Raw genomic sequence first — 61,377 nt, forward strand, 5'->3', positions numbered from 1 at the left:
TAAATGTTGATGCCATAGTGTTCAGGATGCTAGGTATATAAGCAACTCAAGATACTGCCGGTGGCCTCAGTCTACAGTGATGTTTCAGGTAAGTACAGTATATGCATTTTATTCAATATGGCCTTCCCTGTTACAAGTAAAGAAATTAATACCCCTAACTAGGGAATTACGTCACATAAGTGAGAACCTTTCATGTCTTGGAGTACTTCTTTACCCGGGTGAAAACCTGTCCAACATATCACTACCTGAACTATTTTTCATGGATGGTAAAGAGCCAATAGTTTATTACAAGAATTTCCACCTTTGCTATAAACTTAGCAAGTGTAGGCAACATAACTGTATTCAGATTTACTTTTTAATTTTAAACTATCAATTCCAATGTCGCTATCGTTTTTAGCACCAGTGATAGTCGACTCCAACTCTCTAAACAAATGTCAAGCTTTCAATTTGTTAGACATATGATGTAAAGTCAAATCAGTCCCTGACATTCAGTCTATAGCATTAACTGTTTCTAGCACTTAAATTGACCAAACCATTCACAGCTGAAGCTACACAAAAGCGTTATCTTAAACTGTCATAAAAATCAGTCTTTACTCACCTTTTGTATTCTCACCAGCTACTTCGTCTCTTCCTCCCCCAAAGCCTAGAAAATTTGAAACACATTTCATCTTCCTCACTAAAACACTCTGTCCTCTTTTTTTCTCATAATGTCATCTCAAAGGATTAAAAGCTGCTGTCTAATAGGCATCCACAGCCTGGCTTGCAGCACTCAACCTTAAACCCCTAAGTAACTGCAATTTCTTGTTACCGACTGCGATCGCTATAATCAAACTGTTTTGCAAGTCCACTTCACAGATTTGATAGCATTAGCAAACGATAATGCAGCGGATGATATTCAATCGATATAAACTTTTGTCAAAAACACAGAAATATAGGAATGCTATATTATACTGAGCACTTGTTAAACCGTCTCAGTCAGAAACAAAAACAGTGTTCAACAGTAACAAAAAATCACATGTATTGCAAGTTAGAAATCTTGCACTAGACAGAGGCATATTGCACAATAATAATTACAACATAATCGGTCCTAACTTTTGAAAAACTTTTCTTTAAAAGCTAACCTTAGCGCAAAAAGAGAATACTATGGAAACAAAGCAACTATCTAATTGTTTTGGGCCAATGACAAGCATGCTAGAAATTTGAATTTCATAGACGCTCTGCAGCCAAAATCCATATCAGCACGCAGGCGAGATTCTTAAGTTACAAAATGACTTCGTAGAAATATTGTTTAGACGCATGATATTTGTTTTTATATATGAAAACAGTTTTAGTTTTAAACAAACAAGAAACTGCTTGTTTCATATGTTTAAAAAGCAAAACAAAAATAAAAAACAGAAAAACAAAAAAGAAAGACATTTTAATTTTTCTGTATGCGTTCATTTGGAGACTATTGTGTCTGTTTTCAGTTTATTGAGACTGTTCATTTTAGGTATTGCATTTTTTTTCAACTGACACTGTTGGCTCTCTCCTCCCAATGTTGCACATTTTAAACCTATCATATATCACATACAAGGTGGGACAACTTGAGCTTTTAGCAACATTCAGAAAAGATTTATTCTGTAGAAAAAATGAGAAAACATTACAACACCCACTCTTGATACAATATGCCCAACCCCATATCATCAGTACTGTGGAAGTCTGCATCACTTCCTAAATTGAGTAGACAACCCTTTATGTGCTGTTTTGGTCCCTTCTATTTGTTCTTGACATAGCTACTGTCACATGAGAAAATTAAATTAATATAATAATGTTTAGTATAATATACTTGAATAATATTAGCTTTATAAATTGTATAAAGAATTTATTTAAACTATAAATTTTAGTTTTAAAATTAATAAAATGAAACTTATAAATATAATAGTGTTTTTGTGTAGTTCTATATAACGCTGTGTAGGGTAACATTCTTGACTGAATTTCTCATGTAACAAATAAACTTTTCGAACTGACAAAGTGGCTCTTCCTGCCAGGTGAAGAAAATGTTCTCCATGTTAATCAGCTGTCCACCTCAATCCTGCGAAGTTGTATATGATTTGTTAGATACCCTATTTGTAACTCTGACACAAGCTGTCTTCTTCTGAATATTTGTATAAACGCTCAGTTCAGTAGTTGTCTTGCCTCGCTTGGGCACCAATGTTCGTTCTTCTGTAGTATGAGTGTTAGCCCTTTTCCTATTACCAGTATGCAGCCTCTCATGGGCGACAAATACCAATTTTGTGTGCAAACTCAAACATCGTAGTCGCCGTATCAATGATAGATTGGCTTATCTCAGGCTTTGATGTATTGTATATTTAACAAGAATAAGCCTCACTTGGGCATAAAATGAACAAAGAAAAATCATCCAAATAGTTTGTAGTATATAATGTATATCTAATCAAAATGACAGCAATTAAAGTTGTCCTGAAAAACCAATTAGTATAGTAATAGTACTCTACCAAATTGCCTTATCGTGATAGTTCACCCGCTTAGCCTCTTTGGCCCTCTCTCTGATTTAATCACTTTCAGAGGCTCTCTTTATACAAGCCCTTTGAGAATAATAAGTTTATCTGGTTTTTTGTCAGCATTTTGCAAGTTATGTGCAAATGCTGACAAAGCCTAGTGAAACACATCAGCTGTGATTGAGCATATGAGCTCACTTTTCTGGGAAGACCACAATGTTTGAAAAACTTCGCCATTTTTTACAGTGTAGAATTACTAAAAGTGTTTCTATCTCTTTTTTAGGTTTAAAATTCTATAAAAATATGGAGTACGTATTTTGTTTAATGCTCTCAGCTTTTTTAATGTCATACTTCTAAAAAACTTTTAAAAAGTACTAAAGCTTAATTTTTAGGGGCTCTGCTAGAAGCCAGCTACTTGGTATATTCCACGATTAAATGGGATGCCAGGAAAACATAGTAACTGTTGAAATGACTGTTTTTCATGAGTTGGATGGTTTCTGAGGACAGCTTTGACATAGCCAGTGTTCAAAGTAAAAATTAGTATAAAATATAAAATTCAAAACTAACATAAAATCAAAAAGCATCAAAAATAAAGATTAAAGTGTAAGCTCAATCCACACAATTTTCTATTATATGCCATACTTAATATTTTTTATTGTAGCTCGTGGATGTACTCATGGAAGCTCTTCTACTTTGTTTAGACCTTTTATAGGATAGCTGTTCTGTTCTCATGTCTAGCCTTCCAATGTTTATGCAATATTTTGATGCGTTTTGTTGAATCTGAGTAAATATATAAATAAATGTATATATTATGGTGAGATATAGTGGTTTGTGGTTTTCCTATCCAGTTAGCATCTGACATCTTTAGGGTGCCTTTTGATGGTATGTGTGTTGTGTCTAAGATGAAAAGGTTATTAAATTACCTTTCTGCATGTATTGTTGTCATTTTGAGTCATAGTGGTTTCTGGTTTCTTTAGGAAAATAGGTCTTTCAGATTTTTTCCAGAACTAATATATCTGGTACTATTTTCTATTCTTCATTGTATTTCTCTTATCAAGAGAATTCATAGAAATGCCCGTTTGTCATTTCTGTTACACCTACTGTACATATTTTAGCACGGTGTATTAGGCTATGTTTCATGTTTGTATGCCAACCTTTTTGCTTCTACCTCACCCAGTTTTGGTATTCAAGGTATTAAAATGGCAAATAGAATCATTATGCTACCGGAATAAAATCTTCTTAAATTATCCATTATTTTTCTGCCAATAACTGTCCTTATTTTTCTGCCAATAACTATTTAAATGCAATAGCAACAGCTTAAACAAAACCCACCCCCTCTGCATCTCTACTTCTACAGAAAGTCCCTTTCTACATGTACTCGGAGTCAGCTTCCAGAACAAATTTAGTTCATAGGTAGAGTGATTTTATAAGTTATTTTCTTAAGCAGCTAAAACTTTTAAAAAAGCAAAACTTATTTCATCAACAACAAAAGTTTACATTGCCGCTTTGTTGCTTGATAATAGGCCTACGCATTACAGAAAAGGTATATGTAGAACCAAGTCTCTAACAAATATAAATAAGTTTTTCATTACTGCACTTTTTACTTTTTGGTCAAAGTTTGTGACCTGCTGCAGTATTCCGGATTAATTACCAACTGTACAAGTAAGCTGTGAAGTTGCCCACACTAGTCTGTTCTTCGTCACCATGCTTGTTTGTACTATTGTAATCTGATTGATTGCTGGTTTTGCCTTGATTCATATTTGCATGCTGATAAAACCAGTTTGATTAGAGCTTGTCAAACAAAAGATTGCCAATCACTGGAGTACCACTCGACATCTTGGGCACGTAGCACGTTAGTACAACTTGTCTCAGTGTTTGAGTTTGTGTTTCCTACGTCTTTACACGTTCTCTCACCTTTCCTTTCCGTCAGATCTCTACAAAGACGGACTTTGAAGAAAAGATATCTTGGTTGTCATCAGGTAATACATTATGTATTCTTATTATGTGGTACAAGAATAAACAAACAAGGAGTTATACAGGTTTCATCGGCTTACAATGTTGATTCGTTTTAAAAACGCAGCATAATTCGAATGCCATGCCAGCCTGAATATTGCCCGGTTAAACAACATCGATGCTGCCTGTAGCTGAATGGGAAGAATACATTGATAAGTGGGCTACTGGCTTAAAACAAAAAAAATGAAACCTCATGCAGAGTTAGATTTTTAGCGAACCTCAGAAGTATGGCTACATGGGCATGGCTATTCATACACTATATACATGTACAGTTTTACTTCAACATACAAGAAATTTGAGATATGAGCCTACTTTTAATTAAGCAAGTATTAGCACTAACGTACGAGCCATGTTTAAAATACGAGCACGGGAGTCGATGCCCAAGTATCTCGGAGGTGTTTTATGAGAACAGCATCACTCTGCATTTTTCAACTGCTCAAGTTTTACTTTTGTATTGTGTTTATGTGCGCGTCTTTCAGTGCAGAATTATGTGAAATGAAACTACTGTGCGTAGATCGAAAGTTTGTCAGTTCAATTAAGGATAATGCAAAGAAAAGCCAATGATAACAATTGATATTAAACGTGAAATTATTGAAAAACATGTGAAACGTGTATGGGTGATTGATCTAGCTCAGCAATGTGACAGAATTACATTCACAATTATCGAACAGAAAAATTATATTGAGGGCATTTAGTTTGCTCTCAACTACGCTCTCAGGGTAGTAGTAGCTCTTTGTTTAACACATTTTTTCTAGTACTTCAAAGTAGCCTACAGTTATAAAAAAATTGGCTTAAATTTATGGTGGTAGATTAGCTTTCAAAACAGCGCCATAGAAATAATTACTGTCTCAGGCGAATAGGGGTTTCATGTTTAACGCGGTCCTGATACTTCGAAGTACATGCATATAAAAACAGTTTAAATTTACGATGGTAGATGAAACTTTAAAACAATGCCATAAAAATCACTACTGTGTCAGGCTAATAGTAGTTCCTTGTTTAACACAGTTCTAATACTTCAAAGGAAAGACATATGAAAACCGATTTGCAAGTTTGGATCAAAGGTTATGCAAACAAATTTTTAGCAAGCAAACTTTTACGCGTTGCATTAGTGCTAAATGCAACGCATGAAAGTTTTACTCTGCCAAATAAATTGTTTGGACACTAATATAGACTAGTTCAGCAGTGCAGAAGAAAAGTTGAGGCCAGAAAATATTGTGAATGGTATTGGACAAATAGAAGGTGTTAGTTCTGTTTTGAACATTGTTGTGGGGTATTTAACAGACAATATATGAGCGCTATCGTTGAGTAAACTTTTATTTAGATTGAAAGTGGATCAGCCACATCCTAAAACCGGAGACAAAAAAATAGGTATTTACAAACGTTAACTAAAACCAGAGTACATAGTGTAGACAACTTCAACACCAGTTTCATCAAAAGCAACAATCAGAACGCAGCTATCTGAGCAAGCGATGGAAATGTTTTTGTTTCTGCATATAATATAAGTATGGTTTGTTTATGTCACTTGCTCATGAATATATACTTGTATCATTTCACAGATTATTGCTGTATAACTTATAAATATGCAGGTTTATAGCATGTTATTTAATAGCATCTTTGCAGCTATCTTAGCGCAGCTTACAATGGATTGATGCTCACAACTTCACCTCTACTGCACATGAAAATTTACTCTGTGCTGCAAACTGTAACAAGCATATCTGTGAGTGCAATGAGCATTCATTCAACGATGTTAAATATAACATAAAAAAATATGTCTTCAACTTTAGAATGAAATGAAAATTTAAAATTCAAAAAAACTGCAAAGAAGGACACAGGCTATAATATCATCACAGGTCAATTGCAAGCAATATATATCAACTGGTAGAGATATTTCTCAGTTTATCGATGCATATTTATTGAGAGATCTTTGACAAGTTAGAGGTACATTAAGTTAGCAGTTTTATTGCATTCAAAGTATTTAATATCGGTCCATCAAAAAAGAGGGTAACATAGAGGCTACATCCGCTTTGCCTGTAGCAGAGGTAAATTTATCTTCCAAAAATTCTAATGAGCTATTTGAAAAATAGACCGCCAGCCTATATTTGAACATCGCCTCCGATTTCCGCCACCATTTAGGAGAGGATGAAAACTAGAGCGCCAAGGCATTCAATTAGAAGTTTTTTTTGTAACTCTAGTTCCTAAGGTTAACATAATGTTTTTTTATTATTTATTTATAATGATGATTTTGATGATTGTTTTCCAGGAGGTCTTTGCATTAGATAATTACTATAGGCTTTTATACAAACCTATACGATATTTTTGCCTTATGATGCCATCACTGAAACAAGCCAAAATCATATAATTGTATGCCAAATAGTTTTTCATGGTAATCGTAGCAAAACAGCAACAGTAATATATACACTATATAACATTTATGGTGTATATATAATATATACTATAATATATATGCTATATAGTATATAAAGTGTATATATAGTATATATACTATAAAAGGTATGATATGATGTATATAGTTTATATATAATATATAATATAATATATACTCAAAACACTATATATAATATATTTGAGTATACTTTCCCATACAAAGTGTATATATGTATGTATAAATGTATGTATGCATGTATGTATGCATGTGTATATGTACGTATGTATGTGTGTACATATGTATGTATGTACATATGTACGTATGTATGTACATATGTTCGTATGTACGTATGCATGAATGTACATATGTACATACTCTGTACGTCTTGTCGGTAAAAACAGTGTCAGTGTGGATAGCTGTTGAAAGTTGATGAAATAAAGAAAGTGATGAAAAGAAGAGTGTTTGTTGTCCCAATATTGTGTATGGTTCTGCAAATGAATCTTTAAAAAAACTGCATAGATATTGATATCAGCAGAATCTACATATTTTTATTGTTTTAATTTAAATAATTTTGTATCAATAGCTCCTCTTCATGGTTTTTTGTGTTGACAAAAATAACGTTGTGTGGCCTTTTTAGGTTTTGTTACGACAGAATTCACAATCATCTTGTTACTCCTATTATTTAATGGCTACCCAGAAGTTCTTAACTGTATCAGAGAGAAAAAGGGGGGGTCTTCTCCAAACTCTTGTTTCACCCCCTACCCCTCCCCCCTCACACCTCTAGGACTGCCAATGGACCTGCGAACTTATACACAGTAGCCATGACATAGTCACCATTCAATGCTGAGTAGGTGTGGCTTAGTGATCTAGACCTCTTGACCTGCAAGCGAAGATTCGGTGTTCAATTTCCATAAGTGGTAGCAGGAATAGCATTCAGCCTCAACTTGCTCCCTGCAACTAGCAATGTATCAAGTTGTCAAAGTTCCCTCACCACTGAACTCAAACACGCTCAGCTAAGACAGAGCCAATGTTTGTTCTTAAAAAACATACCGCTTCTGCTTGAAATTATTTGAGCAGACATCACATTTGATCTTTAAAAAAATGCTTAATCGGACATGCATGCATGCATGCGTGCACATGCCCGTTCACAAGCACAAGCTTGCACATGCACACGCGCATGCACATGCACACGCTTATTAATTATGACAACCCAATGCCTGAAAGTGTGTAACAAGCCAAGCATTTTCTAATACACACTGATATTGCACTCATTTTCTTTGCTAGAATAGGTAAACTACAAATATTGTGTTATAACACTAAAAACCGAACAGGTATATTGATTGTGTATGCTCTAAAATAAGCAACCCACACCCTACCAATTGAAAGACACCTGTAGATTAACTTAGGAGCAATTTAGCCCCCTTTTTTCAACTACATAAGACTGCTTAAGATCCTCCAAACCTTTTGACTCTCCGTATTACCCTCACTCTGTACATAATATTTGCAGGATGCCTCGAGATATTAATCATGGCAGCCTACTCAAGCTACTATTACTAATGTCACTGATCACTCTCAGCGATGCTTTCAACTCCACAACATCAGCTAATGACACTGACAGTTGCAAGTTCTCCTGGAAACTTCTAGGGGTTACGATTGGCATCTGTTTAGGAGTGATTGTAGGCGCCATCTTACTGTTTTTCCTTTTGTTATGTGAGTATTCTAAAATATCAATAGAAGGTCTCTTTCTTGATAGATATTATTGTTTAAATAAAGTAAAGCCAAATAAATGTAAACGAACAATGTTGTGTGATAGACAAGTTTTCTGTATACAACCATGTGACAGATTGCATTAGCAAATAGTCAATAGAGATATCGACTAATAGATCTATCATCCATTAAAACCTCTACCCATGTTTTTATAAATCACAAAACTTGTGATCAATAGAGCTATCAAACAATAGAATAATCAATCAAGTAAACTCTTACTAATGCTAGAAACTGATGCTGGAAACCGATGCTGGAAACCAATGCTAGAAACCGATGCTTTTCATTGTGGCTATGGCCTGGTTTCACACACAGACGGAATGCGCAGAGAAAGCAAAATAGTTAGTTGTGTTTGTACCTCTCATTACCGGTAGAGACCTAAACGTATTTCTACAAGTGATGGTTTTACGATTGGGTCACACATATTTCTGATAACTATCTTTTTAACATGGAGAATGAGGGTCTGCGTTCTCTTTTAACTACGAAACTGACATTACCTTTAGCAGCAGGTTTCACAGAACTAAAAAAAATAAAAAAGGCTTTCGATTGGTGAATGCATTGATTCTGGAGCAGAACTTTTGCCTGAAACCCCTATCAAAGAAACTCTAGCTTCTCTATCATTCACTTATCTTTCAACCCGTCTATCTCATGCAGCATCCATAATCGAGTTTGTTTCTTACAGTAAGCTGTTGGATGCTCCATTTTTGATTTAAGTTGACTACTTGTCATATTTTGCAGCCTTAAATCATATCCGATTCATTTATAGATTTTTTTAATAAATATGGCAAATGTCTGACACTTTCTTACTATACTAGCACACCATGCTCTACCATACCACCAGACCTTGGGCAACAAGGACAGCCGAACAAGTGAAATTCTTCCAAATGCATTTTGCGCAGCAAATTTAGACCCTATTGGTTCAACGGTGTTAGTCTGAGACAATGGTAAATTCTGAAACTGAGCTTACTTTGGGCAGAAAAATCTTGCTTTGACATTGCATAAACTATGTTTTTTGTAGCTAGCAGATTGAAAGGGTAGCGGAAACTGGAGAATATTAAAGAGTTGATATCCCTCGTGTTGTTAGTGTTTCACACTAACTATTTACTACCAGATTTTCATATTGCAGTCATTTTTCTCTGAATTGCAGGCATCTTAAAGATAATCCCTAGTTTGTCAGACTTCATCAACTTTTTGTAGTTTCTTGATTATACACCACATTGAAAATCTATATTAACCTCGATATCAGCTGTTATTGATTTTTAATTTTTAAATTTCTGCCAGGTCCCATGTATATGTTCAAACTAACCAAAACTTGAATCTTGAGTTCTCCTTATCATTTAGGTTGCTGTGGGTTTGCCTGTCAAGGTATTAGAAAGGGCTCGTATGCTGCAGGATATCAAAGTCTTGGAGGCGTGGAATCAGGTTCATGTTTTTCTTGCTGTCAGTCAACAGGTAATCATACCTCAAAGGCAGCATGTAACATGAAATTTGAATATACAGTGTAGTATAATTTATGAGTTTAAATTATACATTGGCATCTACTTTGTATCCATACACTGTATAATTCATACTTTGTGTACTGGGTATATGTTAGATATTATGAATTTTCTACTAATTCCTTTCTTAAGACAGTATATATTAGATATAACACAACTTTATACAACATGTATTAGATACTACACAATGTTATACAACATGTTTTAAATAATATACAGTTTCACACAGCTTGTATTAGAAATTGTGCAACTTAATACATGGATTAGATATTATACAACCTAATAAAACTTGTATCTGAGATTATGCAACTCCATGCAACTTATACAATATGTACTAGATATTATACAACGTTATACAACATGTATTAGACATTATACAGCTTTTTACAATGTGTATTAGATATTTTACAACTATATATAACATGTATTTTAAATCTTTATACAACTTGTCTTAGAAAATATACAACTTTACACAACATGTATTAGACATTATACAGCTTTTTACAATGTGTATTAGATATTTTACAACTATATATAACATGTATTTTAAATCTTTATACAACTTGTCTTAGAAAATATACAACTTTACACAACATGTATTAGACATTATACAGCTTTTTACAATGTGTATTAGATATTATACAACTTTATATAACATGTATTTTATAACTTTATACAACTTGTATTGGAAAATATACAACTTTATACAACAGGTATTAAGTAATTTAAAACATATTACGACAGTATATTGCATTGTATTTAAAGCCAGTTTATGAAGAAAGTACCAAAGAATCGGTACCGCACAGTATAATCTGTATTTATAGTATAACCTGTAAAATTACCAATAAAATCTGCAAAATTTATTTACATGCGTCTTCATACATATTCATACTTATACGTACATATACATACACATACATACATATATATATATTATATACATATATATATATTTATATGCATATATATATAAATATATATATTTATATAATATATATATTTGCTGATATGCATATTTATCCATTAATATTTTGTTATCGTTATATTTCGTTATTTCGTTGTGTATATGTGCGTCTGTTAGTCTGCGTAAAACACACCTTTTGGCTGATTTTAATCCATCATGTTCCATGCCTCCTGGCAGGGTACAAAATTATTTAGTTTCAAAGATAGGCTGGTTTCTGAGTACCAGCCTATTAAATACCAATATTTGATTAAAATACTTTTGGCAACTTGGAGCTTTAACAATGTGCTATTAGAGTGTTCCTAGCTGCAAATTTGGCAACAATTTTTGTTTTTATTTGGGGTTGTATGTCAGGCATTTAGTATTTCAATTTAGCTTTTTAATTTTACTAGATTTTGCTAATGCAGTCGCAAAGATAAATTGGTAATTGTTTACCCATGCGTTTTTAATAATATGCAAATTTGGCTCACAAAATGGTATGACCTATACATAACCTTGAAGATGAACTTGCACAAAATATTAGTAGATTTTATTAGGATGTATCGTTATTTTTCTGTCGTTTGTGATTGTTTTTGATGTTTGAGGTGATCTGATTGCCAGGGTGTTTCCAGATTAAAATAGACGAAACATTAATACATCTAATACATCAACTAGATTAAGGTTGAAGTGTTCAGATAAGAATAACTTGCGCAATGATGTCACTAGTTACAAGAGTTGCTATTGTTGACATACGTTATTCCATTAAAGTTACAGAGTTGCCCGTCTCCATTCTGTCGTTCTCTTTGCGAATATAGACTTCATAATTTAATTTTTGCTGGGTCTGAGCATTTTAGCCGCGATCGAGCTATGTCAATCTCAATCCTGCAACATCCTGACAGTTCAATTACTCAAACATACCAAAATACTGATAGTTTTTTATAAAATCTTTCAAGCTTTCGTGCGAGTTCATATTTAATCATGCCTCTGGTGTCCATAGCTGTTCGGGTTTTAGTCAATAAAAATGGTTATAATTAATTTGCTTTGTAACATCTTATGTTTTTTCTCCAGTTCTTATACACAAATTGCAAAATAATTTTAGATAAATGGCACCAAAGCTGCTTTGAGCTTAGGTATTTGACAGATAATTAAAACTCAATTACACAAGTTTACAATAGTCATACACATTTCAGCTCTTAGATTCTAAAAGAAATGATTAATTTTTTTTTACTGCTGGTAAATGCTTCAAATTTCAGCTCATACATCTTTGCCTGGTGTTTTAGGCCAGGGCGGACAATGCAAAGTAATTTGCATCATAATCCCCATTGTATGGATAATTTTGGTTGCTATCTTTATCACTGTGATGCTGACTGGTGCTGGCTTACAGGAGTTATGCGAGAAAGAAAGATAAAGGCACATTAAAGTCATCATTTAATTTTTATCATCAATATGTCATCAATAACTTATTGATATTTCATCATATGCCAACGATATGTCATTGATACGTCATCGAGATGTCATCAATTTGTAATTGACGTGCCATCGAGATGTCATCAATATTTCATCGATATGTCATCAATTTGTAATTGACGTGCCATCGAGATGTCATCAATATTTCATCGATATGTCTTTGATATATCCTCGATATGTCATCAATGTGTCATCGAAATGTCATGAGCATGACTTTGTGAAAAAACTTTTATTAATTGGTTACTGATTTCAAAATCTTTTAATTTTTCACTTTGAATATAAAACTTCTTGACTAACCAAGTAATTGTAATTTTGATAATAGTGTCAATATCTGCTCTTCTTAGGTAAATTTTGCAAATATAACAATTGATCAGTGTAAAACCCAACTGCTTGTTCATGCTAAGTTAGAAGTTAGAAGTTATTGCCATTGTCAAGTATTTTTGGAGCTAGAATGTGAAATTTACCAAAGTGCAAAATTTAAAGATTTCACAAAATATTTAAAGAAAAAACTGCAGTAAATATACTAGATATAAGACTTGAGTAGAAGGAACATCATGAGCAGCGTTAAGAATGTTCATCACATTATCATTTTTATATTATTAACTGATAAAAAATTGGCAGCAGATGAGAAAAACAGAAGTTCTACTTTTAATTAACTTTGTGAAGTGTTTCTTAGTTGAACCTTAATTCTTTGCATCTGAAAAAACTGCAATGAATGCAAGTAATTAATGTACGTATACATGTAATTATACATATAATACAATACATATAATATAATTGTACGTATACATTTTTAGCATCTTTAATCATTAACAAAATGATGTGTGTCATTACCTGCCAAAAGAAAAAATAACAAAAAAACAACGAAATCCGAAATTATTGAGTGAGGTGAACAAACGTGTTTTAAACCGTGGTAATCTAATAGTATTGCACAGGAGGCAGGATAGTGACTATAAATAAGTTAGTAATAAGATAGTAAATAAAATATAACCATTTACAAGTTGTTATAACAAACTCAATAAGTACAGGTACAAATGTGTTTAAAAGTTGGTAATCTAATAGTACCATCGAGGAGTCAGGATAGTGACTATGACTAGAATAGTAATATGATAGTAAATAAAATATAACCATTTACAAGTTACTATAACAAACTCAATAAATATATGTATGTTTATTCATTGCAGTACTCATAAACCTCTCCAGAAACCTGTTTTGTAATCAGAAAACTTGTGTGTTGTTGGATGTTGTGATTCTTATGAAAGGCTTTTCTTATTTTCAATTCAAACTTTTTTTATCACTCTATTTGTTTTGAATTTGACTTTTATCAATGAGTAAGACAATTTCGAAAAAACACATCATGAAAACCATGGATGAAAGCTCTGTGTACACAATAGCTTGGCCAATCAAGGTGCAAAGCCCAGTTGGTAGGCAGTGAGCATTGTTTGGCTCACATAAAAGAATTACCACTGTAATTTAAAGGAAAAAGAAGAGAGACGCCTAACGACACATGGACTACTCCAACCTTGACAGCAAGTCCTGCTTCAAGGTGGTCCTAAATGGATTAGTGATTTTAAATCACCAGATGTCAGCAGGTAGCTGATTCCATGCTTCAGAGGCTTGGTATGAAGGCTAACAATGCCTAGAGGATAAAGTAAATGCTGGAAGTGGTAGCTGGAAAAGGATTTATGAGTGAGGGTGAGTAGTTTTATAGAGCCAACGACTGGTATAGTACAGGTTGGAGCAGTGTAACAAAAAGTCGGGTAGCTAAGTTTGTTTTTTATAGAATTCCACAAATACTTCTTAAAATTGGTGTAGCTAGTTTAGTAACCAAAACTGTTGCATAATTTACACTTTGCCACTGAATTTGTTATTAGCATAGCCTTAAAGCAGGATGTTAAGACATCATTCAGTTTTTTCAACAGCAAAAATGAATCCAAACCCAACATATTTTTCCTAAATCTGTGAAGAGTACAAAAGGTGAATTCAACTGTAGGTAACCAATAATACAAGGAATCTAAACACAGACTCATTACAACTACAGCAGCAAGCATAACGTACAACTGTTTGTATGTAGATTATGCTTAAGTTAACATCATGCAGGTTGTCTTTTAAAAAGATCTGCAATGACCATAATAGTACTTTTATTAAAACAGTGCACATAGCCTAATTTCTAAGGAACAGCGGAGCTGGTATACCACTTATATTAAAACAGTGTGCATAGCCTAGTTCCTAAAGAACAGCAGAGCTGGTATACCACTTTTATTAAAACAGTGTGCATAGCCTAGTTCCTAAAGAACAAGAGAGCTGTATAGCACTTTTATTAAAACAGTGTGCATAGCCTAGTTCCTAAAGTACAGCAGAGCTGGTATACCACTTTTATTAAAACAGTGCACATAGCCTAGTTTCTAAAGAACAGCGGAGCTGGTATACCACTTATATTAAAACAGTGTGCATAGCCTAGTTCCTTAAGAACAGCAGAGCTGGTATACCACTTTTATTAAAACAGTGTGCATAGCCTAGTTCCAAAAGAACAGCAGAGCTGGTATACCACTTTTATTAAAACAGTGTGCATAGCCTAGTTCCTAAAGAACAGCAGAGCTGGTGTACCACTTTTATTAAAACAGTGTGCATAGCCTAGTTCCTAAAGAACAGCAGAGTTGGTATACCACTTTTATTAAAACAGTGTGCATAGCCTAGTTCCTAAAGAACAGCAGAGCTGGTATACTATTTTATTAAAACAGTGCACATAGCCTAGTTCCTTAAGAATAGCAGAGTTTGTATGCTATCATTCTATTGCTCTCTATTCATTTATAAAATTTCTATCTTTAAGGGGTTGGATGGAGGTGGATCACCATTCTAATGATATCTGCAGCAAAATCTGCAAACCCTATAATCTTACATATATTCTTAGCATTGTGCTTGTTAGCAAAGCAAGTTCTTAACAATAGCAGTTCAGTGAAAGATGATATGACCTTCAACTCTTCTGTAAATACAGCTCTTGAATAACAAATAAGCAAGAATTAAACACAATCAACATGCTTAGTAATTAAAATATCATATTTCTAAGCGTGTTCAGACTTGCCATTTTCCTGTTGTCATGGCAACTGCTTGCTGCATAAATAGTATTTGAGCATTTCATTAGATATTCTTGTTATTCAATACGACACTTGAAGAAGAAAAGAAAACATTTATAGTTTTTGACCGAAACATAGAATGTTTGTGCTGCCAATTAGATTCTGCTATTTGGACATTAATTCATAATTGATAATATTTTGGCAAAAAGCAATTTAAATATATAGCCTTATCAATTGAGTTTAAAACTTTTGGATGACATTTAATACCATTTTATATAAACATTTCTGTCTTTTTTATTCTATTAATTGTTTTATGTTCTAGTTTGATTTGAACGTCATTGACCAAGAATAGCAAAGTCTATAACTACAGTGTATCTACTTATCTATTTAGTTATTTCCTACCAATCTATCTATCTATCTATGTATCAATATGCATCATCAATATAAATAGAGATAATCAAAATCATCACACCATTTTTTTATTCCCATAACTTATCAAACCTTTTACACGTACCATTGACAGACCTTGATACAGCACCATTTATGCTAACAGCTGCACCGGCTGAGCAAATAAATTTTGTAAAAGACTAAAATCTGCTTTTAGCAGCAAACAAAGGTGGTAACACTTTAACGATTTTGGTCTTTACTTGTGTGAATGTAATAAATTAACTGGTACGGATGTCAAAAGACAGACTCTTTTTCAACTTACAGTCTGTTTACAGAGTATCAGCATTTAAATATTAGGTATCTGCAAGAACTGCAAATACTTCTATTGAGAGTTTGTGTTAATATATAGGGCACATTAAAGTTTAATCATGCTTGCGTATCTCTGACCGCTTTTATATTCTCCGACAGTTTTCTGACTTTCATATTGCTGTCAAAGCATTTGTTCGTCTGCTTACGTCAGAGAGAGGAGCAAACTATGAGGACCATGAGGAGTGTTTTTGTGGTAATATTGTTGTGTTTCCTTTTTCAACTTGACAAAAACTGTTCTTTACCTCGAGCAGACGATTCCTGCTCTTCAGAGGATAGACAATGCAAGGCCTTGAACACAGAAGGTAAAAAAATTATTTTTAAGTTTTTTTAGATGACACATATATAGTCATAAAAAACTGTACATACTCAGATGTTGCACTGGTATGAAGTATTAAACTGGGCAACGTCTATGAGCCCCCACATTTTTTGACAAGGAGTCACAGGTACTTGATGGTTAGGCTCATTCACTGCTCTTATTTTATTGGCTAACATATTTCTCATTCACCTCGTGATTACAATTTTAACATTTTTACTCAAGTATCAATAAATCGCAATTTTATTTTTATCTTTATTTTGACGTACTATAAAATAGTTATAACATTGAGGTAAGTTTTATATCACCTGCATGGATAATCCCACCCCTACACCAATACAGTAAGTGTGCTGTTTTATATCATCAGGAGGTGTATTCTACATCCTTATATTGATATTGTAAATAGGTTTGTACTGTTTTATACCTACAGGCATATTCTACACTACTATATTGATAGTATAAATAAGTGTACACAGTCTTATATCTATTGAAGGAATATTCTACACCCATACACTGATATTTTCAATAATTGTACACAGTTTTATATCAGCTGTAGGTATATTTTACATCCATATATTATATTAATATTTTCAATAATTTTACACAGTTTTATATCAGCTGTAGGTATATTTTACACCCATATATTGATATTTTCAATAATTGTACACAGTTTTATATCACCTGTAGGTATATTTTACACCCATATATTGATATTTTCAATAATTTTACACAGTTTTATATCACCTGTAGGTATATTTTACACCCATATATTGATATTGTAAATAAGTGTACACTGTTTTATATCAGCTGTAGGTATATTCGACATCCCTATACTGATATTGTAAATAAGTGTACACAGTTTTGTATCACGTGTAGGTATTTATCGCCTGGTGTAACAGTGGGGTAAATATAAACTAGCAACATGCCGCCTTAGGTGTGTCAGCAATAGAATGCTTGGTTTAGCAGTAAACCAACATGATATGCTATTGGTTGATTTGTATATAGAAATTACTTCAAACCATTGTAGATGTGTTGCTAGTGACTACAGGTAGAGCATCTTCATACATATTATTTATATAAGACTGTTTGCTATCCGCGGTCTGAGTTGGTTTGGTGTAATCTTTGTAAAAACGTATTCCATGTCGTAAACCGACCAGAAGCCAACACCTATTTTGACCTTTCGGAGGAAACACAACTCCAACAAATTGTCATGTAGTGAACACATTTTAACTTGCTGTGCATAAAATGGCTGCCGTCTTCAAATATCAAAGATAGGCTATTAATGATGTTTCCAAACAAACAGGTTGGAGTCTTTTGTAATAACTGGATATAGAGATTTCTAGATTTTCTAGAGGACTAAGCAAAAAGTGGCTCAGTAATGTTTTGCTAAGTAAAATGTCAGAATTTCTAGAGAAGCAAGTTATGGTATATTGTTTGTTACTTGTTTATTCACACCTCATATATTATATCTTTTACAAAAAATCTAATTTCTAACATTTGATATGTATAATCGGCTCGCCTTTGATATCAGGGATCTATGAAATTTTAATGAGCTCTCCACCTTTATTGACCAACGTATCAATGTTTGTTAGTCATTCATTATCAATTACTAATACTTGGCCAGTCCTGAGAGACATGAGACATCGTCATGTGTAACAAGTAGTAAAGAAGTAAAAATTTCATCAACAACAATCAGCATTTTCTAATACTGCTGGATCACAAAATTGCACCACCACGTGCATCACAAAACCATGAGCATCTTAGGCCACATTTTCTATTGATTTTCTACATAACGAGCAAGCCAACAGTCGTTCAATATTTTCTCATCTTTAATTTTCCAAACGATCAAAACTTTTGCTTACTTAAAACAAAAACATACTTCTGAAATATTGATTTTTTAAATTGGATACATATTATGATAGCTGTCTTGTGTGAAAACTACTTACATCAGGATTTGGTGTAACAATGCTTGAAAGCTTGATAGAAAGACATTTTGTTACCACGGTAGCGAAATTGGAAGTAGACAGTAGCAAAACACAAAAGGAAACTGGAAGATAAAACAAAAGTTTGTGTTTAACAATTTGATATGAAAAGTAGTAATATATAAGATAACAATCTGAGCAAGAGATGGGTTGACTCTGAATAAGCATACGCTATGGTGACTTATACAGGGGATCACAAAGGCTTTGAGGCGGATATGGTAGATTAGATCATTTGGAGTATTAGTGAAACAAGCAGGAAAAAATGAATAAATATACTGCGAAATGAAGGCAAAAACCTGAGAAGTTGACCTATTAGTTACCTATAAGTAGTAGTTTATAAATTCAGCTGTAGCCTATTGGTCTAAAAAAGCTTGACCCACAAACAACAGGTCGGGGTTCAATTTCCACAAAATGTTTCTGGTTAGGATATGAATAATATTCAAACTTAAATTGTTTTCTTAAACTGAGCATGTTCCCAGTCATAGAAGTTATCTTGAGATTAGACTGAGACATATTCAGCCAAGACAGAGTCATTGTTTGTGCTGCAAGGCTCTTTAAAAATAAGCACTGCTTAGTTTGTTATCTGCTTGCAGTAAGCTAAAAATGCATCATACTCATCTTTGAGTGATCACACGCATGCACATTTGAAAGGTACAGCTTCTGTCCTTTGTTATATATAAAATTATTCCGATAGCAAAACTGTAAAAGACTTCATCTGGATATAAGCTCTAAAAGGTTTAAGGTCAATCACATGCTGCTCATTGAAATTCTGAAAATGTTTTAGACTCGACCAGATGAAACTGAAAACATATGTAGAACCAATTCCTCTAATGGGTTTGGCGAATATTCTAAAGTACTGTTCATCCAAGTTCAATGTTTATGAATAGGTAACAGTGTCCAATCTATCGAAAGTTTGTAAAAATTTAATGCCAATAATCTTTACTATAGTAAGATCAGTGTACATTCGTCTGTCCGAAGTTACTTTAAAAAAGTAAAATATTTGTCTCACTCAGGAATTGAACTCACACTGTCTGTTTCACAAACGACGTTCATAACAATCTCTCATTGTGTACGGGACTGAAGCAGTCCCGTACTTTGAAAAAAAAACTATCTTTGTTGTCATCAGGTAATACATTATGTATTTTGATTATGTGATACAAGAATAACCAAACAAGGAGTTATACAGATGTCATCGGCTTACAATGTTGGTCAATATTTTTTTAAACGAAGCACAACCAGAATACCATACCAGCTTGGTTATTGCCCGGTCAAACCACATTGGTGCTGTCTGTAGCTGAACTAGGAGAATACATTGATAAGTGGGCTTCACAACCATACTACCACGCTCAGCTGCTGCTGCTGCAGCAGCTGAGCGTGGTAGTAATAACAATATTAGCACAAATGACAATAACAATAATAATATTAATGATAGCAATAATATCAATGAAAGCAGATGTTAAAAACATGAGCTCTGAAATAAAGCACATGCAAGAAATCAACCAGTTTGACAAAAAAAAACTATGCCATGGAAGTTCATTTTAGCCTTGTAAGTCTGTAAGACTCTTACATTTAGGATGTTTTAGGATTTTTATTTACAAAAAAACCAGCGTTTAGCTCATCTAAAGCGTGCATGTGTACATTTAGTACTATTCTGGAATCAGATAACAAGTTTACACTAAACTTCACAAAAATTTCACAATTTGTCATCACATTCAATGGGTGACATTCTGAGCATACAACTCCAACTTATAATTAATAGTCTCGTAGCTCAGGTTCTTGAGATTTTGCTATTTGGTTATGTTGGTTTCGAAAAATTTAAATTCAGTGGTAAATGGTAGTTAATTTAAATTCACAATTTTGAGATATTTGTTTGTTTTAAAATAAACTTCTTAACATGCTTCTACCTCCCACTCTAACAAATCTGAGATAATGAAAGTAATGATAATTTGCTAGTGAGCCATGCTGTGTATACTGCTTCAGCTGTTTCTTTGGTGCTTTCTCACTTGAAGTCTGTTTACCTTTTTTGAACAGAGCTGAGGAGAAGTAAGCGAGATACTTCTGGCAGCAAGCGCTCTTCGGTTAAAGTTCAGGTAAAGTTCGTCCCTGACAGCAACTCAGCTAATGCTTCAGCAATAGCAACATCAGCAACCACGTCGACTACACATTCCAAAACAACAACAACTGCAACTACAGCAACTCTACCTGTTTTAACAGTAACTACGCCATTATCTATTACAGCACCTATTCCGATAACAGCTGCGCCTGCCCCAACAACTACACTTGCTCCAGCAACGACTAAACTTGCTCCAACAACAACTACACTTGCTCCAAAAACAACTACACTTGCTCCAACAACAACTACATTTGTTCCATCAACAACTACACTTGCTCCAACAACAACTACGCTTGTTCCATCAACAACTACCCTTGCTCCAACAACAACTACCCTTACTCCAACAATAACTACACTTGCTCCAACAACAACTACACTTGCTCCAACAACAACTACGCTTGTTCCATCAACAACTACCCTTGCTCCAACAACAACTACCCTTACTCCAACAACAACTACACTTGCTCCAAAAACAACTACACTTGCTCCAACAACAACTACATTTGTTCCATCAACAACTACACTTGCTCCAACAACAACTACGCTTGTTCCATCAACAACTACCCTTGCTCCAACAACAACTACCCTTGCTCCAACAACAACTACACTTGCTCCAACAACAACTACATTTGTTCCATCAACAACTACCCTTGCTTCAACAACAACTACCCTTACTCCAACAACAACTACACTTGCCTCAACAACCACTACACTTGCTCCAACAACAACTACACGGTTGCCTACTACAACAGCTGCCCCAACAACAGTAAGCGCATATTCAACAGCAGTAACTACCCTGCCTGCCAATAATGGTAATAATGGTAATGGTGGTGGTAATAATAATAATAAAGGATAGCCACCACACAACACAGTCATGGCTACAACAGCTTTCAATACACTGCAGCAACTAACATTTCTTGAGCAACAGCCAAAACATAACTATCGACAGACTTGTACTATCATCAGTGGTATTTCAACGCAGCAGATAAGTTTTTGACTACGTATAAACTGTATATACAGTATATGAATCTTACAACTCCACCATGGCTGACTTAGACATTCCAAAATGCACAGTTGTTTGACTTTCAGGAAAACAGAACTTACTGCAGCTCAGGTTTTCGCTAAAGCACGATTTCTTTTTGTAGTTTTTTGTAGTTCTTTTCTATGTGTTTGAGCTGAAGCCTGTTGAGAGTAGGCCTGATGCTCAAGCTAGCTAGCCAACTCTTATCTAACTCAACTGGTGATAATAGTTTACATGTACATCCTTCTCAAACAATAGCTGTTTTGTGGAGTGAAACAATATTGAACTAGAAATCCTGTAAATTGTGACAGCTAGAAAACTAGAATAAAACCTCAGATTTTGGTTAAATGAGATCTTCTAATCCCAAAGTTGATGTTTAATTCAGTGAATATGTTTGATACTAGTTAGTTTAACACGGTGATAGTCTAAAACCACCTGTCTTACTTTATTTAACTGTTTTGCCTGTTTTAAAGGATTCTCAGCTGTGAGTACATTTTCAATTGTAAGCTCTCATGACAGATATAACATTAAATTCATGTCCCATTTGTTGATGTTTACAGGTAAAATCTTTGTTATACTATCATGTGTAGATGTATAAGAATGATGTAATATTTTACCCACTAATATGATAAATAAACAAGTTTAGGCTATATATCTATCAATGTTTTGAGTTCAATAATTCAGTTGCTAGCACTTCAATATAAGATATGTTAACATACCAGCTATGGTAATATACAAACTATGTTAACATACAAGCTGCGTCATCTTACATGCCATGTAAACACACATTCTGTGGTGAAATACAAGTTACTTTCAGATGCAAGCTCTGTCAACATGTAAGCTCTATTAGCATACATACTATGTTAACCTACGAAATATGGTAACATGCAAGCTGTGTTAACCTGCTAGTTATGTTAACTTGCATGCTATATTTACAAACAAGCTTTTTCGACATACAAATTATGTGAAGACGCAAGCTGTTTAACATGCAAGCTATGCTAACCTACAGGCTATGTTAACAAACAAATTATGCTAAAGTACTAGATATATCAACATACGAGATACATGTATATCTAAGCATACAAGCTATCCTAACATGCAAACTATGTTAACTATCATGTTAATTTATGTTAACGCAATGCCAAGTTAATGCACAAACTATGCCAACATGCTATGTCAACATGCAATAGATATTTTAACACACAAGCTGTTCTATCACACAAACTTTGTTAACATATTAAGAATGTGGTGTAATATGCTGTATATATAAATATATATATAAATATATATATAAATATATACATAAATATATATATATATATATAAATATATATATGAATATATAAATATATATATATAAATATATATATAAATACATATATGAATATATAAATATATATATAAATATATATATGAATATATAAATATATATATGAATATATAAATATATATATGAATATATAAATATATATATGAATATATAAATATATATATGAATATATAAATATATATATGAATATATAAATATATATATATATATATATTTATATATTCATGAAAAAATTTGTTAATCAAACCTGTCATCATTAGTTAGCATATTCAAACCATTATTACTATAGTAGCATATGTAAAAGAAACAGCTCTTGTCTTGTAGCCAAGGCTATGTCAAACTATATATATATATATATATATATATATATATATATATATATATATATATATATATATATATATATATATATATATATATATATAGTTTGACATAGCCTTGGCTACAAGACAAGAGCTGTTTCTTTTACATATGCTACTATAGTAATAATGGTTTGAATATGCTAACTAATGATGACAGGTTTGATTAACAAATTTTTCCATCTCCGGTGTCTGCAACTTGACAATTATACCATGTGGATAGAAAACGGATAAAGTTTTCATGACTCTCAAAAATGACATGCAACATGATATGGTCAGCTGCACTTGTGTACATATAATGACATATTGAGAGTACCAAATAAAAATTCCTCAATCAAAAATGGATAATGTTTACTATAATAAGAGCTGTGCCAGTTCATCTGTCTGAAACCATGTTAAGAGCATTGGGAAAAAGGTTACCTCGCACTGGAATCAAACTCGCTTAATTTTGCAGCCTTGCACACTACCAACACTGGACCACCCTGCTGATCTAAAAATTAGTCTGCGGATACCAATTAAATTTGAGGAATTTTCATGACGCATTGTATTGCCAGCGTGCAATCTATTTAAAAGCAGAGACCATAGCTTCGCTTGCATCTGCTTAGGCTATCTTCAGCTTTAAAAAAGCGGCAATTAAACTGCCCTCTATCTATTTTCACCTTTGGTCATGAGTATTTCACAGCAGCCAGTGAGCAAAAAAGATTACACTCCTGTACACAACAGCCTCTTAAAACCAGTAACACATCTTAGTCAACTAATCTTAACTCGAAAATAACAGTCATCCTCTGCTTCTAAACATGCTCACATCCATTAAGGTTGACAGATAAAACTGTCTCCATACATGTTTATATTTCACATCCTGTCTAAAAAGTAAAGTTTTTTCTACTGCGATTGATGAAATTGCTGCCTTAATATCAAACATCCTTTATAGCACTACTACCGTAAGAATTGGGCAAGTTATTAGTTTACACTAATAGTTATACAGAAACTAATTATATTTGATTCTATTAACATTTTAATAATCAGCGATGGTTTTCTTGTGCCAATCAGTTGATCTGAGCTATTTTTTCCTGTGCGGTGTTATTCTCTGAGGACAACATTTGCTTTTAAGAATAGCAACAACAAACATGTACATGTATATGTTTCATGATAAGCTACAGATGCTTTTGTTATTAACAAACATAGTTATAATTTTAATATTGATACTATACATATAGACTGTACATATATATATATATATATACATATATATATATATATATATATATATATATATATATATATATATATATATATATATATATATATATATAGTTATATATATATAGTTATAGTTATATATATAGTTATATATATATATATATTTTATAACACCGGCACATAAAATGTGGCTTGCCCAAATACCAACAACAATCAACTCAGGTGAGTTGCAGAAAAGTGCGCTATTTGGAACAGCTAAGATCTTGAGGCGAGTGCTCAAACTCCCAAGTCTCTGGTAGGAGACCCGAGTTAGAGCAGAATTTACCACCCATACGGGGTATCCGGGGTGAGGAAACAATTTTTTATATATATATATTTATATATAAGAGAATATATACCATAAGAGAATGTATCACTAGCTGTAAGATATCTGGCTTATGGAAAAACCTGTGATGCACACAACGTACATCCTGTAGCATAGCAAGAATTTAGACAAGCAAATGAATTGCGTGGAGAGCTTGATTAATTTCATAAATATATAGATAATACTAAAATACAGTAGGTTGATTGTAGACGCCTCACATGACATCAAATCAGGTAAAAATCTCAGGAATGTTGCTGATAAAACCATTGACAGAACAGCATCGGAACCTTTCAGTACCCCATATGTTGCCATAAACACAGAAATTGGGAGTATATTATAAACCTTAAAGCTATAAATTGAGCAGAGTGTGTGTTGATTGCCTGCAGGTGTCACCCATTGTCTCTTCATTATAACTTTAAGTGAGAGGAATAATTCCAAAATATTACTGCCCCACAGCTGTTTAAAGTTAATAGTTTGATGCATATTTTGTTACACAGCTTTGCAAATACTTCCATAATGTGCTATAAGGTGATGCAAGTTTAAGAAAGTATGGGGGCCTAGAAAAATTATTTTAAACTACTTGTTATACATGCATGAGTTATTAACTTCACCATGCAGTAGGAACTTAGGCTTAACAGAATTAGCAACCTTTAAGCTACCTGTTTAATGATAATAGATTAACAGATTATGTCTGTCTATCTCACCCCATTGCCTGCTGCAACAGATGGACAATATTTATAGCTATATTTACTTCAGACTTCCTCCTTATTGAGTTATGTACACTAAAAACTACTTATGGTTTTCACATGATGATTTTAAACAGGCGATTCGCTCACTAATTGATGTATGCCAAGGTGACCCAATTTGTATAACAACTAATGCTATGATTAGTTGGATATTTTATAACTTATTAAAATGAACATGAGAAGACAACTCTAGAAAAGACTTTGATTAAGCATTGCGCATTAAAGGTTTGACGGACTAATATTTATCATTCACGATATTTGCTGAGGCTTCGTTTATGACAACAAAAAAGTAACACTTCCTTCTTCAGCTAACTTTCCTAGGATTTTCTAGTCTACATCCTTTTCTGCAAGTTTATCAAGGTCTTGTAAAGGTTCTTAATTTTACTCCACCGCGCCGCAGTCTCTCAGGCTACGAATAATAGAAACTAGTTAAATACCGGACATTAATAATACAGCTTTTATTGTAGCCTTTGTTCTACTGCAATTTATAAGATAACTAGCAATAGCTAATGATTTCACAGATCAATTTATTCTAATAGCACAAACCACAGGTTATTTATTAACATTGGAAACATAGGAGACATAAAATTATTAATCATGTCACGGCTTTCCACGACTATATAACTACAACCATACTATACACTACAAGACTAGTAACTGCTGCTACAACTTTTACTAGTACTACTATAACAGTACTAAGAGTACTACAATAGGCAGCACTCTACAAGTCACTATAATAGACAGCACTCTACAAGTCACCATAATAGTCAGCACTCTACAAGTTACTATAATAAGCATCACTCTACAAGGCACTATAATAGTCAGCACTCTACAAGTCACTATAATAGGCAGCACTCTACAGGTAACTATAATAGACAGCGCTCTACAAGTCACTATAACAGACAGCACTATACAAGTCGCCATAATAGGGAGCACTCTGCAAGCCACTATAACAGGCAGCATTCTACAACTCTCTATAATAGACATAACTCTACAAGTTACTGTAATAGACAGCATTCTACATGTCACTATAATAGGTAGCACTCTACAAGTCACTATAATAGACAGCCTTCTACATTTCACTATATTATGCAGCGCTCTACAAGTAACTATAATAGACAGCACTCTACAAGCCACTATAATAGACAGCATTTGACAAGTCACTATAATAGACAGTACTCTACAAGCCACTGCATTAGGTAATAAGTAATATGAATTCTAAAATTTATTACATTGGGCAACACTCTACAAATTAATAGTGCAAACTAGTTGATATGTGGTAATATAAAAATGGAACGTTTTTATTTGTATTATCATAAACTATAAACTTGTATATTACTATAAACTAATGTGCATATTGATATAAGTTAAAGTGAAACAATGAATATTTTACTTATTTTGTATGGTCTTGGTATTTTAGGGTTATGTTGAAGGTCACTAACGCTGCTATCAGTGTAACCATACCAGCCTCACACTTGCTATTATCAAAAGCATAGATGCAGTTTTTTGATTACATAGACACCACGTAATCCTTACACTACACAAAAATATGATGAGGTTTTAATATTGCTTGTTGTGCTCCTATATTGTTAGGTATTGTGTTGAATAGTATGCGAGTATTCGAGGTACTTGTTGTTACTAGTTACTTACCTAATTACCTATCTACAATTATTAACTAACTGAATGCATGGCACTGTAAAGGTAATGAAAAACATTTACTGTACTAACTTTTAAATGAAGATGTTTGTTTAATTCTGTGTAGGCTCAGTTAATGCACAATTCAATTATTTGAAAGTCCAAGACATATGTCAAACAGTTGGTAGAAGCATTTCTTACTTCAAATGCTACACATTCTTCAAAGACTTAAAACAGTTTGTAAACAGTGGTAGGTAATGTAGCAGCCATTGGCTAGATTTATTTACCCAAAAAATTTCAGTTGTGTTTGTCCTTTCATCTGGGCACTAAGAAAGAGGAATACACCTCACAAGAATTCAACCCATATACTGTGTAGATGCAAAGATGTGACAACAAGCGCACTACCATTATGCTACATGGCTAACTTGTCACAGTTTGTAATAATTGCCCTTATAATCGTTTTGTTTCACGATCTCTCATGCAATCATGATCTTCAAGTGATTTAGATTTATTCAATCATGCTAATTATTCTATAACAATGTATTGGATAGAATACCAGTCTGCATGACTGTTGTTTTCAAGTTCACATGCCAGGGCAAAGCAGATTTTGCTATCCTATAACATTATCGCTATAGCTGGACATACGAACAACTGACTAACAAACAAAAACAAACTTGGATCTATAAATAAATCACAAAGTTTGTTTGTCTATTATTGGTTTGTTTGTCTATCTTCACTACTTCTAGTTCTAGCAGTTAACATCTAGGAACAGAAACTTGCTCTGCATTAGACTTGAACCCGTGACATCCAAATCTCAAGTCTACAAACAAGCACGGTTAAGCTCAAACATTTCATCTAACGATATTGAAATGGAGTCGTTTAACACTATCATCATAGATTCATCTATCGCTAACATCATAGATTTATCTATCTCTATCACACTCATTCTCAAGCATTTCTTCTGTATTGCTATCATGATTGAAATCACCAAATCTGTACTTGTTAATAAATGTACTTGTACTTTGCATTTTTTTAAGTTTTTCAAAAGCCATATTAAAATCTATTAGATATTTTTTAAATTTCTACTTTTCAAATGTGCCATTTCAATTTTAAATGTGTCAATTTATTCCTACTTTCGGTTATACATTTGCCAAAGTCACTAAATTTGTAAAAGTTACATACTTTTCAAGTTTACAAGTACGCACAAGTATCCTTGTACGCTTCACTGCTATATTTTATACCAGTATCGCAAGGCACCAGTATTGTCTATTGAAACTTAAAGAACAATGAGCTTTTGCTGCAACAGTAACCTTTTTTCTTACGCATGGTTACCGTATTTGTACTCATTGCTATTATTAACTTAGCATATTAATGATTTTTAATTTGTTTTCTAAGTTTGTATTATTTGTATCAAATCATTTCTCATCGCAAGTTCACTGTAACATTACGTGCTAATTATTTCACATTTACACACATTTACTGTTGTTTTATTTTTTGCTCATTTCATTTGAACTGCATTCAACACTTGTTTTCATCATATGAAATCTAAAAGTTCAAATGATAAATTTTGTAAGAAAATATTATTTTTTGCGCAGAGGCTTTTACTAACACAGCATTGTTTGTACTCACATTGGATATTAAGCCTAACATTTTCTTTACATATATGAACTAGCCAGAATTCGTCTAATTTATATACATTGTATGTATAGATTAAAACGATTATTACTTAATTATTGGTGAAAATAACTTCCTTATGATTGGCCAGTAATACAAAAGTCAGCTTACAACGAAAGCCAATGAACTGGGAGACAAGACTCGCTATAAACAACTGTGATACAGTGTTGTGACAAAAATAGGCGTTCAAAGAAAAGGAAGAACAGATAAAACGCGCTACCGAGTTGACATGCTCATCTCTTCAGCTGTCAGCAAACCTTCAGTGTGTGGTGGTCTGCATGGACAGGAACTACCATGAAGCAAATGTGGGAGTTGTTGAGTTGTGCACAGGTGTTGGCGGTATGAGGACTGCCAAAACCTCACTTTTGTGAGGTTAGTTGTAGCTTTCGTGCTGCCGGCACACGTTGTGTTGGTGAAGGCTGGTGGCATAAAGGAGGTTGGAGTGACATCGTTGCAGCTTGGTGCTGCATAAGAGGTTTTTGTTGTTTGCTCACATTATTTAGCGAAACTACGTTTATGATAATGGCCCGACACTACTAGGTGTCAAGGTCAATGGTGATATGATTGTGTGGAGGTTGTCATAGTACGACAGTGAGTGATTAAAAACAATGCCATAGTTTAATGGTGATGCCATAGCAATGGAGTTGCTTAGTAGGTAAGCCATTCAAGACACTGCAATTGGCCTCATTCGGGAGTGTCGTTTCAGATAGGGATATGCACTTTATCCGACATGGCCTTACCTGTTACAAGCAAAGCGAAGAACATCATTAGTGAGAAAAACACTTCGCATAGATGAGGACCTTTCATGACTTGGAGTACTTTTCAATCAGGTGAAAACCTGTTAAATATATCACAATTAGAACTATTTCTCCTGGACAATATGGAACCAAAATTTCATGACAAGAATTTTAACCTTTACTACAAACTTAGCTAACTTAGTAACATATCTGTCTTCAGATTCACTTTCTAATTTCTCATTACCAATTCCAACATCGCTATCTTTCTTAGCACCACTTAAAATAGACTCGACCCTTTAAGCAAATTTCAAACTGTCAGTTTGTTGGTCAATTAATGTAGTCATATCAGTCTCTGATATTAACTTATTTCTAGCATTAGAATAGACCAAACCATTCACAGCCGAAGCTCCACAAAAGCGTCGTCTCAAATTGTCATAAAAAATCAGTCTTTATTCACCTTTTCTATTCTGACCAAGTACTCCTTGTCTTTCTCTCCAAAGCCCATGAAATTGAAACAAATTTCATCATCCTCACTAGAACACTCTCCTCTCTCCAAATGACCTCTCAAAAGATTTAAAGCAGTCTGATATGCATCATCTGCCCTGCTTGCAACACTAGACTCTAACTCCTTAAGTAACAGCATATTCTTACTAACAGCTATACCATAGATATAGTAAACCTACTATATTTATTAGCTATACTCACTATAATTAGAATGGCTTGCGAGTCCACTTTACAGATTTGGTAGCGGTAGCAAATGATAATGCAGCAGATACGATTTAATCAATATAAATCATTGTCAAAAACACAGAAAAATAGAAATGCTATGTTACACTGAGAGCTTGTTGTACAATCTCAGTCAGGGACAATATTCAACAGTATCAAAAAATTGTATGTCTTGCAAGCCAGAAGTCGTGCACCTGACAGAGGTATGTCTCACAAAAATAATTGCAACATAATCGGTCCTAGCTTTTGAAAGACTTTTCTTTAAAAAGCTAGCCTTAGCAAAAAACAGATTACTGCGGAAACAAGGCAATGGCTTTGGGCTAACAACCACCATGCTAGAAAAATAAATCTCATAGACTCGTTACCTCAAAAATCTATATCAGAACCCAGGAAAAATGTTTAAGTTACAATGTCCTTTTGTCAAAATATTGCTTCAACTTAGGAATTAGGCTTCTAGATAAAAAAGACATAAAAGCCTTGTTCTATGGTTTGAAACGAATGAGGGATTTTTTGTTTTATTTGTTTGAGAAATCAAACAAAAATAAAAAGGAAAAGCAGAAAAGAAGAGCATTTTAATTTTTTGCTATGTTTTCATTTTGAATTCACTGCGTCTGGTTTGAGTTTATGGAAAGTTCATTTTTGAACATTACGCATCTTCTCAACTGACACTGTTGGTTCTCTTCTCCCATTGTTGCACAAGTTTAACCAACAATTTATCACATACAGGGTAGGGCAACCTGAACTTTTATCAACATTCAGAAAAAATTTATTCTGTGAAAAAATGAGAAAACAATTTAACATACTCTTGATACAATACTCTCCAACCCAAATCACGAGTACTTTGGAGTTATGAATCACTTCCTAAATTGAGTAGACAACTCTTTATATGCTGTTTTGATCCCTTTAATTTGTCCTTGACATTGCTATATTTTACTGTTCAAAAGAATTCTTATAAATACCTATTTGTCATTTCTGTTACACATACTACACATATTTCAAGACAGCGTTTTAGTCAAAGTGTTAGTTTGTACGCAAACCTTTTAGTTTCTACCTCATTCAGTTATTGCATTTTTGTTTTAAAATGGCAAATAGAATCTCCGCATTATCAAAATAAAATTTTTACAATTTATTCCTTATCTTTATGCAAATACCTATTTAAAATGTTTGATGTTAAGATGTTGCCTTGTTAATAAAAAGTATTTAAGCAAAAAATGATTACTATTTAACATATAACAACATTTGCCATTCAAACTACATATCATGAGAGATATGTTTTGTGTAGTTGTAATAAAGTAAGAGAAAAAATGAAAACAGCTGTGAAAGTTTTTAAACTTTGTCAAGCAATTGTAATTTTCAAACTTCACATCGTGAGGAAAATGTTTTGTGGAAAAAAATAAAACAACTATAAAAGGGTTTAAATGTAAATGCGAAGTCTGTTTTGCTACGATTACAATAAAAGATGATTAAGTAATGATACAATCATGTGTGTGTGTGCGTGTGCGTGTGCGTGTGCGTGTGCGTGTGTTTGTGCGTGTGTGTGTTTGTGTGTGTGTGTGTGAAAAAGGATATTGTTCCACCAGAAGCTGGCCATCAAAACTTTGAATACGACGATGCTAGTACTTCTCTACACTGTTACAAATGTACAAATCGGATATCGGACTGTCTTTGTCTGACCAAACGGTAATAGAATGTAGAGGCCATTCCTACTCGAGATAATACAACTGTCCGCATGAAAAGTTTGACCTTCATCGCGATTTAGCAATTGAACCTTACAAAAAGCCGGAACCAGAAAATCCCGAAAACGCACAAAGCATCGTGTTCTATCGAGTTTGTAGAATTCATAGAGTTTAAAATCAAAACATATTTCATCAGTATTCCCTGCATAGCTCAGTGGTAGGGTGCAGGGATGTAAAACATGCAGTTACAATCTCCATGAGTTCAAATCCATCAGTATGCAGAGTTTCATTCTCAAGATTTTAATAACTATAGCTGAACATACCGAAGGACTGATCGCAGAAAACAGATGACAGATGACAAACTTTGAGAAATATGTCTATATTATTTATATTATATACATATCTAAATAAAAGTATAGGTTGAGAAATATATCTATATTTGAGAAATATATCTATACTTCTCTATAGATTTCTTTACAGAAGCAACCTATACTAACAGTTGCTTTATTTTTTCTCGTAATATATTTAAATTGCGTAACACACTTTTCTCATGACATGAAGTTTGAAAGTTGGAATGGTAACTGTTGTTATATGTTAAATAAAAAAAGATTTCGTGCAAAGACTTTTTGATTACCCAGGCAACGGCGGGCTCACAGCTTGCATGAATATATAGATATATAGCCTATTCTAGTTATGGAAAATAGTTGTACTTATCTAGCAGCTACTGCATGGCAGTTTCAAGACTTCTTCTGTCAATCTTCAGGCCGCTACTAAAATTTAAGATGGTATCTTAAATTTTAGTGCAAAACAGCTAAATTAAAAATAAACCAAACAGCTCTAAAACTTTTCTAATAACTGTAAATCTAAAATTTCATAACATTCCTCTTTCTCATTGTTCGAGATCCGAAACAATTTTTCCCATCAGAATAAATGTATGTAAATTTTAATCCATTCCAAGGCAAGAAATCTACTTTGGTAAATTATTTTACACCATAAACTATACTGTATACTGCATACTATAAATAAAAGCGGGTAGATATAGATTGTGTTTAATTTTGATAAGAGGTTTTCTATTTAGGATGATAGAAAAACAGAAGTAAAAATTTTGGATGTTTTGCTCTTAAAACATCAATAACATTAAAAGTTAAGATACAATAATGAGATAATGGAAAAACTTGCAAATCAGCAAATTCTTGACTTATTAGAATCTAACAACTTTCTCAATCAAAATCAATTTGGCTTTAGGCCGAGAAAAGGCACAGCGGATGAAATATTATCTTTTACTGATCAAATTTTAGTCTTTTAATAAAAGTGAATGTGTAATTAGTATTTTCATAGATTTTAGTAAGACGTTCGACATCATTGATCATAATATATTACTTAAAGAATAGAAAAAGCATAATATTATTATGCTTTATTATTTATTTTGAGGTGTTGACTGATGTTTTTTAAAAAGAATCAAGGAGATTGACCAACCAGAAGCTGAGATATAGCCAGCCTAACACAGGTCTACCAAAAGACATAAGTGTTTTGGTAATCCTCATATTAGCATCAGTATATGACGTATGAAATCGACTTGTGTGCCATTGGTCAATTAAGCCAACTAATGCGCTCTTCTATAACAATCACGGCGTTTTAATTGGTTTAATCCCTGGAAGTATAGAACAATCAAATTGGGCCTCACAATCACTGCTCTGAGAATTCCGAACCAGTCCCTCTGACGTGTAGATTAGTTTTAGCATGAAATAATTACACGCATCTATAATTTCACAATATTTCGCTATCTCGCTAGTTCAGTTCAGTTTTGTTGTTCTCCCACTTAGCTTTCCTATTCAGACTCATCTTTAGCGCTGTTCAGATTTTTTTTATCTATAGCTAATAAATGGAATCAATTAAATCAATCATCGATCTCGGGTATCATTTGGAACTTTCTACAAATTATATTAGTTACATCATTTCTTCTATACACAGTTATATTGTTATTTTGTATAATATGCATTATGATTATTATATTAATCATAAAAAATAGTTTTTTTAATTTAATCATAAAAAATAATCATAGATAAGATAATAGATAAATAGTAGAATCAAATCAAAAGTTATCGTTTTATTTTCTTACAGCAAGAGCAGCACGGTCAATTTATTCTTTTTAAAATTATGGCTGTAGTGAACTTACAGTCTGTTAATAGTGACAATAATCATGCAAATCAACTGAATGCTGCAGTAGGTACACAGTAGAAAGATGATAAATGAGCAAAAATTCACATTCCCACTTCTTATTCTAAACAAATTACAAATCACGAATATCGTATAATATAGACTATACACGCGCCGTTCGTTGAACAGAGGATCTTCGGAGCACATCCGTGAAAATCGAGTTAAAATTTGAGGCGCAATATTGAAAATCTGCTCTTCTGTTTTGAAAAATCATGGCAAGGGGTTGTGGGCAAATGCCTTTACCACACAATGTTTGCTTGGTTTTCCTGAGAAACCAGAGCTAGTCTGTAAATTCGTTACTATCGCGAGAAGCGTTTCACATCTCATAGCCGAAAACAATCAGTATGCGTAATGGCAGTAAGGGTGCGCAACTCCGGCACATCTCCAATAAGTCGATTTCATACGTCACAATTCTCGGGATTTTCGAAGGGTTTTTCCTCTGATTCGTTATTAGGTAGACCTGTGTTAGGCTGGCTATATCTCAGCTTCTAGTAGGTCAATCTCCTCTTTTCTTTTTTAGAACTTCAGTCAACACCTCAGGATAAATAATAAAGCATAATAATATTATGCTTTCTCTATTCTTTAACAGGTTGAGCAATTGTAATTTTAATCCATTGAATATTAATTGGATCCATATTTATCTGTCGAATAGAACTCAAGTCACACAAATAAATGATTCATACTCTAATTCTAGCGATATAACATGCGGTGTGCCTCAAGGTTCTGTGTTAGGGCCAACTCTGTTCTTACTATATATAAATGATCTTTGTCAATCTCTGAGGTATCTAACTTTAATTTTGTATGCTGATGACACATATTTGTTTTTTTCTTCTTCTGACCTAAATGATTCTCACACAAAAATTAATTCTGATCTTCGAAGACTGAACCACTGGTGTCAGGTAAATAAACTAACTATTAACTGTGAAAAAACAGTTTACATTGTTTTCAAAAACCACCAAAACAATTTTTAAATTTGAACTCATTAACTTTAAATGATAAAAATATTGCTGAGGCTGATAAAATCAAATTTTTAGGTATTACAATTGATAAGAATGTGAGTTTGTCCTCAAATATGCAATTTACTGATTGACTTAAGATCTATTTCAGGACTGTTTTTTCGATTAAGCACTGCTGTTCCAAGAAGCATCCTGATAGTGAATTACTACTCTTTTATTCACTCTAAATTATGCTACTCTAAAGAATCATGGATAAACGCTTTTTGGGTTCACCTTGACAAAATAGTTAAGTTTCAAAAGAAAATATTGCGTATTATTTATAAAAAGTATTTTAGTAACCCAACTTTTGATTTATTTCATGACTCTGAGATTTCGGCTGCTGATAGAATGTATCATTACAAATCATTTATTAGAGCACACAAACTGTATCGTTCAAAAACATGTCAAAAACCTTCACACTATAACACCCGATTTCAATCATCCTCACTTCCTACTCTTTTTTGTTCTTCATCTGCTGATCAACGAACATTTAACTTTGTGATGTCTGCACTGTGGAATAAATGGCCAGCATCGTTGAAATTAATAAAACCTATTAGTGGGTTTAAGATGGAGATAAGGTTCTACCTTAGCTCGGCTTGGTAAACATTAATATCTACGCTTTATGCTGTCGACTTGGGCCTGCGACCGATTTAGCTTTGCTATTTTGCACTGGCCCCATCGTTTTACTTTTGTTTGAATGTTGATATACAATTGTTTGAAACTTTGCCTTGTTTTCTTTTTCATATGTATGCAATTGTATGTACTATGTATTTGATGAAAAAAATCACACACGCACACACGCACACACGCACACACGCACGCACACACGCACACATCCACACGCACACACGCACACACGCAAAAACGCAAAAACGCATACACGCACGCATTCACGCACACTCGCACACACAGCAAAAAAATGCTACAGATCAGTTACATCATTAATCCTAGAAAAAAGAAAATATAAACAGCAATGTCGCGTTTACTTTACACCTTTGAAGAATAGTCCTCCTCTAAAACAATTTAGATTAACTCGACTGGAAGGGTTATCTAGAGGAACCATCTGAGACGTCGTCCTAGATGGTTCCTCTCTTTTTCTAAAGAACTTATGAAGCGTAAATTGCTTCTCCATTTGTTAATGAAGGTTCCCATACTGTTTCTGGAGCTGGTCCAATTCCAATGCGCATGCTCCGGTTTGGTTGAGAACCAAATTTATGTTTGAGAACCAAAATGAACAAATCTCAAAAATCAGTGGTCAAAAACCGAAGCGTTCAAGAACCGAAGATCCATTGTATATAATCAGTACACAAATCGCCAAAAATTAGGGTTGAGATTAATTATTGTCGATATCGTGGAGCGTAACAAATTAGCCCTTATGAAATAAAACACCGAAGAAGCATCACGTTGCATATACCTAGGTTCCAAAACATTTCTGAACAGAAGCATCGTAACTCGTAGACACAAGGCTAAAATAATTAGCACGCGCATGGTGTATTCGGTATATAAAAATGTCTTTGATCACTATGCTGTTCTAGCTCAAAGGTAGAGCGCCCGGATAAGAAGCTTAATTGAATTCAAATCCATCAGTACACTGACGTTTATTATCAAGATTTTAAAATCTATAGCCGGAATGACACACATACACACGTACTTTGAGAAATATATATATATATATATATATATTCAAGCTGAATGACCTGCGTTGCCTGGGTAATCAAAAAGTCTTTGCACAAAGAGTTAATATGTGCAAAGACTTCTTATAGAAGTTACAAAAATTGTAGAAGTTTTTAAATTTCCTTTTATCATCATTATTTAAGAGCTGCTAATTTTAAACATAATTTGAATGTAGCGTTTAAAGTTTAAACATTGTTAATTTCCTTAGCAAGGTTATTATCACTTAATTGGTTTCTAATCTTCCTTTATTATTAACATGAATTTATCATCAAATCATTTTTTCAGACATTGTTATAAAATTTCACTTACAAATTACTTCCATATTCAGTATAAATTTTATTTTAAATTAATCTGTTAAATACATGTATTCTGAAAAGTTTTACATAACGTAATGCTTCCAAACAATGAACCTGCAATCAATCACTTCTCGGGTGGTACTAAATGACTCATGTCTACGAATATTCAAATTTACAATTAAACAGCTTCATATAAAAGTTAAAATACTAAATGTTGTATGTGTTAAATAAAATTAATTTGTTGTGCAAAAATGCTTTTATTCCTCAAGCAACACTGGAGTGAATAATACTAAAAACCTAATACGGGTGTATTTATTGTGTATTCTCCAAACCAAACAGCCAGCCTAAAAGCCAGCCAAACCTATCGAAAAACCTTTTTTGCCTAACATATGAGCAATTCAAAAGCCTCTTTTAAGTACATAGGAATGTTTGAGGTGCTCCAAACCTCTTGGCTATCCATATTACCCTCACTCAACTCATAATATTTACAGGATGCCTCGAGATATTAAATATGGCTGCCTACTCAAGCTACTATTACTAATTTCACTGGTCACTGTCAGCAATGCTTTCAACTCCACAACATCAGCTAATGACACTGACAGTTGCAAGTTGACCTGGAGACTTTTAGGGGTTACGGTTGGCATCTGTTTAGGAGTGACTGTAGGCCTTCCTGTGCTCTTCTTCATCATATTATGTGAGTATTCTAAAGTATCAATGACAAGTCCCTTTCTTGATAGATATATATCATTGTTTGAATGCAATAAATCAAAATAAATATATGCAAACAATATTTTGTGGTTGACAAGTGTTTTATGTTCAATAATGTAACATATTTAGTTACATAGTTTGAAATAGTCCATATAGAGATACTGACTAATAGATGTTTTGACCATTAAAGCTGCCACCTACATTTTATGAGTCTCAAAATTTTTTAACCAACAGATCTATCAAACAGTAGAGTTGTCAATCTTTCAAAAATTTTCCACCTAGCTTGCTATAGTAAAAATGGTAAAAGTACAAAACACAAACAATGAGAATAAATGATTTACACTTGTTTTCTATGCCCCTTAAAAAACAAACTAAAAGTCTCAGAGCTCACCCAAAGCCTATGCAAAAGAACAGAGCTCACCCAAAGCCTATGCATGAACTCTACTCCAAGACTACAGCGCCTTTTTGCTAAGTAGAAATGGCAGCTTACAAAACATGGATAAAACAGTTCTTCCAAGGGGACTCCAAAACTAAAATCTGTGAACCGTTTTATGGATTCGGCTTTCTTAAAGAATTCACATATAAAATTTCAAGAAAAAGGTGTTGAACCAAGCTGTTTGCAAGCTGGCATAGGTAGCCAGGTATTTGCAAAAGATCTTAAGTTCATTCTGGCAAATTAAACATCCTTCAAATTCAGAATACAGAGGAATACATGTATGGTGATAGAAGGCTACAGGCGGCTCAGCAAGAAGGTGAAACATGCATAGAAATCATTTGGTAGTGTAAGTTTGCATAGCCTTCAGGCAAGAAAATGGATATCTTTCAATACACTCATAGTGGGAAGTCCAGTGTCACCTCACTGTAGTTGATGGTCTACCCGTTTTATGACAATATAACTGGGGTGCTACTAAATTCTAAACCCAATACTCCAGACCAACCAGGGCATCATCAAGTGCTGCCTGACAACTGGGCAATTTACTTGTTAACCGAAGAACTAAACTGAACACGGGGAAATGACACACAATTGCAAGACATACAAGATGAGTTTAAGCCCACTGCACTATTCAGTTATTTTTTCACTATCACCCTAGAAACTGTGAGTTAGACTGAGAGTGGATCTCTTTGAATTCAAAAAGCCTTACTTTCTTTTGCTAGCCATTTGTCACAGTAAATAGACAAAACTCGCTTCCATCAACAAACTCCATCAAAACAAAAAAGGTCATACTCTCTACCCACAGCATATGTAAAACATCTTGGGTATTGGTTCGCAAATTTTTCAGCAGATTTTGCAGTTTCGGATGCTTACCAAACTTATCCGCGCAACCATTTCTAGAGGTTACCTATTAGATTACCTACATTACCCACGTGACATTTTAAAAAAGCACAAACAGCGGCAGCCAATGTCTAGAAAGTATTATGAGATGTTGAACCAGGTGCAGAGTGTTTTTGATTCGATGGAAAGTCAGTAAGAAATAAATAATACAAGTACTTGATCAGCTTGAATCTCTACAATAATGTGAGCTGTGTCTGTTTGTCCTTTTGTTTGTCCGGGGTTAAGATCTGAATAAAACATCTTTCAGCGGGTCTCAAACTCTTGACATTCAGATTTGCAGATCAACATCCTAACAATTGCACAAATTAATTGCTTTGTGGCAATTCAGAATAATTATGTTGATAGTCTTTCTCTGCGCTTTATCATCACACCTGAAGAATTCTCATGGCACACTCAGCTACCAACATAACTCACTGGCTAAGTTCTCAAAATTACACCTGAGGATAAAAAAGATGCTTATGTAAAGAAGCCGTAAGGAATAAATTTATTTTGGCCAGCAAGCAGCAGTGACTATCCTTCATGTCATCAAGTACATACACACACCTGTGTCAGCATGTCAACAGATATGCAATTAGATAACATGCATGCATCAAGCCAGACAAGAAAAGATAAGTATTATCATAAAAAATCAGATAGCAGATGAAACTTGCTAGCATCATGTCTTATTACAAGATTGTAGCAGTATAATGATTACAAACCTTCGCCGTAACAACCCCCTCAAGTAAAATAGATGAAAACTCAAACTCTGAACGGGTTCAAGTGACATCTGTACAATTTACTCACTGCCACAAATCAGAGCCCTTTGATTGCTTTGATCTTAAACGCCAGCACAGGAGCGGTCACTAGTGTCACCAGGTCAATGAAAAAAACAAAGTCGACCTGTTATTAGAAGATAACTAAACTTATTTACTTTTAGTGTTTCAGCAAATTATTCTGATATAAGTTGGTTAACTGCCAACTTGTGCCCCTTAAATTATTTTTTTATTTTATAGATTTTTTAATAAGTGCTCTAAATTCATGACATTTTGTCACCATACCAGTACACCACGCTCTGTCATACCACCAGACCTCGCACCACTTTCAACTTCCCATTTAAACAAGGATAGCTGGCTGAGATGAAATTTATTCCAAAATCGTTTTGCGCAGCAAATGTAGCTCTATCGATTCAACTGTGTTAGTCCGAGACAATGGTAAATTTTGAAGCTGAACTTAATTTGGGCAGACAACTCTCAATGTTTTATTTTGTAGCTAGCAGATTAAAGGTATAGTGCAAACTAGAGGGTACTAAAGATTTTATATACTTCGTGTTGTTAGGGTTTCACACTAGCTATTCACTATCAAATGTTCATATTGGAGTCATCCTTCTTTTAATCGCAGGCATCTTAAAGATCATCTCTAACTTTTTAGGCTCCATCAACTTCTATAGTTTTTTGCTATACCACCCATGGACAATCTAGATTAATCCTGATATCACCTGTTATTAAACTTTACTTTCTTACTTTTTTGTCAAGTCACACGTGAACATGAATTTTTGATCAAAGTAAAACTTAAATCTTGGATTCTCTTTATAATTTAGGTTGCTGTGGGTTTGCCTGTCGAGGTATTAGAAAGGGCTCGTGTGCTGCCGGATGTCAAAGTAATATTGGAGATGTGGAATCAGGTTCCTGTTTTGCTTGCTGTCAGTCAACAGGTAATTATACCTCAAAGGCAACATGTAACAAGAAATGTGCATATACAGTTTAGTATATTTTACATTGTATACCTCTGTATTTATATTATATATTGGCATTCATTTTGCATCCGTACACTGTATAATGGATATTTCGTGTACTGGGCATATGTTAAATAATATGAATTTTCTACTGATTATTTCCTTAAGACGGAATTTATTAGATGTAATACAACTTTATACAACATGTGTATATTACATAATATACACCTTCATATAACTTGTATTTAATATTATATAAATTTATACAACATATATTAGATATTATACAACTTTATATAACATTAAGTATAATGAGTTGTACTTAAAACCATTTTATGAAGTTAGAACAGTGGAATCTGTATTTTAATAGAATCCTATATATACAGTATATATATATATATATATATATATATATATATATATATATATACACTCATGCTACAGACAGTACTGTTTCGGCTATTGAAGCCTCATCAGTGCAGCTCAGAGCTTAGGCAAGGGACACGAATCCCATTACCAATGAGAGTTGACTTCCTGCCACGAAACAACTAAGTTGCCTCGCAGACTTTAAGAAAGTCAATGTGCTGGCACCAGAGTGCTCAAATCACAAAGGTGATGAGCTTTGCACAAAGGCTAATAGTGCCGCACCTCTCACAGAGTGCTCAACCAAACCGAAGTAAGGGAGCATATACTCATGCTACAGACAGTACTGTTTCGGCTATTGAAGCCTCATCAGTGCAGCTCAGAGCTTAGGCAAGGGACACAAATCCCATTACCAATGAGAGTTGACTTCCTGCCACGAAACAACTAAGTTGCCTCGCAGACTTTAAGAAAGTCAATGTGCTGGCACCAGAGTGCTCAAATCACAAAGGTGATGAGCTTTGCACAAAGCTCATCACCTATATATATATATATATATATATATATATATATATATATATATGATGATGAGATATATATATGGGATGATGAGGCTTCAATAGCCGAAACAGTACTGTCTGTAGCATGAGTATATATATATATATATATATATATATATATATATATATATATATATATATATATATATATATATATATATATATATATATATATACATGTATATATATATATGTATATATATATACATATATACATGTATATACTCTATATTTATCTAGATATCTATATATGTATCTATTATTTTATGTATATAAATCTAATAGTTTGTGTGTATTTCGGTGTGTCTGGCTATAGCTATTAAAATATGTGAATGAAGAGTCCGTATCGCAAAAGATTTAATCTTGGAACCTCCCATTTGCCAGGCAAATACTTTATTAAATATACTAAATACTTTACTGAAGGATTCATTGGGCAATCTATGTTGCTATGTGGGTCAAGATATACATGTATATACATATTTACATATAATATATTAGTATATAATATAACATTCATTATATAGTATATAATATAACATTCATTATATAGTATAACTATATACTTAGCTGTATATAACTAACTATATATATAGCTGAGAAAAAGCCTTCTGTGCAGCTGGAATAAATTAGTAGAGAACTAAATGTAGATGTAAAATAAATGGTAAGTATGAAAACTAGGAAATGTTGATGCAACGTGTACCTTTTGGTAGCGTATATAATCAGCACAACAATTACCAAATTCTGAATTGGAGATAAACTATTAGCTTTAACGAAAAAAGATGAAGAAGCACCGCAATGCATATACTTATCTTCCAAAATATTTCTGAACAGGGGAATCATAACGCATGGACGTTATGCTAAAATAATTAGCATGCACATGGGGTATGCGGCATATAAAATCATCCCTGATCAATATTCCGTTCTAGCTCAGTGGTAGCGCGTCCTGATAGGAAACTTGTTGATGCATTCATTGTGATTTCAAATCCATTGGAAAGCGGAATTTTAATATCAAGATTTTTATAGCTATAGCTGGAATGCAGACAGACATACGACATACTTTGAGAAATACATATATCTATGTATATATGTATGTTTATATATATTTATAAATCTTATTATTTATATATTTGAATATATATATAATAAGGAAAAAATAATAATAAAATTTTAGGCAGAGAGTAAATTTTCAGTAAAAGCACTAGAAAGCTGGTGCTAAAAACCTGCAAAATCTGCATATACATGAACATGTACATGTATATATAAAATAAATATATACGGTATATATTTTAATATATAGGCTATAAGAGTGCTCGTAGCTGCAAATTTGGTAGCAATTCTTGTTTTTATTCAGATGTGTATGTTGGGCATTTAGTATTCCAGTTTAGCTTTTTAGTTTTGCGTTCACGAAGATAAATTAGTAATTGTTCACTCATGCAATTTTTGAGAATAAGTGAATTTGGCTCACAAAATGGTATAACCTAAACATAACCTTAAAGATGAGCTTATATAACATATTAGTAGATTTTGTCAAAAATTATTGTTGTTTTCCCATCATTTGAGATTATTTTTTATGTTTCAGGTGATCTGATTGCCAGGGTGTTTCCAGATTAATATCGATGAAACATTATTATATCTAATACATCAACTAGATTGAGATTAAAGTGTTCAGAAGAAAATAAATTGTGAAATGATGTCATTAGTTGCTATTCTTGACATCGGTTATTCCGTTAGAGTAGCAGTGTTACCCGTCTCTATTCGGTTGTAAACTTGCAATTATAAACGTCTCTTTGCTGTTTGGTCTGCGTGCTTTAGTCGTGATCAAGTTATTCTGATGTTAACCTTGCAACATCCTGACAGTTCGACCACCCAAACATACCAAAATACTGATAGTTTCTTATAGAAACTTTCAAGATTTTGTCAAGTTTATTTTAATCACACCTCTGGTGTTCATACCTCTTTTGGTTTTGGTCAATAAAAATTGAGAAAAATAAATTCCTCTGTAACATTTTTTCCAGTTTTTATACACACTTCAAAATAAAATTTAAATAAATGACACCAATGCTTCTTGAAGATTAAGTATTTGACAGATACTTATAAATTGATTACACAAGCTTGTAATAGCCGTACACATTTCAGCGCTTAGTGTCTAAAAGAGATAATTTACTGCAGGTAAATACTTCCCATTTTAGCTTGTACATTTTTTCTGTTGTTTTAGGTCAGGGAGGAAAATGCAAGGTTTGCATCATAATCCTAATCCCCGTCATATGGATAATTTTGGTTGTTATCTTTATACATGTGATGTTCACTGGTGTTGGCTTACAGGAGTTATGTAAGAATGAAGGATAAAGGCACATTAGATTCATCATCAAATTTTATCATCAATATGTCATCAATAAGTTATTGCTATGTTATCAATATGTCATTGATAAGTCATTGATAAGTCATTGATAGGCCATTTCACATTTCATATGTCATCATATGAAGTGTGATGTCATATGAAATGATGACATCACATTTCATATGACATTGATAACGTCACCTTTCACATTTAATATGTCATCGATATGTCATTGATATGTCATCAATACATCATTAGCTGAACTTTGTAAACGTACTTTTATTGATTGGTTATAGATTTCAAACTTTTAAAAATTTTAATTTGGTTTTAAGACCTTTTGATTAACCAAGTGATTACAGTTTTGATAATAAAGTCAAAGGTTATTCCTCTAGTGCATAATACATAATAATAATAATAGTAATAATAATAATAATAATAATAATAATAATAATAATAATAATAATGCGTAGTACACAATGAATGAAACAATTGATAAGTGTAAAACCCAAATGCCTGATTATCCTAACACGAGGCTTTCTAGAAGTTATTGTCATTGTTAAGCAGTTTGGAGTCAAATGTTAAAGGGAGAGAATCGCAAAGTTTCAAGATTCTACAAGATATTTAAAGGTTTGACTTGCAACAAAATTTACATTACAGTTATTTGGTATTATAAAGGCTCACTATGTTTTACTCTGCTGTGTTTTAGTGGCAGAATATGTGATCACAAGCTCTTAAAAGCTCAAAAATGAACAGTTAATCGCAATCATCATGAAAACGCCATAATTTTGAATAGCTTTAGTTTGACGACGTACTCAACTCGATGTGGTTATGGTTTTGACACATGCTGTTGTTACTAGAAATGAAAGGCCAATAAAAGACTCAATATAAAATACTTTGTAGCACTGGTTTATGACAAGCGCTACGGTTTTACCGGAAAACCCTTATCAATTATAGATGCTCGCTACTTTACAGTCACTTTTCAGTTCGGTTTCATCATCTAGTTGTAATCTGATCCTGTGACTCATACTTCCTGTCAAATGGTGGGAACAATTTCTGAAGTATTTTTCAACTATCACAGGTGGCCAACAGGCTCTTCATGTTTATCAGAAGACGATATGCACTCCTTCTTGACTAACCAAGTACATAATTGCAATTTTGAAAATAGCGTCAAAGGCTGCCCCTCTAGTGCAAATACAATAAATATAATAATTGATAAGTGTAAAACCTAACTGCATTCTTATGCTAAGTTAGAAGTGATTGTCATTGTCAAATAGGTTTGGTGCTAAAATGTGAAAGTAAAAAAATTCCCAATTTAAAGATTCCACAAGATATTTAATGAAAACACTGCAGTAAATATACTTGATATAAGACTGGAGTAGAAGGAACATAATGAACAGCATTGAGGATGATCATTATGTCATCATTTTTATATTATTAACTGATCAACAGTTGTAAGCGGCTGTAAAAAAACAGAAGTTCTATTTTTAAAGAATTTCTTGTAATGCTTCATAGTTGAACCTTAATTCTTTGCATCTAAAAGAGACGGCAATGAATGCAACTAATTAATATATGTACAGTATAACTTTTATTAGCATCGGTAATCCTTAACAAGGATGTGTTTTGTTACATGCCAAAAGGAAAAAATAAGGAAAAGACAGAAATCAGGAGTTATTGAGTGAGTTGAATAAATGTGTTTAGAAAGTTAGTAATCTAATAGTATTGTGGAGGAGTCAGAATAGTGAATATATATAAAATAGTAATATGACAGTAAATAAAATATAACCATTTACAAGTTGCTATAACAAACTCAATAATTATGTTTATTCACTGTAGTACCCAAACCTGTTCAGAAATCTGTCCTGTAATCAGAAAACTCGTGTGTTGTTGGATGTTGTGAGTCTTATCAAAGGCATTTCTTATTTTCAGTTTAAACTTTTTTATCACTCTATTGGTTTTGAATTGAATTTGACTTTTTTCATTGATTAAGACAATTTCGAAAAACATACTATGAAAACCATTGATGGAAGCTCTGCGTACACAATAGCTTGGCTAATCAGGGTGCAGAGGCCAGTTGGTAGGCAGTTAGCATCGTGTGGCTCACATAGATAAAAATCCACTGTAAATTAAAGGAAAAAGACAGCTCAATGATGCACAGACTACTCCAACCTTGACAGCAAGCGCTGCTTCATTATCTTCTTAAATAGACTAGCGCTTTTGGCTTCTCGGGTGTCAGCAGGCAGCTGCTTCCATGCTTCTGAGGCTTGGTATGAATTTTGATGATGTCCTAATGCTGAAGTAGATATCACAAGTGGTAGCTGTTAAAGGATTTATGAGTGAGGGTGGGTGATTTTATAGAGCCAACAACTGGTATGGTACAGGTTGGAGCAGTGTAACAAAAAGTTGGGTAGCTAAGTTTGTTTTTTATAGAATTCCACGAATACTTCTTAAAATTGGTGTAGCTAGTTTAGTAACCAGAACTGTTGCATAATTTAAACTTTGCAACTGAATTTGTTATTAGCATAACCTTAAAGTAAGATGTTAAGAAATCATTCAGTTTTTGCAACAGCAAAAATTAAGCCAAACCCACCATATTTTTCCGAAATCTGGGAAGAGTGCAAGAGTTTAATTCAAATGTAGGTAACCAATAATGCAAGGAATCTAAACACAACCTCATCACAACTACAGCAGCTATCATAGTACAACTATTTGTAGATTAGGCTTAAGTTAACATCATGCCGGTTGTATTTAAAAAAATCTGCAATGACCATAATAGTACTTTTATTAAAGCAGGGCACATAGCCTACATAGTTCTTTAAGAACAGCATAGCTGGTATGCTATCATTCTATTACTCTCTATTAATTTATCAAACTTCTATCTTTAAGGGGTTGGGTTGAGGTGGATCACCATTCTAATGATATCTGTGGCAAAATCTGCAAATCCTATAATCTTACCTATATTCCTTGCAATATACTTGTTAGCAAAGCAAGTTCTTAAGATTAGCAGATTGATTAGCAGTTCTTAAGATTAGCAGCTGAGTGAAAGATGATATAACCTTCAACTTTTCTGTATATACAGCTCTTGAACAACAAATATACAAGAACTAAACACAATCGACAGGCTTAGTACTTAGCTTAGTATTTAAAATATCATGTTGCTGAACGAGTTTAGACTTGCCGTTTTCCTGTTGTCGTGGCAATTGATTGCTGTATAAATAGTATTTGAGTATTTCACGAGATATTCTTGTTATTTGATATGACACTGAAAAGAAAAAAACCTGTTGCAGTTTTTGACCAAAACATGGAATGTTTGTGTTGTCAATTACATTGTGTTATTTGGACATTAATTCATAATTGATAATATTTTGGCAATGAGCGATTTGATTATATAAGTCTTATCAAATGAGTTGGAAACTTTTGGATGACATCTAATACCAATTTATATAATTATTGCCAGGTATTTTTTATTTTATACTTTGTTTTGTGGTCTAATTTGCTTTGAACGCCATCAACCAGTGATAGCAAAGTTTATAACTATCTACTCTTCTATTTTCCTACCAATCAATTTATCTATCCATTTATCTATGTATCAATACGCATCATCGATATAAATATAGATGAGCATAATCATTACACCATTTGTGTCTTCCCGCAACCTATCAAACCTTTTAGACGTACCGCTGACAGGCATTGAGGCAGCACCACGTATGCTAACAGCTGCACCGGCTGAGCAAATACATCTTGTAAAATGCGAAAATCTACTTTTAGAAGCAAACAAAGGTGGTAATACTTTAACGATTTTGGGTTTCACTTGTGTGAATAAAGAAGTTAACTGGTATGGCTGTCAAAAGACAGGCTCTTTCTTAACTTACAGTTTCTTTACAGAGTATCATCATTCAAATATTGAATATCTGCAAAAACTACAATTACTTCTATTGAGAGTTTGTGTTAATATATAGGGCACATTAAAGTTTAATCATGCTTGCATTTCTCCGACAGCTTTTATATTCTCCGACAGTTTTCTGACTTTCAAATTGCTGCCTAGGCATTTGTTCGTCTGCTCACGCCAGAGAGAGGAGCAAACTATGAGGACCATGAGGAGCGTTTTTGTAGTAATATTGTTCTGTTTCTACTTTCAACTTGACAAAAAGTGTTCTTTCCTTCGAGCAGATGATTCCTGCTCTTTAGAAGATAGACAATGCAAGGCCTTGAACACAGAAGGTAAAAAAGTTATTCTTATGTTTTTTTAGATGACATGTATGTAGTCATAAGAGACTGCAAACTCGTAAGTTGCGCTGGTATGAAGTATTAAACTGGGCAGCTGCTATGAGTCATCCAAAATCTTTGACAAGGAATCACAGGTACTTGAGTGTTAGGCTCATTCGCTGTTCTTATTTTATTGGCTAATCATTTGCTCATTCGCCTCATGACTCCAATTTTTACATTTTTACTTAAGTACCAATAAATCTCAGTTTTCTTTTTATCTTTATTTTGACATACTAAAATAGTTATAACAATAATGTTAGTTTTATATCACCTGCATGGATAATTCCACCTCTACATTGATACAGTAAATAAGTGTATTGTTTTATACCATCAGGAGGTGAATTTGACATCCTTACCGTATATTGAAATTGTAAATAGTGGTACACAGTTTTATATTACCTACAGGCATATTCTACACCCCTATATTGATATTATAAATAAGTGTACACAGTTTTATATCTATTGAAGGTATATTCTACACCCATACATTGATATTGTAAACAAGTGTATAGTTTTATATCAGCTGTAGGTATATTCTACACCCCTATACTGATATTGTAAATAAGTGTACACAGATTTATATCACCTGTAGGCATTTATCACCTAGTGTATCAGTGGGGTAAATATAAACTAGCAACAAGCCGCCTTAGGTGTGTCAGCAGTAGACTGTATTGTTTAGCAGCGATATACAGAAGCATGACTCCTACCTCCACTAATCAGCCAGCAGTATATTCATGTTTTTATAATATTTCAAAACTTCTATCATGGTAATTAAGGTAATATAACTTCCATAATCATAAGACAGTTTGTTATTAGTTACTATTTGAAATTGAATTAATAATTTTCATTTACAATTATTCAGAGCTCGAATTTGCTTAGTAATATACATATATTTTCTATATATATATATATATATATATATATATATATATATATATATATATATATATATATATGTATGTATATATATATACTTCTTAATGTTGGTTGTCTGTCCTTTGGTATGTCCAGCTATAGCTATTAAAATTTTGGAATTAAAATTTTAAATTCTGCTCGACTTAAGCTCCTGAAGATTACAACTGCAGTTATGTAATCGAGTGCATTAACCAGGGCATTACATAAGCTTTTTCAATTCATCGCTTTTACCGCATAGCTTATAAATCTTTTTTCGTTTTCACACCCAAAACTACGTTTTAATTTAAAGCTCTTTGAACTCTTTTAGCTCCATGAAACAAGATGCTTTTTGTTTTTGCCATACTAGAGCTAATTTGTTTTTAGCAAAACGAATCCAAAATAATCCTTCTCGAAATTAAAACTTGGCAATTATATCTCAGTTCAACATCATCAACTATAGTTAAAACGGTTTGCAAACAGAGAAGTGAGAACTTTTAGAGAACTTTTAGTTACAAGTTTACTAAAATGTTTTCTAAGCTAAATTCATATCAGTTGGATTCAGCGTTTATGTTACACATCTGTCTTGATGGTAAGAACCCTGCATGTAGTACACTGTAATGTTACATTTTTTGACAGATCATACCCACAAAATGCACCAAAGATATTGTAGGTAACTACATGTATAGTTACTAAGGTTAACATGAAGTTTTGTTAATAATTTTAATGATGATAATTTTGTTGATTTTTAACAGTCAGTGATTGCATTAGATAATTACTACGGGTATTTATACCACTCTATATGTCTATACAATATTTTCACTTTACGATGCCAACACTGAAACAAACTAAAATCACATAATCCTATACCAAATAATTTTTCCTTGTAATCATAACTAAACAGACTATAATTAGGCATTACTTGCTAATGATTTCACATTTCCATTTAAACACATTTACAGTTTTTTATTCCTACTAATTTCATTCAACAAAACATTTATTTCATGGTATGAAATTTAAAAGTTGTTGTTTGAAAAAGCTTGAAAACTTTAATAGTTGTTTTCCTTTTTTCTCAAGTCATTTGAACTGCACAAAAATATTTTTCATGATATGAAGTTGAAAAGTTGAAATGGTGAATGTTGTATATTATTTATTAAATATTAATGAATTTTCTGTCCAACGACCTTTTTATTACCTGGACAACACCGGGTAGTACAGCTAGTATATACATATACATATATATACATATATATACATATATATACATATATATATATACATATATATACATATATATATATATATATATATATATATATATATATATATATATATATATATATATATATATATATATATAACTAATATGCTGGCAGTTTTTGCAACATGAGAGATTGTCATGTGTAATAACTATTCACGCTAATGACTATTGATGCTCACGATGAAGTTGTGATAGAGAATGTCTAACAATATCGCTCCGCATGAGCTTGCTGAGTGAGCTCTAGCGCATATTAGCGACACGCAGCGCGATATCGCACTAAATATTGCCAAGTGTGTTTGCACCTTAATACTGCTGGGTTATAAAATTACATCATCATTTGCATCACAAAACCATGAGCATCTCAGGCCACATTTTCTATTGATTTTCTACATAAAAAGAAAGTCATCCGTCATTTAATATGTTTCAGTCTCTTGTTTTGTAAAAAAAATCAATACTTTTGCTTACTTGGAACGAAGAAATTTTTCTGAAATATTGAATTTTAAAATTTGATACATACTATGATACTTTCTCTGCGTGAAAACTACTTGCATCAGCATTTGGTGCGACAATGCATGAAAGCCTGTTAACTGTGCTACAAAATGGAGGTAAAGACCTGAGAGATGGGCTCAGCTCGCTAGTAATTTAAAGGTTCGGCTGCAACTCTTTGGTTTGAAACACTCGACCTGCAAACAACATGTTGGGTTCAGTTCCAAAAAATGCCATCAGGGGGACCAAAATGACATCAGGGGGACCAAAATGACATCAGGGGGACCAAAATGACATCAGGGGGACCAAAATGACATCCAACCTTAAACAGTTCTTTGCAACTAGGCATGTCCCAGTCATGAAAGTTACCTGGCCACTGGACTGAGACATGTCTAGCCAAAACAAAGTTATTGTTTGTACTAGAAAGCTCTCTAAAACTAAGCACAGTCTCTGCTTGCAATAAGCTAAACAGACATCATACTAATCATCGAGTGATTACATGAATGCACGAACACTTGGAAAGTACAGCCTCTGCCCTTCATTGTATAGAAAATTCCGCTAATAGCAAAACTGGAAAAGACTTCAGCTGATATGAGCTCCAAAACAAATTTAAAATCAATCACATGCTGCTCATTGAAAATCTTAAAATGTTTTGGACTTGACCAGATGAAACTGCAAACATATGTACAATCAATTCCTCTAATAGGTTTGACAAATATTCTAAGGTGCTGTTTATCTAAGCTCAACGGTTATGAATAGGTAGTAGTTTTAAATCTATCAGAATTGTGCAATAATTTAGTGATAATAATACATGTATGCACTATAACAAGATCAGTGTACGTCCGTCTGTCTGAAACTACATTGACAGAGTGAAAAAATTGTTTTGCCCAGGTATTGAACTCATGCTGTCTGTTTTACATACCGACCCACTAGCCACTACTCTACACAACCACCTTGCCACTTCAACAAATCATCATGAGCATTCTGATCGCTCATGACAATCTCTCACAGTGTACGAAACTGCTGTGCATGCTAGTGATAGCATAATAGCAATAATAATAGCAATAATAAAAATTTTATTATTAATAATAGCAATAACAATAATAATAATTTTATTATTAATAATAGCATTAATAATAATAATAATTTTATTATTAATAATAGCATTAATAATAATAATAATTTTATTATTAATAATAGCATTAATAATAATGGGAACAGATGGTAGAAACATGAGCTTGGAATTGAAGTAAATGCAAGAAGTACGTTGGTTTGATACAAAATCACTTCATGTAAGTTTGCAAATAACAATAGTGAATGACATTTGACCTTAACCTTAATCAGTTTAATAAACTTCCAAATATTTGCTTGTAAAGCAAAACATACTTATTTGGAGGTTTTTGAAGCCTCAAACCTGTAACATATAATAACTTCTTTCAGCAATCAAAACACTTTTTCCATTTTCATTATTTAAATACATAATCAATACAACATCTTAATGTCTAGCGCTGTTGAAACAGTTTTGAGAGTAAACGAGCTTTTGATTTAATATACAAAAAATGCTTCATCTTATGTTCTGAAGCCTAGGCTTGAAATATCCTTTAAGTGAGGATTTTGACCAATTTGTAGTTTCCAAAGTTGAGATTATTTAGCCAAGACCAAACTTTTTCAACATCCCTTGTTTTCTTCTGATTGTTGAACTTTTAGAGGTTAATGTAAAAGGACTAACATACATATCTGAGTGTCAACTTGTAATAAACACATGATAACAAGTGGTCATTAGAACTGCTAATTATTTTTAATTCAAAAATTTGAGGGGTTTATTTGTTTTAAAATAAAATTCTTAACATGTTTCTGTCTCCCAATATATCACAACTGATATATTGAAAGTAACGACAACTTGCTAGTGGCCATGCAGTATATACTGCTTCGGCCTTTTCATTAGTGCTTTCTCACTTGAAGTCTATTTCCGTTTGTCAACAGAGCTGAAGAGAAGTAAACGAGATACTTCTGGCAGCAAGCGTTCTTCGGTTAAAGTTCAGGTGAAGTTTGTCTCTGACAGCAGGTCAGCTAATGCATCGGCAGTGACAACATCAGCAGCTACGTCGACTACGCATACCAAAACAACAACAACTGCAACAACAGAAACTTTACCACTTCCAACAATAACTACTCTCGACTCTACAACAAATACGCCATTATCTGCTACAACACCTACTTCGGCGACAGCCACGCCTGTCTCAACAACAACCACACCATTGCCTACCACTGCAAATGCCTCAACAACAACTACATTTGCTCCAACAACAATTACCCTTGACCAAAGAACAACTACACTTGAGCAAACAACAACTACACTTGCTCTAACAACAACTGCACTTGCTCCAACAACAACTACACTTGTTCCAACAACGACTACACTTGCTCCAACAACAACTACACTTGCTCCAACAACGACTACACTTGCTCCAACAACAACTACACTTGCTCCAGCAACAACTACACTTGCTCCAACTACAACTACACTTGCTCCAACAACAACTACACTTGCTCCGACAACTACACTTGCTCCAACAACGACTACACTTGCTCCAACAACAACTACACTTGCTCCAACAACAACTACACTTGCTCCAACAACCACTACACTTGCTGCAGCAACAACTACACTTGCTCTGACAACAACTACATTTGCTCCAACAACAACTACGCCTGCTCCGACAACAACTACATTTGCTCCAACAACAACCACACTTGTTCCAACAACAACTACACTTGCTCTAACAACAACTACACTTGCTCCAACAACAACTACTCTTGCTCCAACAACAACTACATTTGCTCCAACAACAACTACACTTGCTCCAACAACAACTACACTTGCTCCAACAACAACTACACTTGCTCCAACAACAACTACACCGTTGCCCACTACAACCGCTGCCCCAACAACAGTAAGCTCGTATACGACAGTAGTAACTACACTACCTGCCAAAAACGGTAATGGTAATAATAAAGGATAGCCACCGCACATTACAGTCATGGCTACAACAGCTCTACAATCTACTGTAACAACTAACCTTTCTTTAGCAACAGCCAAAACATAACTATCAAAAGACTTGTACTATCAACAGTGGTATTTCAATGCAGCAGATAAGTTTTTGACTACGTATAAACTATATACACAGTATACGAACCTTGCAGCTCCACCATGGCCGACTTACAGTTCCCAAATGTGCAAAGTTGTTTGACCTTTAGAAAAACACGATTTTCTGCAGCTCAGGCTTTAGCCCATGCCTGACTATTTTTAATCAAATTGCTTTCACCAGATTTTGAACCGATGCCTGTGTGAGAGTAGGCCTGATGCTCAAGCTAACTAGTCAACTCTTCTCTAACTCAACTAGTGATAATAATTTATATGTACGTCCTTCTCAAACAATAATTGTTTTAGTGAAGATGAACAATATTGAAATTGAAATTCTGTAAAGTTCGATAGCTAGAAATAAAACTACAGTTTATGAATGAATGAGATCTTTTAAACCCAAACTTGATGTTTAGTTCAGCGAATATGTTTGATACCAGTTAGTTTAACACGCTAACAGTCTAGAACTACCTGTCCTTTTTTATTTAACTGTTTTGCCTGTTTTAAAGCCTTCTCAGTTGTTAGTACAATTTCAATTGTAAGCTTTCATGACAGATATAACATTAAATTCATGTCCCATTTGTTGGTGGTTAGAGAAAAAAGCCTATTCTTACTATCAGTCGTATTTGTATAAGAATGATGTAATATTTTACCAACCCTAATGACAAATAAACAAGTTTGTTTATTTATTGGTGTTTTAACTTTAGTATTTTAGTTGCTAGCATCTTGTTATAAGATATGTTAACATACAAACTATGTTAACTCACAAGCCATGTTAACATACAAGCTATGTCACCTTATATATATATATATATATATATATATATATATATATATATATATATATATATAAGGAGCGACATAATCATGTCGCAGGTGTTGTGTATAGAAGTCTATGTGATGAGTATGGCCTTAATAAACCACAACACTGGTGGGAAGCTCCTGGTAAGGTCAATGAAAATGACCGCGCTAAGATCCTCTGGGACTTCTACATCCAAACTGACAAGCATGTCCTAGCAAACCAACCAGATATAGTGGTGGTAGACAAGGAGAACAAGAGGGCTACTATAATAGATATAGCAGTACCCAATGACTACAATACAGCCAGCAAAGAAAAAGAAAAGATAGAGAAATATCTCCCTCTTGGAGAAGAAATTGAAAAATGCTGGAATGTAAGAACAACTGTAATCCCAGTAGTCATTGGGGCACTGGGCGCAATAACACCGGCGCATAAAATGTGGCTTGCCCAAATACCAACAACAATTAACTCAGGTGAGTTGCAGAAAAGTGCGCTATTGGGAACAGCTAAGATCTTGAGGCGAGTGCTCAAACTCCCAGGTCTCTGGTAGGAGACCCGAGTTAGAGCAGAATTTACCACCCATACGGGGTATCCGGGGTGAGGAAACAATTTTATATATATATATATATATATATCAACATACAATATATGCTGGCATACCAAAAAGTACAAATCGACGGAGAAGTTTCTTTACAAGATTGATAAACCATTACGATGACGATGATGAAAAAAGCAAAAGGCCAAATTCACTGAAGAACAAATCTGAAGTAAACTTTCTTGATAAAAGTAGTTGGCAAAATCAATGAAAGCCATTAGCTAAAATCTAGGTAAAAAAAACGCGTATGTACTTTGGTACTTTTTTGCATTTAGAAATAGACATCTGCTAGTTGGTACAGAGCTAGAGTTGCTATTTCAAATATTTATGTATTGATATTATACCTCTTGTAGCAAGTATCTGCACAATTACTGCACAATGCAGCGAGCTGGGTAAGTGGCACAGATGGTAACATGTTTGTCTGCTTCCCTGAATGCATGAGTTCAAATTCTGTGGGATGCGATCTTTTTCTGAACACCCCACTGTGGTTTAAGATGGGTTGACATGGCTGTTATTATAATAAAAATAAAATGCTTAGTGAGCAGTAGTCAGCTGGTTATTATGAGAAAGTGATAGCGAAAGCGCAAAGTGAATATAAAGTTTTTTTAATATCAAGCATTTCATTGTTTATGGTGTTACTGTCTCTATGCATATTAGTTGGTGTACTATTAGCTGTACTCTACTAGCTGATAGACTATTAGCTGGTACACTACTTGCTGGTACACTACTAGCTCGTACACTACTAGCTGATACACTACTTGCTTGTACACTACTTGCTGGTACACTACTAGCTGGTACACTACTTGCTGGTACACTACTAGCTCGTACACTACTAGCTGATACACTACTTGCTTGTACACTACTTGCTGGTACACTACTAGCTAGTACACTGCTTGCTGGTACACTACTAGCTGGTACACTACTTGCTGGTACAATACTAGCTGGTACACTACTAGCTGATACAATACTAGCTAGTACACTACTAGCTGGTACACTACTAGCTGGTACACTACTAGCTGGTACACAACTTGCTGGTACACTACTAGCTGGTACACTGCTTGCTGGTACACTACTTGCTGGTACACTACTACATGGTACACTACTAGCTGGTACACTGCTAGCTGGTACACTACTAGCTGGTACACTACTAGCTGATACATGATTAGCCGGTACACTACTTGCTGGTACACTACTACATGGTACACTACTAGCTGGTACACTGCTAGCCGGTACACTACTTGCTGGTACACTACTAGCTGGTACACTACTAGCTGGTACACTACTAGCTGGTACACTACTTGCTGGTACACTACTAGCTCGTACACTACTAGCTGATACACTACTTGCTTGTACACTACTTGCTGGTACACTACTAGCTAGTACACTGCTTGCTGGTACACTACTAGCTGGTACACTACTTGCTGGTACAATACTAGCTGGTACACTACTAGCTGATACAATACTAGCTAGTACACTACTAGCTGGTACACTACTAGCTGGTACACTACTAGCTGGTACACAACTTGCTGGTACACTACTAGCTGGTACACTGCTTGCTGGTACACTACTTGCTGGTACACTACTACATGGTACACTACTAGCTGGTACACTGCTAGCTGGTACACTACTAGCTGGTACACTACTAGCTGATACATGATTAGCCGGTACACTACTTGCTGGTACACTACTACATGGTACACTACTAGCTGGTACACTGCTAGCTGGTACACTACTAGCTGGTACACTACTAGCTGATACATGATTAGCCGGTACACTGCTTGCTGGTACACTACTACATGGTACACTACTAGCTGGTACACTGCTAGCTGGTACACTACTAGCTGATACATGATTAGATGGTACACTACTTGCCGGTACACTACTAGCTGGTACACTACTACCTCGTACATCACTAGCTAGTACACTACTAGCTGGTACACAATTAGCCGGTACACTACTAGCTGGTACACTACTAGCTGGTACACTACTAGCTGATACACGATTAGCCGGTACACTACTAGCTGGTACACTACTAGCTGGTACACTACTAGCTCGTACACTACTAGCTCGTACACTACTAGCTTGTACACTACTAGCTGATACACGATTAGCCGGTACACTACTAGCTGGTACACTACTAACTGGTACACTACTAGCTGGTACACTACTAGCTGGTACACTACTAGCTGGTACACTACTAGCTGGTACACTACTAGCTCGTACACTACTAGCTTGTACACTACCAGCTGGTACACTACTAGCTCGTACACTACTAGCTTGTACACTACCAGCTGGTACACTACTAGCTTGTACACTACCAGCTGGTACATTACATTTGGGTTATATATGTGATTTTACAAACTCCAGCTAATAAAGCTATCTATAGTAAACTGATTAACAAATGACTAACAAGCCATCTATTTGTAATCATAATAGGTGCACATGTCAATGTCAAAAGACTACATTCAACACATCTTTGTCTCTATAGGATAATAAATTGCTTTTAGCATGTTACCAGAAAACTTATGGTTTGGTATTTACCAAAAGATTCATCATAAAACAGGAGGCATGTTTTATGAATGATTGTTTCAGCTTCTGTACCAGTGGTAGTATGCAGTGTGATACAAGAAGCGTCCACGTCAAATCATGTATACTTAGGAAAACTATGATAGTTTTGGTTATACTTGTGGCTGAACAACAATAAAGTTGGATAGGCTCTAGGGAATGTGAATAACAAATGAGTAGCAGTGCAGCAGGAAAAAACATTGACTGAGGTATTTAGTATTATTTTAATGTTTTAAAGGCTACAATAACTAAAGCCTGGTGTTATTACAAATAGTTTAGTGTATGCTAAAATGATTTTCTTGGTTTCGATATCGGGCCTTTGACAGAGCCATTACTGTGTTGATCACGCAACACTGAAAGTGAATAAGAGAAGATAACTCTATGTTTATTGATACATAAACGCTCATCGCATCTATAATTATACTCTCTCGCAACAAAAATCTCTTTGACGGGTAATCAGAAAAAAAGTCAGGGAGAATTAGAACACACAACTTTGTATTAGCATTCATTATACAAGTAGATAAGATAATTATTTGCTGGCTACAAGGTCTTGCGAAACTGCTTCAAGAAGAAACAAAGACTACTACATAAAGAGTTGATGGGAAAAATAGATCGAATTGAAGCCAAATTTGTTTTTACGAGAACAGCCATTTAAAACCATTTAAAAACCACGAGTATTTCAATATTTTGTCTTGTCACATATTTGTGTGTTAAGAAATACTAGAATTACGCGTTGGTATGGCAGAGATATAGATGATAGTTATGATGAGCTTGCTGCACCTTGCTCTAACGTACACTTGGATGTGACAGAGCACAGGCTACGAATGATGATAGATGGCGGAACTTATTCAATAAGATGAGTCATGACTGAGCGCTGGATGGTTTTTAGTTTAGAAGTGTGTAATCAAATATCAACTGTTGCTGACCACAAAAATTCATCAGCTCGGACAAGTTCAGCTATCTAGCCATGATATAAAAGCATGATCAATAGTTCTGGGTAAATAATATATTCCTGAAGGCTCATCCCAGCTGATAGCAAACAATGAAATCACAAAATAACGTCTCAAAGTGATGCAACTTCAATGAATCCGTAGGAGTTTTGATTACTTTTTCCTTCTCAGAGAGACCTTTTCTCATTGGGAACAGCATGGAGTATTACCTAAACTCAAGTTGGGCTGTAGAGTACAGCATCGGAGACACACTACCTGAACAAGTGTACATTAACATCTGCTTGACTTTGGGAATCCTGCTAAATGGATCTACGATATTCGTTATCGCTCTCGGTGAACATACAGGAAGCAAAGTCAAGATTCAACTCATCAATATGGCGGTAGCTGATTGTCTCTCCGCTATTCTCCATTTTGGATATTTGAACTCTGACATTCTTTTTGAGTCACCCGTGTATTACTTCTGTTCTTTCGTAGGATCAAATGTAGCGTATACCGGACATATCGCTATTAGTATTGAACGTTGTGCCGCTATATTTTCTCCATTCAGAACAAAGAATTTTCGAACAATACACGAAATAATAGTAGTTTTTATTGTTTGGCTGTTTGGTGGTGTGTACACAGTTCTACAACTTCTCAGAGAATACAACTATGTAGGCTCACCTACTATGTGGACTATTGTGGCAGTGCTTCAATATTCGGTGCCTACTACCATCGCAATCGTCTGCTACACTATGGTCGTTGTCAAACTCTGCATGAGAAAACGTAGTGATATTTTTAAAAGTTCTACAGATCTGGAAAAAGACACAACTATAAAGGTTGGTGATATGGTGGTTGATAGATGATACATATTAAGTTTTGTTTAATAGCTCAAAAAAGTACCAAAAGTTTTGAGTTTTGGAAAACAAATCTTTTGTCTAAAGTCTTTAGAGGCCTCTATCTATCTAAAGTAGATAAAGGCTGATACAAGGTGCGGCTGCAGGTGCATTACGTAATAATTAACCCAATCCATCGTTTTATATCATATATACCATGAAACAACTAGGCTTTTTCACAGACTTGAAGAAAGTCAAGATGCTGACACTAGAGTGCTCAAATCACAAAATCACAAATCACACAGGGGATGAGCATTAAACTAAGACCAATATTGTCACATCTCTCACAGAGAACTCAACCAAACCACAGTAAGAGGGCAAAATACTTATGCTACAGACTGTACTGTTTCAGCTGTTCAAGCCTCATCATGTATATGTATGTATAGTATATACAGTAGGTGCTTTTTGAATATTCGACTCACTCTTTTGTGGTACAGTAAGGGCTCCTACATCATAAATAATTCGTTCCAGGAACATTTGCGTTACGGGGATTTTACGTTATAGGAACAGTAAATGCATGTAAATTGCCCAATCCATTTCAAGATCTTTTCAAAATCACCCTTTTAACCTTGAAAAATGAAAAACTTAATTTAGCTCATCTAACTTGTTGGCTATACTGTTACAGTAGTATTAGTGGTTTGTATCGGGAACTTTTCTCCTTTTTCTGATCAATCTTACAGAGTTTATAGTCCCTGATTACGGTAATTTTACAATAAGTTGATAGAGAGCGCACATCTTAAACATTCATTTACTATGGTTTGCTTATTTTTTTCTAAACAGTATAAAGTTTATTCTGCAAAGTAAAACTAATAAGAAATATTTTATATGTCTACAATAAAGCAAAACAACAAAATAATTTTCTATAAAAAGCGGTATTACCCGCTAGCTATCTATTTGTACCCTTGAGTCAAGATTGGGATAAAAAAGAACTTTAATCTGTAATTTCTATTACACAGCAACTGCTTTCTATTTTTCGTCACATCTGACAACATATCACGATGAACTAGAATTTTGCGAAAATTGTATATGTAATGGATATAGCTTTATACGTATTATTCGTTTTTTCTCTTGCGAGTGTGGCAAGATTAGGTATC

General features: G+C 33.8%; 3 protein-coding genes and 1 long non-coding RNA gene across 4 annotated transcripts in view; 3 read left to right on the plus strand and 1 right to left on the minus strand.

Moving 5' to 3' along the window:
- Positions 1-4,336: 4,336 nt before the first annotated feature.
- LOC137386965 (uncharacterized) lies at positions 4,337-12,617 on the plus strand. The gene is made up of 4 exons (XR_010977857.1): positions 4,337-4,474; positions 8,402-8,604; positions 10,000-10,110; positions 12,375-12,617. It is a non-coding gene; the product is annotated as an uncharacterized lncRNA (long non-coding RNA).
- A 38,825-nt stretch (positions 12,618-51,442) lies between these two features.
- On the plus strand, positions 51,443-56,399 carry LOC137388071 (integumentary mucin C.1-like). Its single transcript, XM_068074586.1, has 3 exons — positions 51,443-51,479; positions 53,344-54,314; positions 56,250-56,399. Exons 1-3 carry the CDS (start codon positions 51,443-51,445, stop codon positions 56,397-56,399), a joined length of 1,158 nt encoding a protein of 385 aa, XP_067930687.1.
- Positions 56,400-56,523: 124 nt separating this feature from the next.
- On the minus strand, positions 56,524-59,598 carry LOC137388072 (uncharacterized PPE family protein PPE24-like). Its single transcript, XM_068074587.1, has 4 exons — positions 59,522-59,598; positions 57,255-57,478; positions 57,045-57,212; positions 56,524-56,702 (listed from the first exon to the last, which is right to left on the minus strand). The coding sequence occupies exons 1-4, from the start codon at positions 59,596-59,598 to the stop codon at positions 56,524-56,526; spliced, it is 648 nt and encodes a 215-aa protein (XP_067930688.1).
- A 10-nt stretch (positions 59,599-59,608) lies between these two features.
- LOC137388604 (somatostatin receptor type 2-like) overlaps positions 59,609-61,377 on the plus strand; it is a 4,933-nt gene continuing 3,164 nt past the window's right edge. Inside the window, exon 1 of the mRNA XM_068075082.1 lies at positions 59,609-60,226. Within this exon, the coding sequence (XP_067931183.1) occupies positions 59,609-60,226 (618 nt within the window). The remainder of the gene's footprint in view (positions 60,227-61,377) is intronic.

The sequence above is a fragment of the Watersipora subatra genome, chromosome 2 (assembly GCF_963576615.1).
Source record: "Watersipora subatra chromosome 2, tzWatSuba1.1, whole genome shotgun sequence".
Classification (NCBI taxonomy): domain Eukaryota; kingdom Metazoa; phylum Bryozoa; class Gymnolaemata; order Cheilostomatida; family Watersiporidae; genus Watersipora; species Watersipora subatra.

What these genes read in the sequence shown, in the direction of transcription:
- LOC137388071 (XM_068074586.1), top strand. Translation starts at nt 51,443, where the DNA reads ATGCATGAAAGCCTGTTAACTGTGCTACAAAATGGAG. An exon ending in AACTGTGCTACAAAATGGAG is followed by an intron (nt 51,480 to 53,343) that starts GTAAAGACCTGA and finishes GTTTGTCAACAG; the next exon opens with AGCTGAAGAGAAGTAAACGA. An exon ending in CAACCGCTGCCCCAACAACA is followed by an intron (nt 54,315 to 56,249) that starts GTAAGCTCGTAT and finishes TACCTCTTGTAG; the next exon opens with CAAGTATCTGCACAATTACT.
- LOC137388072 (XM_068074587.1), bottom strand. Translation starts at nt 59,598, where the DNA reads ATGAGAAAAGGTCTCTCTGAGAAGGAAAAAGTAATCAAAACTCCTACG. An exon ending in AAGTTGCATCACTTTGAGAC is followed by an intron (nt 57,479 to 59,521) that starts GTTATTTTGTGA and finishes TGTACCATGTAG; the next exon opens with TAGTGTACCAGCAAGTAGTG. An exon ending in AGCTAGTAGTGTACCAGCAA is followed by an intron (nt 57,213 to 57,254) that starts GTAGTGTACAAG and finishes GTAGTGTACGAG; the next exon opens with CTAGTAGTGTACCAGCAAGT.